Source organism: Mauremys reevesii, linkage group 4 (assembly GCF_016161935.1).
Source record: "Mauremys reevesii isolate NIE-2019 linkage group 4, ASM1616193v1, whole genome shotgun sequence".
Taxonomy (NCBI): Eukaryota; Metazoa; Chordata; order Testudines; family Geoemydidae; genus Mauremys; species Mauremys reevesii.
Window position 1 is genome coordinate 43,641,187 of NC_052626.1, and position 60,948 is coordinate 43,702,134.

Consider the following 60,948-nt stretch of genomic DNA (forward strand, 5'->3'; position numbering starts at 1 on the left):
ATTTCCTGACTTGAAAGAATGTTAACTGTGTGTCCTAAATGTTTCATTAACTTTTTTGCATTAATATATTGTGAGGCTATAAATACAAATCAGGGTAGAGTTAAAGCAACTTACCTGAAACATCTCCATTATTATAAACAGAAAGTCTTTCCCCTTTTGCCAGTTAATTTTTTTCTATGGGACGCAATTGTACTGTCAAGAACAAATCAGTGTTCTATATTCTTAACTTCTATTTCTCTTAGAGCTAGGACTAGGTATCAAAGCCCAGTATTCAATAAACTGAGGGAGAAAATCAAGATCAATCATTCTAATTGTCCCCTATGCTGCTCAAGGATAACTGAATTAATATGTCCAAACAAAGATGATTGACTTTCACATTTTTGAGATGTGAAACCCTCACAACTGACCATCTTTTCCCTTGTCATCTAGCTACTCTGAGGAACCCAGGACCCAGTTGGGCTAATGAGGTGATTGGAGCATACTGGAAGGCAATGACAAGCTATAATTCTATTCTCTTTCTTGTCAAAGGAGAAGAAAGAACTCTAAGACTACTGGAAAATAATTCACAGATCCATGTAATTATGTCACATTCCCAGTGGATGTAAAACATCCATACTGATTTCTTGCTTTGTTTAGATCTGACATAACTTTTTCCCTCAGGTTTTGTTTTATCATTTAAAAGCATGTGTCTTCCACAAACACCCACAGGCAAGCCCTTAAATGATCTGTTATGAAGCAATAATATGATGCTTTGCATGGGCTCACTTGGCTTATTGTAATCCCAGCTTCATGTGTCCTGCCTGCAATACTTATAGTTCATTGCACTGTAATTTCCAAGAGGTTTTAGCTATTTCATCTCAACCCCAAATTCCTGCATTTCCCATTTAAATAAAAACATTATAAGAAGAAAAATGAAATAATTGATACATATGCCTTATGTACCAAAATATCATTGCAGGTGGATTTATAGTGCCTCCCACCCATTAAATAGCTTTAAAAAAAATAAAATTGGGACACTTCAAAGGCAAGAAAGGTTATGATAGCCCTCTTAAGGTGGGAAAAAGCACTTATGATTGAATTACAAATGAATGTTTCCCACCATCATTACCATAAAATAACAATCCAGTCAGTTATTAGAACAAACAAGATGTTTCACTCAGTACTTAGATTATGAAGTGAGATGGGACTATTGTGATCATCTAGTCTGACTTCCTGTATAACACAGGTGATAGGACTTCCCTGAATTAATCTATCTGAATTAGAGCAGATATTTTAGAAAAACATCCAAGTTTGGCTTAAAAATTGCTAGTGAGGAAGAATCTACTATGACCCTTGTTAAAAATGTATGCCTTATTGTGATGGGTTGGATCACAGACAGCCCCTTGGGAACTGCCAACTAATGTGCTGAGACTACTCCTGAGCCTGTTTTCCCTGCCATCTTGGGACTCCAGAACCTGCCTAGTTTGAGACAGACACGCTTGCCTGCTGCAAACAGACCCAGGTCTGAACCACGTCCTCTAAAAGCTACAGACTTAACTGAAAACAGCTTAACAAGTGTTCCTGTCTCCAACACCCAGGTACCCAGCTTCCAATGGGCGCCAAGCCCCAAATAAATCCATTTTACCCTGTATAAGACTGATACAGGATAAACTCATAAATTGTTCACCCTCTACAACACTGATAGAGGGATATGCACAGCTGTTTGCCCCTCCCCCCAGGTATTAATACATACTCTGGGTTAATTAATACGTAAAAAGTGATTTTATTAAATACAAAAATAGGATTTAAGTGGTTCCAAGTAATAACAGACAGAACAAGGTGAATTACCAAGCAAAATAAAATAAAACACGCAAGTCTAAATCTAGTACAGTAAGAAAACTGAATACAGATTAAAATCTCACCCTCAGATGTTTCAATAAGCTTCTATCACAGACTGGATGCCTTTCTAGTCTGGGCACAATCCTTTCTCCTGGTACAGCCCTTGTTTCAGCTTAGATGGTAGCTAGGGGATTTCTCATGATTGAAGTCCTCTTTGTTCTGTTCCACTCCTTTATATAGCTTTGGCACATGGTGGGAATCTTTTGTGTCCCCACCCCTCCTTCTAAATGGAAAAGCACCAGGTTTAAGATGGATTTCAGTATCAGGTCACATGTCCTCTGAGACCCCAAGCCTTCATTCCTCCCAGCCTGACTCACAGGAGGGCCTGCAAGCAAACAGAGCCATCCACAGTCAATTGTCCTGGTTGATGGGAGCCATCAAGATTCCAAACCACCATTAATGGTCCACACTTTGCATAATTACAATAGGTCCTCAGAGTTATATTTTATATTTCTAGTTTCAGATACAAGAATGATACATACATATAAATAGGATGACCACACTCAGTAGATTATAAGATTTGTAATGATACCTTACAAGACACCTTTTGCATGAAGCATATTTTAGTTAAATTATATTCACACTCATATTTTCATAAAATCATAGAGTGCAACGTCACACTTATTTCCAGCCAGAATTTGTCTAGCTTCAACTTCCAGCCAATGGATCTTGTTATACCTTTTTCTGCTAGATTGAAAAGTCCATTATCAAATATTTCCCCCACCATATAGGTACTTATGGACTGCTGTCAAGTCATCCCTTTTCTTTATTAACATAAATAGATTGAGCTCCTTGAGCCTAGCCCTATAAGCATGTTTTCTAGTCCTTCAATCATACGTGTGGCTCTTCTCTGAACTCTCTCTAATTTATCAACATCCTTCTTGAATTGTAGACATCAGAACTGGACACCGTATTCAGAAGTGGTTGCACCAGTGCCAAATACAGGGGTAAAATAACCTCTCTACTCCTACTTGATATTCCCCTGTTTATACATCCAGTGAATGCATTAGCTATTTTGGCCACAATAGTGCCCTGGAAGCTCACGTTTAACTGGTTCTGTCATGACCCCTAATCTTTTTCAGAGTAACTGCTCTCCAGAATAGGCCCCTATTCAGTAAGTATTGCCCATGTTTTTTGTTGCTAGATGCAGATGTTTACCTTTGACTGCATTAGATACAGGCAAATAATGTGCATTTTATGTTACCAATTGATCCAGATTGCTCTGTATTAGTGACCTGTCCCCTTCATTATTAACCACTGCCCCAATTTTAGTGTCATCAGCAAATTTTGTCAGTGGTGATCTTATGTTTTCCTCCAGGTCATTGATTAAAAAAAATGTTCAATAGTGTTGGGTCAAGAACAGATACCTGTGGGACCCTGCTAGAAACACACCTGCTCGATGATGATTCCCTGTTCACAGTTACATTTTGAGATCCATCAGTAAGTCAGCTTTTAATTCATTTAATGTGTGCCATGTTAAATTATCTTTCTAGCATTTTAATCAAAATATCATGTGGTACCAAATCAAATGCCTTATAGAAGACTATTACATCAACACTATTACCTTTATCAACCAAACTTGTAATTTCATAACAGACATCAAATGAATTTGATAGGATTAATTTCCCATAAACCCATGTTGATTGGCATTAATTATGTTCCTCTCCTTAAATTCTTTATTAACTGAGTCCCATTATCAGTCGCTCCATTATCTTGGCTCGGACAGATGTCAGACTGACAGGCCTGTAATTATCTGGGTCATTCTGTTTACCCTTTTAAAATATTGGCACAACATTAGCTTTCTTCCAGTGTTCTGGAACTTTCTCAATGTTCTAAGACTTATTGAAAATAAACATTAACACTCCAGCGAGCTCCCCAGCCAGGTCTTTTAAATTTTTTGGAGGCAAGTTACCCAGACCTGCTGATTTAAAAGTGTCTAACTCTTGTAGTGGTTTTTAAAAACATCCTGTTGAGATATTGGAATGGAAAGAGTGTTGTATGACTACATCATCTGACAATTTACAGATGCCAGCCTCGGGTGGGAAGGGATGAGTAGGTTAACAACATACTGACAGACACACTCAGGGAGAGAGTCAGAGCACATGCTGCAGAAGGTAACTGGGCTGAATGAACCATACCAAAGCTTACAGGGAAAGATTAAGGTTTAGGTAAGGGGAAATAGGCATATAGACCTTTATTGTTTTTACCCTTTGTTGTGCATGCTATGTAACTTTGGGTGAAGGAATAAATAATACTTTGAAGAAGCTGAGTTCTGAGTCACTTTTATCCATTGTTATCCCAGGATTCTGGAGTGAAAGGGCTTGCAGGCAGGGGCAGCTCCAGGCACCAGCACACCAAGCATGTGCCCGGGGCGGCAAGCCACGGGGGGCGCTCTGCTGGTTGCCGTGAGGGCGGCAGGCAGGTTGCCTTCGGCAGCATGCCTGCGGAGGGTCCGCTGGTCCCACAGCTTTGGCAGACCTCCTGCAGGCGTGCCACCGAATCCGCGGGACTGAGGACCTCCTGCAGGCAAGCCGCCGAAGGCAGCCTGCCTGCTGTGCTTGGGGCGGCAAAATACCTAAAGCTGCCCCTGCTTGCAGGTGCCAGACCCAGTTGGTTGTTGTGTTAATGTAGTTGGGGAAATAGGGGCTGCAGCCTAGAGATCCAGTCCTGGAGTGGCTGGACCATGAGGTTGCACCAAGGAGAGAGGCAGGAAGCCAGACCTGTCACCTGAGGATGCACACAAGAGGGACTGAAAGGGTCAAACGTGAAGCTCACCCTGTAATTGCGACACTAGTTAAATAGCAAAGGCCTCATTCTGACTTAATCGCTCATAAAATTAAATTCTGAAAATGTTACTTTTAATGTGTATTACAAGATTTCCTAAAAGACTGTAGGAAAGGTAAACAGGAGTTTATATCCATCCCCGCTGCCATCTATCAAACCTTCACTCAGTGCAGTAAAGAGACCAGCAGACCGTACATTCTAGCAACAAAATACCTATTCCAAAGTGCCTTCTTCTTGTGATCTCTCTCAGTCCAATGGCTGTGGGCTGTGCATGTGCTGCTGTCACCAGAGCTCAGAACTGTGGAAGGATCACTAGCGATATAGCTGAGTATGTTTAAAGTATAACTCTTCATTGAGAGAAGTGAACAACACGTTTACTGTTGCTCACTTGGATCTGAGTTCTTCCTTCGTATGTCTCTGCATCTAGAGCCGTCTTTAGTAGCAGCACACCAAATCTCTTGCAGTTAGACCTGATGCTTCTTCCACTGAAAAACTCCTATTAACTTTGATGGGCTCTGGACCACCCTACACGATTTTAAATACACACCAAGCAATATACTACATGGCTTTTTTTTTTTTTAACAGGTTCAGGACAATCTAGATTAAAATGAATCCTCATGACTAAAATTACTAAATGTGTGAGAATGTAATAAGGGACTATCCTCCACTGCTGCTGATGAGAGCAGAAAGAGAACTGAGCCAAGCAGGCCTGAGCCACAATATTCATATTCTAATCCAGATTTGAAAATCCCCAGTCTGGATGCCTCTCTCATATCTGGTTTTATGGGTAGTCCCATTACAAAGATATGTGTTGCTTTTCAAAGTGTGAATCTGAGTTTGGATTTCAATCCTCCTTCTCCTTCCCCTTTCCCTACTACTCCCACCCCTTCCCTCAACCCTCCCCTCCCTCCTCCTGCCCCTCCCCCCCCAAAAAACTTGGTGGGGTCATTAAGTACCATTTCTAGCAGATGAAGTTATAAGGATGTGAACGCCTTGGGAAGGCATGGAAAGGCACTGGAGAGTAAAGCAAGCAAACTGAGGGCTAGAATCTCACCTATGGTTGAGATACACTTGAAACAGCTTGTGGGGCAAAGGCTGTTCTAAGCCACTTTGAGTTTCCCCAATCCTCAGTCTAGGTCTGGTCCCTGGTATTGCTTACAGCAGCTTCAGGGCTCCTCTCAATTATTTTGGCTGCCTATGGCCACTTACACGGGGAGCTGGGTTAGAGTTGCTTAGGTCTACTGCACTTGCTCTATGCCAGCTGGGGATTCTCTGCCACAAGAAGAGTCATGACAGTGTCAATTTGGCTTCTTTGCAATGTGAGAGCGATACTAAATAACTGGAATGGACCCCAAGGATCACCCTCAGAGTGCCCACCCTTCCCCATCAAATCAGATCACACAAGCCTTAAAAACAAAAATAGAGGCTGAGAGGCTCCTGCAGTGATTTAAAATTGAGTTAACTCCCACAAGGTAGATCAGAAAGTTCACATGTACATTGACTATCCTTATGGAATCCTCAATCAAATAAAAAGAAAACAAGTTGGTAGCTGGCATTTAGGTGTGCTAACTATGTGAGATGCAAGGAATGGTGCCAAACACTTCTAAAATATATTTACAAGCAGTCACACAAGTGAATCATAAAAGTGGATTCATAAAGAACAACCACCAAATAAAGCTAGGAACATCAGATCTTGGGGCAAAGTGCAGCTTCTAGCTTTTATGTTTCATATTTTCTGCAGCCAAGTCCCCAACTATGAGAGGATGTAACAAGTAAGCCTGCAAAAATACACACCTCCTTTCCCTTTCCCTGCATCGTTAAAACCTGCATTTGCACATATTCTACCTCACCGTGCTTCAGTTTTTTCACTTGTAAACATGCTGCTGCAGTTGTATACGTACTTCATGAGGTTGGTTCAAGCTAAACTTATTCAAAGTTTGTCTGTTTTGACAGTCTGAGGTAGAAGGTGATATAGATGTTGTCTTCCTCTGGTGGACAGCACAGAACAATGATAACAGTAACTAGCAATGTATAGAAAGAGGACACTGGATTATGGTTATGTAACTAGATGATCTGGCGAGTTTATGTATGTACTGACATGGCTTGAAAGACTGTTACCCTATCTGTTCTTATTCTTGCCATATTTCTTAAGAACTATTATAAGGTTTGGAGGAAAGGTTTATTTTGGTTTTATCTACCCATTTTAATTGGCTTCTCTCACCTCTTTTCTGTTCACTTAAGTAAGTACGTCAGTCCTGGCTGAGCTCCCCCATTTGGATGCACACCAGGTTCCTGTGTTTGTGCTTCTAAGCTCCTTTGCGTCTGGGCAGGCTCCAACCACAGGTCCTAGCTTCTCAGGCACAGTTCCCAGGCACACACTGTGTCTGGTACCACTTCTAGCTGGTCCAACTCTCCTGTGTGCCTGACACCGCACTTGCTCAGGCACTGTCTCTTAAGTGCCACCCTCATGGGTACTCTGGTTTATAGTTTAACTCTTCAGGGACATATGATAGTTGAAGTAAGTAACTCTCAGATATTGCAGAAGGATTTCTAAACTAGTTACTCCCAGACTATGCAATTTCCTCCCATGGTGTCCTCACCACTCTTGAGTGTTATTTAGATTTGTCAGTCCTCCCGCTCCTGGACCCCACTCCTTCAACTCAGTTTTCTCTTTCTTGTCATGGAGTCTCCCCTGACCCCTATAACAAGCTCCCCTTCACTTCTTCAGGTCTGGCAGTTCTCAGCTAGCATTTCCCTGTTTTTTAAACAGCAACTCCCTACCCCTTTAATTTTTATTCTTTCCTTTCTGCTTGTGATTTTCTATTGCTCCAACCTCACCCTCTTCAAACAAACAGGGGAGACCAGTTTCCCCTACACTATAGCCATCTCATTGTTCTTGAGTACTCCCATCTGAATGGAAGGCTATTGAGGTTAATGACTCTCAGGGGTTCCTGTTGCACCTTCCTAGACATGGTCTGGGAGGGGTGGGTCACAAACCCTGTTAGCTGATCCAATATATACTGAGCATCTGATGATATTGCAATTACATGAAATTAAACAGAATTCATAATTTTTATATAGACAAATTTCCCAAACTGTCACGACATACTTAAATGCTTCTCTGAATCAAGGTTGGGAGATGAATCTTGAAGGTAAAGACAAGAAAAGAATGAAGAGATCTGAGGGGAGAGTTGTTGAAGTGGTCTGAGTAGTGGCAGAGTTAGCGACCCAGAAGAATATTACAGTGCTAGATACAGCTGGGCAAATTTTTTTGACAAAAAAGGTCTGGGAAAAATACTAAGTGTCACAGCGAAATACAAAAATCAAACAACTAGTTTAGCATGTAATCATATGAGTACAAGGATGTCAGTGGCCACTTCACCTTGAATGGTCCTTTAGCATAAGTAGTTAGCACATATGGGGGTAGGGAACCTATGGCACGCGTGCTGAAGGTGGCACGGCAGCTGATTTTCAGTGGCTCTCACACTGACCGTGTCCTGGCCACCAGTCCAGGGGGCTCTGCATTTTAATTTAATTTTAAATGAAGTTTCTTAAACATTTTAAAAACCTTATTTACTTTACATACAACAATAGTTTAGTTATATATTATTGACTTATAGAAAGAGACCACCTAAAAACGTTAATGTATTACTGGCACGCGAAACCTTAAATTAGAGTGAATAAATGAAGACTTGGCAAATCCACTTCTGAAAGGTTGCCGACCCCTGGTCTAAACTATCTGTTTGATCTTGTATTTAGCTGTGGCACTCTTTTCCCCGCCTGAAGAAGAGCTCTGGGTCGCTCAAAAGCTTCCTCTTTCTCACTATCAAATATCCAATAAAAGATATTACCTCACCCATCTTGTCTCTCCAATATCCTGGGACAGACATGATTACAACTAAACTTCAGATAATGTTTGTTTTTGACATTTATGAAATGTTTTGATTTTTCTTTTTGAAATTACTTCATTTAGAAATTTCCTTTAATTTTGATTTTTTTAAAATCATGAAATGCTCAAAATCAAAACTAAATATTTTGTTCAACCCATAATGAATTTTTTTTAATTTGCCAAAAATTATGAATTTGTTATTTGTTTTGATCCTAAACATTTTTTCTGGAATTGACCAGTGAACCAAAAAAATCCATTTGTCTATCTCCAGTAACAGCCAGTTGAGCTGGGTTTTTAAAATGAGCCCGAGGGAGTTGGGAATTTTGGCTCCCATTGGATGTTAGTGGACTCGAGGCATCTAACTCACTTTGACTCATTTTAAAATCACAACCTTCATTATCACAAGGAGACCTAAAGTGTCCCCTGCTGCAGGGACCTTCAAAATAAGGACTCTTACTCCTTTTCCTGTCTTTCTCTTACTAATATTTAAACTGGAGAGAGGATGGCCTGGACTACTGCTGGTAGATGCTGGGCAGAGTACACTTCTCCCATCTCTGTATTACCTTTCTCTGTTCCCTTCCTTTGGCTTGTTTCTGGCTGTTCTCTGCTTGAAGGAGGAATTCAGCCTGGAAGCCAGGATACTTATAACATTATCCTTTCCCAGAAGTCACTGTGAGTGGGCTCAGAGCTATGCCCAGATATATAGGCAACCTGAGTGTCTCTACTTCCTCTTTAACCCAGGCTGCCTGCTCTCAGAGCCAGGGCTGAGTGTAATATATACATACCCGCAACCAGCTGTAAGTAATATGGGGCTACTAACAAGGGGCACCATTTTCACCTGTTAAGTATATGCATGGCATCAGGGAAAGAACCCAGGGTTCTTAGCTCCATAAACTCAAAGCTTTTGATCTCTTGACTTAATGCTACTATACATAGGAGATTTTATAAGTTGTAGGCCTATTTCTAGAGGTCAACCAAATCACTTCAGCAGGTCTGCCACTCAGGGGAGCATGCAAATAGGGCCAATTAGTGGGCACAGAGAACTCCTCTGGGGCAGTGAGAGCTAGCTCCTCCGGCCCTGGGCCGGGGCAGAAGATAGCTCCTTCAGCTCTTGGGCCATGGGGGGAGATCCAGCTCCTCTGGCTGCCAGGGGAGAGCAGCTCCAGCAGCTGCAGGGTGAGGCGGGGAGAACCAGCTCTACTGGCCCTAGTACCACGGAGGAGAGAACCAGCTCCTCCAGCTGCTGTGGTGAGTGAGCTCCTCTGGCCCTGGGCTGGGGTGGGAGATGACAGTTTCTTGGTCCTGGGACAGCTCCTCCGGTCAAGTAGAGTGAGCTCCTCCAAAAGCAGCCAAATTTTTCTTCCTGTGCACACCCTTGCTGCCACTCCATCCACTTCGGGCAGTGGCATGCCTTTACCTTAGTCAGTACATTGCACTAATATGATAGGCCTGGAGCAGCATCAGTATACCAGAACACAGAGCTAGTACCTGTGGGCTGCTGTAATTTGAGTCACTCCCTTCAAATGAGAAGGGATGACCCCACTAGACCAGTTGTGGTTTTAAAAGAAGAAAAGAGTTTCTGGTTTGATCCCAGTTATGAATCATCTCAGTGGTGTTAAAAGTGTTTTTAAAAAAATCAGTCTTAGAAGAAATTGATCTAAACTGCATCTGAACCTAATCCTTTAGAGAAGAGAAATCGGCATATTTCTCAGGGCTTGCCTGCCCCCTCCCTCCCTAGAACTGAAAATAAAACATCTGAGGGCAATCAAGACTCCATCAGAGTGTTTTACAGCATACTGTACTGCAACATCACAAAGGAAACAGAGGAGAAAGGAATACACAATTAGACAAAAAGAGCTTTGATATTTCAAGAGAAGCTCAAATCTCTTCTCTATGCATAAAGATTTCAGCACACTGCTGCCATTAACTTAGAAGCATTATCTTTCCATGGCAGATATTTAGGGGCAGACACTGAATTTAGAAAAAAAAAAGATATTGCAGGATGAACACATTTTATCATAAGAAATAGAACTGCCTGGATCATAAAGGACTCTCAAACACATGAGAGAATAAAAGGAAAACTAGAAAAAATGATTCCAAATGACATCTAACCAACAAAAAGGGGTAACAGTTAAAATATGATGTCACAAGCTAATGTATGTTAACTTTAAGTTGAAAATACTTAAAATTCACTCAGTCTAATCATTTATTCTTATGTGCATAATAGAGGATTGGATCCTGAATATACATAAATTATCACTATCTGCATCAAGATGCATATTAATTAGTTAGGAATATGGAAGCTGTACTAGGACAGTTGAGGATGAGGTCGCTATTTACATTTTTATTCACTTTTGAAAACAGATCAAAGTGGATAAAGAAATAGTGTGACTATGCAAATTTTTCTGACAGTTTCCCGCCTCTTTGTTAATATCCATGACAAACTGGTATTCAGCAGTGAAATATATCAGATGTTTTAAAACCTTTTCGGATATGCAATTGGCCTTAGAGGAAAAAATGAGTCAATACTTGAAGACTTGCTACCTTTTCTTTAAGGACTGTAGCATTATTGCAAGTGTAAATGTTAAACTATGTTTCACATCCATTGTAAAGGCTAAATTCAGGGCCTCCATTGCACAGAGCCAGAGTGCTCTGGCCTGGCTATTGTCTTTGGCTCCAGAACCCTATCCTGGATCTACACTAGAAAAGGTTTGCTGGTATAGCTATACTGGCAAAACCTCCTAGTGTAGATGCAGTTTATAGCAGCAAAAATGTGTGTTTTCCCGATATAGCTTTCTACCACCTCCTTGAGTAAAATAAATTATCCTGGGATTCCTGGCTAAAGTACTCTTTTGCTGGTATCACTGAGTCTATGTACTGGGGGATGGGGATGCTCAGACAATATTCTGAATAACTATACACTCTCCTTCCTTCTGCATCTCAGCTTAACTCTTTGCAGAAGCAGAGACCAGAGTATTGTCTTTTCAGAAAGTATTACACAGTTAAACCTTAGGATAATTGTATGTAAACCCCTGACAAATAAATGTTGATAGTCCCCAGTCAACTTCAAAGAGGCAGCACCAGACATTTTTGTAATAAAATGTTTAATGCACACAAAACACATTGCAAATAGAATCAAATATTGTAAATAGTGTTTGGAATATTATAAAACATTTGAACAAATGTTAAACAGTAAATCTGCTGGTGTTCCTTATACAGACTTCCCTCTTTTTGATTCTGTTACAGTCATCAGGGCCAGCTCCAGGCACCAGCATTCCAAGCAGGTGCTTGGGGCGGCAATCTGCAAGGGGCAGCAGTCTGTGTGTTTTTGCCCCCAAGCAACGTGCCAAATTGCCACCGCGGACGGCGGGGGCAGTCCGTGTGCCGTTAGGGCAGCACGCGCATTTCCACGGTGGCGGCAATTCGGTGGCAGCTTTTATGTTCAGCTGTCTTGACTCTTGTATTTATAATTTTCTCTCCCTTGAGCTGTGATTAGCTCAGCTCTCAGAGGGTGACTAGAGTGTGACCTTAGAAATTTTCTAAGTGTGTGTGGGGAGGGGCAGGAGCAGGGAAGATATAGTTGTGTTTTTACCAGCTTTATTTTCTTTTTAAAATTACAGGACTATGGTTCTGGTTCCCCTGTTTCCCTGTAACTGCTATAAGAACATAAGAATGGCCGTACTGGGTCAGACCTGTCTACTGACAGTGGCCATTGCCAGGTGCCCGAGAGAGCGTGAACCTAACAAGTAATGATCAAGTGATCTCTCTCCTGCCGTCCATCTCCATCCTCTGACAAACAGAGGCCAGGGACAGCATTCCTTACCCATCCTGGCTAATAGCCATTAATGGACTTAACCTCCATGAATTTATCCAGTTTTCTTTTAAACCCTGTTATAGTCCTAGCCTTTACAACCTCCTCAGGCAAGGAGGTTGTGTGAAGAAGAACTTCCTTTTATTTGTTTTAAACCTGCTGCCCATTTATTTCATTTGGTGGTCCCTAGTTTTTATATTATGGGAACAAGTAAATAACTATTCCTTATTCACTTTCTTCACATCACTCATGATTTTATATACCACTATCATATCCCCCCTTAGTCTCCTCTTTTCCAAGCTGAAAAGTCTTAGCCTTTTTAATCTCTCCTCATGTGGGACCCGTTCCAAACCTCTAATCATTTTAGTTGCCCTTCTCTGAACCTTTTCTAATGCCAGTATATCTTTTTTGAGATGAGGAGACCACATCTGTGTGCAGTATTCAAGATGTGGGCGTACCATGGATTTATATAAGGGCAATAAGATATTCTCTGGCTTATTCTCTATCCCCTTTTTAATGATTCCTAACATCCTGTTGGCCTTTTTGACTGTTGCTGCACACTGCGTGGACATCTTCAAGATGATGACACCAAGATCTTTTTCCTGATTAGTTGTAGCTAAATTAGCCCCCATCAGACTGTATGTATAGTTGGGGTTATTTTTCCCAATGTGCATTACTTTACATTTATCCACATTAAATTTCATTTGCCATTTTGTTGCCCAATCACTTAGTTTTGTGAGATCTTTTTGAAGTTCTTCACAGTCTGCTTTGGTCTTAACTGTTTTGAACAGTTTAGTAACATCTGCAAACTTTGCCACCTTACTTTTTACCCCTTTCTCCAGATCATTTATGAATAAGGTGAATAGGATTGGTCCAAGGACTGACCCTTGGGGAACACCACTAGTTACCCTCTCCATTCTGAAAATTTACCATTTATTCCTACCCTTTGTTCCCTGTCTTTTAACCAGTTCTCAGTCCATGAAAGGATTTTCCCTCTTATCCCATGACAACTTAATTTACATAAGAGCCTTTGGTGAGGGACCTTGTCAAAGGCTTTCTAGAAATCTAAGTACACTATGTCCACTGGATCCCCCTTGTCCACATGTTTGTTGACCCCTTCAAAGAACTCTAATAGATTAGTAAGACATGATTTCCCTTTACAGAAACCATGTTGACTTTTGCCCAACAATTTATGTTCTTCTATGTGTCTGACAATTTTATTCTTTACTATTGTTTCAACTAATTTGCCCGGTACTGATGTTAGACTTACCGGTCTGTAATTGCTGGGATCACCTCTAGAGCCCTTTTTAAATATTGGCATTACATTAGCTATCTTCCAGTCATTGGGTACAGAAGCCAATTTAAAGGACAGGTTACAAACCATAGTTAGTAGGTCCACATGGGGTTATTGGTGTTCTGGGCCCACATTCATCTCTGTGATGCCAATAGGTGTAATTTAACTTCTATATTGGGAGGGGCAGCTCCAGTCAAGCCAATGGGGCCATGGGGGGTGGAGGGGATTCTGTGCATGCCTACAGGGACACCATTTCAGATTTATTATTTTTGGGGGGGGGCAACTCTAACAGTGATTCCAGGAGCTACTTAGGCAACTGAAAACTAAATTTTTTTTTGCAGATAATAACTTAGAAAATTTCTGACAGGAGCATTGTACTTAATTCCTATATCAAGAAAGAAAATTAAATATTAGACCCACTCAGCTCTAATGTTCTGACATCTTGTGGCACGTCACTTAAGGGGCACTGGTTAGGTTTAATACTGTAATGTATATTCTCTCTCAGATACCCTTATTAAAGTCAGAAGGGACCATCATGATCATCTAGTCTGGCCTCCTGCATGTTGCAGGCCACAGAGCCTCACCCACTCTCTCCTATAATAGACCCCTAACCTCTGGCTGAGTTACTGAAGTCCTCAGATCATGATTTAAAGACTTCAAGTTACAGAGAATCCACCATTTACGCTAGTTTAAACCTGCAAGTGACCCGTGTCCCATGTTGCAGAGGAAGCAAAAAACCACCAGGGTCTTTGCCAAACTGATCCAGGGGAAAATCCCGATCACTAATGTGGTGATCAATTAGACCCTGAGCATGTGGGCAAGATCCACCAGGAAGATACAGAGAATTCTTTCCCAGGTATCAGGGGGTAGCCGTGTTAGTCTATAGCCACAAAAACAACAAGAAGTTCGGTGGCACCTTAAAGACTAACATTTTTATTTGGGCATAAGTTTTCATAGGTAAAAAACACTCACTTCTTCAGATGCATGGAGTGAAAATTACAGATGCAGGCATTATATACTGCCACATGAAGAGAAGGGAGTTACCTCACAAGTGGAGAACCAGTGTTGACAGAGCCAATTTGATCAGGGTGGATGTAGTCCACTCCCAATAACTGATGAGAAGGTGTCAATTGCAGGAGAGGCAAAGCCACTCCCAGTCTCTATTCAAGCCCAAATTAATGGTGTTAAATTTGCAAATTAATTTTAGTTCTGCAGTTTCTCTGTGAAGTCTCTTTCTGAAGTTTTTTTGTTCAAGTATGGCTACTGTAGTTCTCTGTAATAACTCAGACCCCTCCATGTCTAGTGTCCCATCTCCAGACGCTGGGGACTTTTGCCACAGGCAGTCATTGATGAGCCATACACCATTGTAGGCAGCCCCATCATACCATCGCCTCCATAAACTTATCAAGCTCCATCTTGCAGCCAGTTAGGTTTTTTGCTCCCCTTGGGAGGCTGCCCCAGAACTTCACTCCTCTAATGGCTAAAAACCTTCACCTAATTTCAAGCCTAAACTTGTTGATGGCCAGTTTATATCCATTTGTTCTGGGGTCCACATTGGTACTTAACTTAAATAACTCCTCTCCTTCCTTGTTTTTTATCCCTCTGATGTATTTATAGAGAGCAATCATATCTCCCCTCAGCCTTCTTTTGGTTAGGTTAAAGAAGCCGAGCTCTTTGAGTCTCCTCTCATAAGATAGATTTTCCATTCCTCAGCTCACACTAGTAGCCCTTCTCTGTACCTGTTTCAGTTTGAATTAATCTTTCTTAAACATGGGAGACCAGAACTGCACTCAGTATTCCAGATGAGGTCTCACCAGTGCCTTGTATAATGGTACTAACACTTTCCTGTCTCTATTGGAAATACCTCGCCTGTGTCTGTTACAGCTGTCCCCCTGCTGCACTTTTTTGTTTTCCTCTCCTTTCTGCTTGTTCTGTGTGTCCGCCCCCCCGGCCATGGGCTAACAAAAGTCACAGCCTGGCCCTGCTGTTCGTGGAAATGACTTGTGCAGACTAACTGGAGCCATTGCTCTGCCTACGGAGGGGGGCTTTTGGCTCCTTTGTTCAGACCTGGGCTCGGTGTAGAGGTGCTCTGCCCAGGTGTGCAAGACCTTATATGGCCACATAGCTGAGCATGAGAGTCATGCCTGTGGCTTAAAACTTGCCCAGACATGTTCTATGCCTACCTGCAATTTTTTCCCTGCTTTCTCTCCTCCCTGTAAGAAGGGGAACCAATCAAAGTTACTGGCGGGAAACTGCCTAAGTTTGCCTTTATAACCAGACATTTTCTGATCAGACCTTAGAAAGATTCCTGCATTGCTGCCTGGTCTGATCAGCCAGGGGTTCTGGGGGGTCCTTTCCCCACTGTCGTTTTATTTTTGAGCATACCCCCGTTTTTAAACTCCCCTCCCACGAACAACGAATTTTGTCTGGAGATCTCCTGATTATTGTGAGTGAATTGAGTCCTCTGATGCTGAAACTGCTGTGCCTGCTTCTGCCTTTGCTGCTGTCCTGGGGATTGGTAAGAACTCCCTCTTGCAGACTCCCCCTGTCTTAGCTGCTGGCTTTCTTTCCCCAGCAGGCAGACTCAAGCTAACTCCTTGGTCTGTATCTGTAATCTGCTTTTATCTCTGCAGCACCTTTACTGCTAGAAATAAGCCTGCTTGCAGCCACCCCACTGCTGCAGCCACACCCTTGGAGAACTACCCGTAGTATAAGGTGCACCCATTAGGTTAGGTTTAGCCTTTAGTGTAGATAAATTGTAATTTCATTTTGCATAGCTGTGGTTAAGTTAGGCTTAGAGAATTGTTGCATTGTGTTTTGTTACTTACTAATTTGTGTAGTCTTGGTTAAGTTAAATCATAGATAAGATTTTGCTGTGTTCTGTATGATTGTAATTAAGTCTGTCTCCTCACTGTCAGCCTCCCTCCCCCAAGCTTTCTCTGTGTCTCACTAAGTTTAAATCTCTATCATAATACCCCATTGGTTACTTTTTCCTCTCTGATACACCTCACATTCTACATTTACACCACTGTGACACATTTTTACCTAAAATTGTTTGTTATTTAACATATTTTTTCATAACTGTTAGTTGGTTATATGCTGCTGTGACACACCCTTTACATATCAAGTATCAGAGGGGTAGCCATGTTAGTCTGGTTCTGTAGAAGCAGCAAAGAATCCTGTGGCACCTTATAGACATAGAAATTGTTAACTACCTGTTACATCATATATTTGTGTTAATTGGTTACCCACTGTATTGTATCCTACTGTATTGTACCCCACTATTGAAACCCCCTTACTGTTCACCAAAAGAAACCCCTCCCCAATTGTCTACCTTAACAAACCCCATACCCCCCACTATTGAATTTTCTCTGTTTTTACATTTGCTTAATAAAGTTTATTTTGCACCCCACCAGTGCAGTAATTGTCCCCCAAGATCCCCTACCTGCTGGCAGGGACAGCCTGATGCACTCCAGGACTATGTTAGCCTTTTTCATAGCCGCATTACATTTACAGCTCAGTTATTTTGTGACCAACAAATACACCCAGGGCTTTTTCCTCCTCCTGTCACTTCCAACTGATAAGTTCCCAGCTTAAAATAAAAATTGTTTGTGTTAGTCCATAAATGCATGACTTTGCACTATTAAATTTCATCCCATTTCTATTATTCCAGTTTACAAGGTCATCCAGATCTTCATGTGGTCCTTCTCCATATTGGCAATACTTCCCAACTTTGTGTCATCTGCACATTGTATTAGCACACTCCCATTTTTTGTGCCAACATCCATAATAAAAATGTTAAATAAGATTGGTCCGAAGACTGATCCCTGAGGAACTCCACTACTAATCTCCCTCTAGCCTAATAGTTCACCTTTCAGTATGACCCACTGTAGTCTCCCCTTCAACCAGTTCCTTATCTACCTTTCAGTTCTCATATTAATCCCCATCTTCTCCAATTTAACTAATAATTTCTCATTTGGAACTGTATCAAATGCTTTACTGACATCCAGGATTAGATCTACTGCATTTCCTTTGTCTGAAAAAATCAGTTATCTTAAAAAAAGATATTAGTAACTTTGTTACCACCTCTTGAATCCAACAACTGAAACAATTGTAGAAAAATCTACAATTTGCTTTCTATTAGGGCTGTCAGGTGTTTAAAAAATTAATCACAATTAATTGCAAGATTAAAAAAATTAATCATGATTAATCATGTGATTAATCACACTGTTAAACAATAGAATACTATTTATTTAAATATTTTTGGATATTTTCTACATTTTTAAATACAACACAGACTACAAAGTGTACAGTGCTCATTTTATATTTATTTTTGATTAAAAATATTTGCACTGTAAAAACAAAAGAAATAGTATTTTTCAATTCCCTCATTACAAATACTGTAGTGCAGTCTCTTTATTATGAAAGTTGAACTTACAAATGTAGAATTATGTACAAAAATACTGCATTCATAAATAAAACAAACAGTATAAAATTTTAGATCCTGCAAGTCAGCCCAGTCCTACTTCTTGTTCAGCCAATCACTCAGACAAACAAGTCTGTTTACATTTGCAGGAGATAATGCTGCCTGCTTATTGTTTACAATGTCACCTGAAAGTGAGAACAGGTGTTTGCATGGCACTGTTGTAGTAGCTGGCGTTGCAAGATATTTACAGGCCAGATGTGCTAAAGATTCATATGTCCCTTCATGCTTCAACCACCATTCTTCCAGAGGACATGTGTCCATGCTGATGATGGGTTCTGCTCAATAACAATCCAAAGCAGTGGAGACCAAAGCATGTTCATTTTCATTATCTGAGTCAGATGCCACCAGCAGAAGGTTGATTTTCTTTTTTGATGGTTCGAGTTCTGTAGTTTCCACATCGGAGTATTGCTCTTTTAAGACTTCTGAAAGCATGCTCCACACCTCGTCCCTCTCAGATTTTGGAAGGCACTTCAGTTTCTTAAGCCTTGGGTCGAGTGCTGTAGCTATCTTTAGAAATCTTACATTGGTACCTTCTTTGCGTTTTGTCAAATCTGCAGTGACAGTGTTCTTAAAATGAACGTGTGCTGGGTCATCATCAGAGACTGCTATAACATGAAATATATAGCAGAATGCGGGTAAAACAGAGCAGGGGACATACAGTTCTCTCCCAAGGAGTTCAGTCATATATTTAATTTAATGCATTATTTTTTCAACGAGCGTCATCAGTAAGGAAGCACGTCCTCTGGAATGGTGGCCAAAGCATGAAGGGGCATATGAATGTTTAGCATATCTGACACGTAAATACCTTGTAATGCCAGCTACAAAAGTGCCATGCGAATGCCTGTTCTCACTTCTGGTGACATTGTAAATAAGAAGATGGCAGCATTATCTCCTGTAAATGTAAACAAACTTTGCCCAGAATGGATGAATAGTCCTCCTTAAGAGTCTACCTTTAAAAATGCTGAGGTAGCAGCAATAATCTTAAATCTGTCTCTGGGTAGGAAAACACAAGAGAAGATTTTGTTCTGAGTTGTAATTGTTGTGTTTTCATGTATCTAAGTTCCACTCTTAAATAAAACCTATTTCCGGGGTGGGGGTGATGAGACTCTTCAGTTTGCTTCCGCACCAATCTAGCTCTACAATGGGCTATGTGAAAATAAAGGGCTAATGTTTCTTTGACTCTCAGATAAATATGGGTCAGGATTTGGCCCTAAAGAATGAAAATTTCTATAGTTCAAAGCAAATTACTTTAGACTTGTGATAATTGATGGAAGATTTCTACACCATTCAAGGGCACTAAAGACTAGTTCCTAATTGCCTCATCTTACCTGACTGCAACACAGCCTCAATATATATTATCTGAAACAAAGACTTTTCATTATGATTTCAGACTGCACAGATCTTATTCTCCCACTGTAGGAAAGAAATAGCCATCTGATTCACATGAGTTACTAGCAAACTTTGTGATCTGAGACAAACTGACATTTAGGTAACCAATAACTCTAGATGTTTCAGGAAAAGGTCACATTTTGTTGTCAGTACAAGGGTAGTGCATTTATTTAATGCCATAGGGTGAACCAAAACTTTTGTCATGTGTACAAAGACAGATACATTTAATCCAATTTCAAGCCAAATGAAAGTGTTAATTTCAGATTTTTTCACCAGTTTAGAAATTCAAAGTGCATTTCTCAATGACTGACCACTAACACTTTTCACATTCTGCTCTAAATTTACATCCCTACCTTGTTATATTTACTTGCAGTCATTGAGTCTTTTTCAAGAATGAAAACAATTCTTTGTTGGTCTATTAAAAAAAAAGTTAGTTTGACTGAAAAAGGATAAATGCAATATTTAGTGATCACAACTAAATAAAATAGCTTGCAATGGTGAGGTGCATTCTAGATGGTCAATGACAATTTTCTCATTGTAAATTAAACTTTCAAGGTAGAACTGTTTCTTCTTAGAGGGAAGACTAACTGAATAAAAGATAAGGAAGTTAGGAGAAATTGTTATACAGATTGTAAATCATCACTTATCTCCATGTACTCATCTTGGTCTGGTGAAGACAGGAATTTAGAATTCAAGAAACCTGTTAGATTTATATTTATGGGCTATGATGAAGCTATTTCTCACTTTTCCCCTCAGTTACACCAGTTTTAGGACATGATTCTGCTAACACAGATGAGTAGTTTTACCCATGTTACTAGTATTAACATAAGTAAAGTTACTCACGTGCCTGACTGTTTTCAGGATTGGGCCCTAAATTGGGAGAACTTCAGTGAACTCACGTCAAAGTACAACTGATGTGACAGGAGAATCAAGCCCAGGGTTACACCAGTGCTTACAGTAGTTTAGCAAAATCATCTTCTAAAACAGGGATAGGCAACCTATGGCACGCGTGCTGAAGGCGGCACATGAGCTGATTTTCAGTGGCTCTCACACCTCCCGGGTCCTGGTCACCGCTCCGGGGAGCTCTGCATTTTAATTTAATTTTAAATGAAGCTTCTTAAACATTTTAAAAACCTTATTTACTTTACATACAACAAGAGTTTAGTTATATATTATAGACTTATAGAAAGAGACCTTCTAAAAACATTACAATGTATGACTGGCACATGAAACCTTAAATTAGAGTGAATAAATGAAGAATCAGCACACCACTTCTGAAAGGTTGCTGACCCTTGTTCTAAAAGCTGAAACCTCATCCTCCTACAGATTTTAGAAACAAAATAAATGTCCTCTGAGACATTCTTCCTTGAATTAAGGCCAAAACTCTGACTCTCAGACAAAGGAATTAATATTTCTATGCTTTATTTACAGATAACTTCATTTATAGGAGTTAAAGCATGTGAGATGGAAAAGTTGATGCTATTACATCTGGTAGATTAAATTTAGAACTCGTGTGAGACTGTGTAGCTCTGAGTAAGAGGCACCACCTCAGGAGGAGCCCCAAGAGGAACAGTGACTATGAAATGATCCTATGCTGCTCCAGGGAAAAGGTTTGGCATGAGGCAGCTTAGTCTCCCTTTACACCAGCTTTGCTGTATTCCAGAACATTTCACAGCATTAAATATAATTGCAAAGTTAAATAACTCAAGACAGGAATGAGAGGAGGCATAGGCCTAGGAGAAGATACATTTTCTGATGTGATTTGAAAATATCTGGAGTTACATGAAGTAGCAAAATACAGATAGGCTGTTCCAGAGGGATGGCGGTACAGAGGAGATGGGTCTCTTAATAAGACAGTCAAGAATGGGCAAGATTTTCTGTTGCCCTGAATTCCTGTGCAGACATTCGTTCCAGTGCAATGCGAGAGTAAAATGCTATTTTCTGACTTGATAGTGTTTTACATTAACTTTGCACTGGTGTAAATGATTACACAAAGTGCAAGGAAATGGAGCCTCTGGCATTGTTTTTCGGTGTGAGTGCTTGAAATTTCTGCATCATCATTATATTGGCATTGGCATTATATTGTGATACTTAACAGCTTCTGCCAGTGGGCAGGTGGGTAGGGCTAGAGGGGGCTAAGCCCCCCAATCTATCTCTGCCATCTTATTTTCTGAGCCACCCCTCCACCTCTGTATGCCCAGTTTGGCAGGTGAAGTCCCTTGTCCTATGGTACCAAGGGTAGGAAGAGGGTGGGGCCTTCCTGTGTGGGTGAGGGGTCTACCTGTGTGCTGGATTCTCAGCAGATAGAGCTACGTACCTCAGTCATAGAAAACAGTGCTGGCTCCTGGGCACCACTTCCTGGAAACATTAGTTTGAAAAGTGCCAGTTGCAGGCAGCTCCACCAGGTGAGTAGTCCTGGGAGCTGCATCTGTAGCAGGCCATGAGGCAAGAGGAGGTATGGTGTCTGGGGAGCCCCAGCAGGTGGATAGGAAAGACCTCTCTGAATACAAATCCTGGGGGGTTTGTGAGAGGAGGAGGAGGAGCTGGAGTTGGTGTGGAGTAGAGCGTATAGTCCGCACATTGAGGATTGGGATGAGGTTTGTTGGGATGGGATGAAAGTCCTGGGGCAGGGAGGAGAGATCCTGAGGTAGGGTTTCCACCTCCAAGGTGCAGAAGAAGCAGCCACTGGCCACCCCCCAAAATAAAAAAACTGGCCACTGGCCTCTCGTTTCCCCCCACCCCTCACTATAGCTGGTTATTACTGAAATGTTTTTGAGAACCATTTACACACACACACACACATACACGTTATTTCATTGTTTTTTCTTTCCTTATCCTAATACAGTGCTGCAGTCTGGACTCCAGGATTGTGAATTGTAGAGGGCTCTAACTTGTCCCAACTGGAAAAAACAAACAAACCCCAAGCATGTTAAATCTTTTAGCCAGGAAGGCAGTAAAAAATCTGGCCTGATTGGTTAAAAACCAGTCAGGTGGCAACCCTAACCATCCTGAGATAATGGGTGGAAGGGAAAGGAGAGTCCTGGGGGAGAGAGGAGATCCTAAGGCCCGACATCCAGTAGTGGTGTTGCAAGGGGAGGGCCCTCTCTGCGCATGGACATGTGTGTCAAGTGATGCCATGGCAGACTCCTCCAAATCTGTGAGCAGTGAGAGCCCATAGGGCAGAGTGGTGAGCTCCCAGCCCTGTGGGTTGAGCACAGGATGGACTCAACCCCTTTAAAGGGTATTTTCACCAGCTGCATATGCTAGGAAGCCAGACTTCTGAAACTTCCATTTTCTTTTTGTACTTTAATATATAATGAACCAACCTCTGCTAGCTACCCATTGTCACCGTACCTCGGTGAGTCGCAGCTCAGGATGCCAAATTCAGGACAAACTGCTGAGAAGCAGGGCAGACTCACCCCAAACTGGTGGTTATTTTGTTATTAGAGATACCAAGCCAGAAACAAAAGTAAACTTCTGTTGCCCCACACTGGCTAACAGGAAGTCCAAACTGCAGTCTCCTTAGGAATCCTAGCTCTTGTTTCACCACCCAGGCACTAGACTTTTATGATGAATGGTTATTGAAAAGCAATTTCCTCAAACAAAGGGTCCTTCTAATCCTAAGAGATCAGTCACATAGCTAGGTCAATATATAACTCAGATCATACTCAATAATCATGCTGTTGCCACTCCTTTAGTATCTAATATCTAAAGGTTTATTTATAAGAGAAAAGAAAGAGGAGAGGGTTAAAATGATTAAGGAAGTCATATACATACAGTCATGGCAAAGTTCTTGGATCAGGTTTGTAGCAGTGATGTTACAGACTGCTGGCTTGCAAAGTCTATGGTAACTTTGAAAAGATTGGAATACTCCTTTTAGTGCAAATCCATAGTCCAGAGATCAGAACAGGAAAGAGGCAAAATGGAGTTGCTTCCAAGGTCCTTTATACCTTTTCCCATGTGGAGGGACTGCTTTCAATCTTAGTTTGTGGAAAATTAGAGGCACAAGATGGAGTCCAGGGTCACATGAGCTAGTCACATGCCCTTGCATGCTTTGATGACTCATAGGAGCAGCCATTACCCATTTTCTGGCTAACGCATATGTAGGAAAGTGCACTGTGTTCCTTAAAGGGCAACCAACTTGAATGGTCCATTCGCAATGTGCTAGCCAGACTGGATGTAAAGTACCTTCTGGGTGTTACCCCAAGAGCAAACACATTTGAAATACTGGTACATAGTCAATATTCATAACTTTAGATACAAAGATGATACATGCATACAAATAGGATAATCATATTTGATTGTAACTTTTCCACTGATACCTTACATGATATACTTTGTACAAGATTTGTTGCAATTGTCAAACAGTGGCAATATTAGTAATATAAATGGTCATGTTTCAATCATACAGCATCACATCCCACCCGAACAAAGAATCCATTGGCCTTCAGATGCATTGCTCTCCACAGCAGTTTTAGGAAACACCATCACTATGTTGTAAATAAATATAAGCAATTACACTTTTCATATTTTATTTGCAGTTTTCCATTTTTTTACAATATTCAGTGCTGAGCTTTGTAGACAATCTTAACATGCTGCTTTATATCTTCAGATAATGATATCTTAAGGTAGGAGTTCTCAGCCAAGAGTCTGGGGCCCCCGGGGGGCCGCAAGCAGATTTCAGTTGGGGGCTACCAAGCAGGGCCAGTGTTGGACTTGCAGATCCTGTCCAGGGCAGGAAGCTGAAGCCCTGCTGTGTGGGGCTGAAGCATGGGGCTCCCAGCCCTGCCACCTGGGGCTGAAGCTGAAGCCCTGCGCAAGAACTTAGTTTTGCGGGGATCCCTGTGGCATGGGGTCCCTGGCAATTGTCCTGCTTGCTACCCCCTAATGCTGGCCCTGTTTTTTATATGCAGAAAAACAATTGTGGTGGGTCATGGAGATTTTATAGTATGTTGGGAGGGCCTCAGAAAGAAAAAGGTTGAGAACCCCTGTCTTAAGGAACACTATCAAGGTGTATAGATTTTTGTATAATTTAAAAGCAAAGTTGAGGGAGGAGGGTTTACTGAGAGGCTTGCTGGTAGAGATAAGTGGAAGGGAGACTACCAAAAATTACCATAACAGCTGTTTTAGTTCAAGACTTTGAGGTTTTGGCCTGGCTTTTGTTTGTCCCAAACCTGGTATGTGTGTTTTAAGAGGTTCTGAAACTCCCAACTCTTATTTGTCACAAAACCCCAAAACCAAACAACAAACAAAAAACCCTGTCCCACACAGAAAGCCCTGTCTGGGTACATGCCATCTGCCATTCTTCTCCTTGGCAGCTATGATATAACATCTAGTGGTAATGGAACACAGAGTGAGCTTGTCATTGGACGTCAGAGCTCACTTGTTCCTTGTATTATTAGACTGTATAACATCTTGTGATGTAGAGATATTATATGAATACAAGTATACTCAACATGCTTGTAAATAAATGTGTTCTGATGACTTATCTAGTTTAGATAGGAAGGTGTTGTCTTGTAGCAATTATTTAAAAGTTACTCCCAGGGAATGTTACATATTTTTAATATTAAAACCATACTGCTCTCATTATTTTTTTGGTATTTTCTCCCCTCTACTTCTATAATCTCTCTCTTTCTGGATTAAATTTTGCAATGTGTGTTTCAATGGGATTCTTGCTTGCTTAAGGACAACAGGATTCAGCCCATATAAGGAAACTGCATTCATTCCTAGCATATAAAGCTGTTGTGTTTTTTTTTAAGTGTAGTACATAGTGTCTTGGCTTATTAGTATGTATGTGAACTACAAAATAGAATCCTGTTGCAATTGTATAGGGAAGCAAAAAAAGGAAGGATAAAAAGAATTGATTCAAAGATGAAACAGAGAAATTGGCCAGATGGAGAACAAACTGAAAGAACAGCAAGAAACTAGGCATAATTGTCTATTTTAATTGCTTTTTATAGAGCTCTGACTCTCCCCATCTACTCCAGAACCACTGGATCCTTTTTGTTCATTTTCCCTCTTTCTTTTTTCCTTAAATCCACCCCATCTATATGGTTTACTGAGATACTCACTCATGGTCAATGCTTACATTGAGTACAGTACACTTTTCAGATAGTGGAGGTATTTTTTTCCTTTGTATTTCTCTCATCTTTCTAGTTTTCTAAAATGGCCTGTTTTTCTTTTGCAACATTTTTCATTTCTTAAGAAGCTAGGTTTGGATGTATTTATATTTTGCATTCGTAATTTCCTTTATTTCAGACCTGACTCTAGGTTTGTGAAAGACATTTTTCTGACATCTTACTTGCACTGGGTTTTGAAGAAAATGCAATTAGCCTTTGTCAGATTTTTGCTAGATAGTCTAAAAGAAGTTCAAATATGTTAGTAATTATTTCTTCTTTGACTTTGATGTTAAAAGCTCTTTTAACTCCTCCTGCGGATGCACATATTTGAATAAGGTTATACATTTCAACCCTGGATGACTCAGGCCTGAAAAGTTCAAATGCAAACTCTTTTCTGCTGCTGTTGCTGAAAGACCCAATCCTGTGATGTGCCAAGTGCTTCCTGTGAAGTTCTAAGTGCCCTGGACTTCCACAAAAGTCAATGGGAGTTGTGGGTGCCCTTCAACCTGTCAGGCACGAACCCCTACTGAATATGCTAACTTAACAAAAAATATGTCCACACTCTATACTGAAGAAGCTTGATGCATATTTTATTGAATTGAAACTTATGTAGCATACTATAGTCAATGACTTCATCATGGAAAGGCAAATCCAAATGGTTGCACTTATTCTGTAACTCCCACATTATCTATTTCAAGCAAATTAAATTACCCACCAACTACCAACATAAGGAGATGCTTGAGTACAGAGGGTTGGGGAGGGGGAGCATATATGGAATATGAATATATATGAATAGCTGCATGGATTTTCTTTCTATTGTATATGTGTATCTCTAGTGCATGGGATGAATGTTGTCTGCTCCCTTCCCTTGCTCCCCCTCCATGTGGGCATGTTAGTGAGAACTGGTGCCAGTTCTACTCGGAAGATACAGATTTGAGTAACTGTGATGGGAAGGGAAAAAAGCTGCAAATTATGCGCCTTATTCTATAGCCCTTACTCACATGAATGGTCCCACAGAAATAATCATTTCTCCTTAGTGCTTAACCCTTCAAACATTTCTAGTCTGTAACTGTACATACTGTTACAATATTACAATGTATACATTTTAAACTTTCCTCAGAAACCAATTCCTCAGTTCCCCCGCAACCATTGCTGTTGCTGTTTCCTTGGAATCAAATTGATTTGTTTGTCAATATTTTTCTGGTAGGGGGCACTCCAACTTGAATGCAGTGTTACTCTTGTGGGTAGTGGTGAAAGCAGATCAAAATAGGAGGGGGAGCTCATCAATTCTGGTGGCTGTACAGTATTGTGGTTGATGGGGGGAGATTGCACCATCCTTTGTGATAGGACATGGCACAAGGAAGAGAATGGGAACAGATGATTTAATGGACCTGACAAGTGTTCATGTCCCAAGGAAAGCCCATAGCTAGCCAAACGCAAGAATGTACATGCACAGACTGTGTAACCGTGTAGGACCACATCCCTTTTTGCTCCCATACATCCCTCTGTGGAAAGCCACATGGGGAAAAAACTCACAAGGACATTTTGTTGCCCTTGGTGGCTGGGGGTGGGGAGAACCGGAAAGGTGGCAAGTAGCTGCTCCCAGCTTGAACAATTCTTCTTTTCCTATCAGGTGCTGGAGTGGCTCCATTACCTGGCAGAAAGGTTTGGAGCCTCATAAACTGATTGGCCAGGCACCAGCTCCGTTTGCTGCTCCCACTTCAGATTCTTCTGCCTGATGAGCCCTCATTTCACCAGACAGTGAAGGGGCAGAGCAGAGATCCCTAAGCCCAGGAGAGGGAGAATTCTCCATGTGCTTCTGTATGCTTCCTGTTATTTTAATGCCAGGTCAGCATCTCTAGACAGCTGACCTGATGTCAAGTCATAGGCTTCTGAGGCTACTTAGCAACTCTAGCTTGCTGGGATGTCTACACATAGATCTTTGTGCTCACTGGCTCAGCACTTCGAGCTTGCTGGGTTTATTTGAGGCCCAAAGCAGTGTGACATCATTGGCTCAGTAGCTGCAGAATGCTGGACTGATGTCAAAGCAGAGGATTCCTCAAGGTCACTGGTTCAGCATCTTTAGCTTGCTGGGCAGAAAGGCCAAGGAACAGACCTTTTGTGAAGTTATTTGCTTAGATTCTCATACTTATTGGTCTTAGGTAAATTAAGGTGCAAGCCTATCCATTCATTGGATCAACATCTCGAGTTTGCTAGTCTTATGTGAAGGCACTTCACTTTGTGAGTTTACTGGGTCAGTACTCCTAATTTTCTGGGATGATGTGAAGGCTACAGGTCTGTAAGGTTACTAGCTCAGCTGTTATGCAAGAGCCATGTGATGCTGCATATACAACATCAAACTGCACTGGTCTTTTGTGCTGCCATCTTGCATTAAAGGCTCATGTCTAATATGCTATCCATAATCACTATTGTCTCTTTTCTTTCCAGGCTACACTCAGACACTGGATATCTTTGCTTCACGTAATTTCCCTTCAGTTATAGTAGCCTGCATTTTTCCAAAGTGAATCTTATTTTATCTTCAGTCCATATATCTCATCTTTCCAGGTCCCTTCAATTTTTTTTGTCTTTTGAGGTGTTTTCAGCACCACCTATTTAGTCTAACTCTGAATCTAATTAGTATGCTTCTGAAATTATTCATGATGATAAAATAAAATTGAACTTAACATTGATCCCTGTGATAATACCATTAGACAGCTCCCCAGTTCAATACATAACTTTCTGTTAGTGTTCGTCACTTTTCAATCCAAGTGACAAAACCTGTCTTAGTTTTGAGAGCAAGTTTTCATGAATTACTATATCAAATGCTTCACTAAAATGTAAATGTTATGTCTGCCATGTACATGTCATTCATTAATTTTGTAATTGTATCAGAAAATCATTTCAGGGAAAAGATATCTCCATAGAGTTCTTCTCCAGCAAGAGAAACAAGGCACTCTAAACTTAAAATTAGCATTTTTCAAGGTATAATTTAATTCAAGCCTCATAAAGAAAAAATATCTAACAAAAACAAAGGGAGAGTAACCCAGCATGTCTGTGTCCTTTAAGGCAAGAACACTGAGCAGGAAGATCAAAGAACTGCTATCTTTATCTGGAAAGCCACATGAACAGAATAGAAAAACCTAATTTAAAAAAAAAGGAGCACATGCTGTTAGCTCTGCAATGAGAGTGTCAGGACCCAGTGAGTCTTTCAAAGATATTCTTTCAGAAATTAATGACAATTTTGGCAGTGGTCATGCTGCTGTTGCTATATAAGACTTCTTTTAAAAAAGGATAACCTGATTTCCAGGTTAACAAACCTGGAAAGCTGGTTTGTTGCTGCAGAAATTAAACTAGTAAGAGCAGAAACTTCTAAAATAGGTGAGAATTTGAGTCAGCTTTTTCTATATTGACATTAAAAAAAGACAATAAATTGATCAAAGTAGAGTTGGAAATCAAATTAGAGATAAAAATTTAAGCTATGAGCTCCAGGAAATACCTAGAGCAAACTGACTTGTAGAGTTATCTAATACTTCAGAATTAGATAGTACAGAGATTCAATATTGCAGTCAGAGCTGTTCAAACAGCTATATTAAGGTTGTCCGATACTCTATTTTCAGTTGCCTGTAACTTCAGCAAACTTTAACTGTTCAGACTACACTTTTCCTACCTGAAGTTGATTTTTTTTTCAAAAGTTTCCATGAAAACTGTTTTATTTTTGAAGACAAAAATAGAAAAGTAACTAGTTCTGCCAACGTCAAAAACTTTTCTGACCCATTTAACAGCTTTAGTGCCTCCATGGTTTAGAGCAGGTATTTGAAATTTGGTAGGTGAAAAGATTGGGGATCAGAGGGGTTTTGTTACTGTCCTCATAGATATCTTCCTAGTTGTGTCAGAGTTATAATAATCTGAAAATTGACACTTTTTCACATGCTTAGGAGTGTAGAGGCGTGTTCTTTAATTTTTGGAACATTCCAGCTGCATTGTGTGGGTTTCCTTAACTCCCAACGAGCCTGCTCCATTGCTGAGAAGCACCCACACAAAACTGAACCTCTGGAGAGTACACAGTGCCTAGTCACATCATTTCTGGTGGTAGTGGCAGCTACTGATCAACAAAATCAGTTAGTGTTTGTATTGGTATAGTACCTAGAAGCATCAGTCAGACCAGGGTCCTACTGAGCTAGGCAATGTAGCTACATGTACATATAATGGCCCAGGGGAGTGAAAATAGATAGTATAATGATTTAATTATACTATGGGCCAGATATTTTTTATGGATCCTGCCCTTTGCACCACCCAAGCATTGTAAAGAGATGAGATGCTGGCCACATATTGCTAGCAGGGTATTAGCTACTGATATATCTAAACCAGATTCATACCCAGGGTGCCTGCCCTGTCTCTGGTTTTGGTACTGTGGCAGAGCAACATACCCATCATCTCAAGCGTAGAGCCTATTAGGGGACCCTAGCAAATCTTAGCGCTGTGAATGGGTGCACTCCTGCACCCACACAGAGCTAAACTGAAGTCAGTGGGCCTCTGTGTAAACACAGGTGTAAGCCCACTGTAAATGCGAGGCCTCCTCCCAGGCACCCCCTCGCAGCCTGGGGGCAGCCCTGTAAGTGGTCCCCACCTCAGTTTACCTCTTGGATCCCCACTAACTTCATGGAATCTTGTCCTGTAGTCCAATAACAATTTATTAACAAACCTTATGCAAGTTGTCCATCACAAAAGCCCCAAACATAGTCCGTATCATACCAGTGCAAATAGTCCTTAAAAATCGCATCTCCTCTTAGGCATTAACATAACTCATACCCCATTCTGGCATCTTTCATCACACCCAGACTCTCAGTCCTCCTCTGTCCTTCTGCCAGATCTTTCTTCTGGGGTGCGACCTGCCACATCCTAGTGGGCATTCCCACATCACTCTTAGGAGTTTCCCCTTGCTGCCTCCCTTCTTCCAACCCTCTCTAGCCATTGGCTCTGGCTGTCATTCTTAGAACCAGCAGACAGCTCCTGCTGTGCCTTCTGCCTCCATGCCTCTGCCCTGGCTCTCTGACTTGGGGATGACAACCAGCAAACACCTCTTGCTGTTCTCCTGCCTTTAGCTTTCTCCTAGGACCCTTCTGTTTGTGGAAGTTCTTATCTCCCACCCCACTTCTGACTGACTGACTCTGCCCTGACCCTCTCACTGGATCTCACCACGCCTGTGTTAGTTCCCCAGGTGCTGCCCCATCCTCTTAATTGGCCCAGCTGAGAGCACGAGGTGGTCCCTTGACCAGGTCCGGCTCCAGGCACCAGCGGAGGAAGCATGTGCCTGGGGCGGCACATGCTAAGGGGCGACATTCTGTCCATTCTTGGGGCGGCACAGTCTGAGCGGCTTTTTGTTTTTTGCTTGGGGTGGCAAAAATGGTAGAGTCGGTCCTGCCCTTGTCTAGAACAGGAAAGCAGAGCCCAGTTCACTTAATGGGCCAGCTACCCTGTTACACCCATCCAAAGCTAATTGCAGGGTTAGGGCATTAGTGAAATTCTTTTTACTCTGGTTTCTTTGCATAGTTATGTAAATATCAAAAGAACATCTGGAAAGGCTGCAGCTAAGGTTTCTGTAGAGGATGCAGGTATAACAATTACACTTACAATTGAAGCATTTATGATACACAGAATTCTAGAAGCTGCTTTGGAAGGAAAGGCTATATTCTCTTACAAACTAAAACAAACAACCCCTCCACCCCCATCCCGTATGTCCTCCTTAGGTTTAAGCTCTGGAACATAGGGGAGGAAGAGGGAACTTGTCTCTACTAGGAAAGGCTTTGAAGAAGGAAATGATAAAGCAGCAGTAATTTTCCTAGCTGAATTCTGAGTCAGGCACTCAGAAAAGGAACCTCTATTTCAAAATGCTGAAGCAGCATGTCTTCTGGATAACCCGAATAAAGAAGATCTCAGAGTCGCTACTAAATTGGCTGAGTTAATTCCTCCAGGGCTAAATTGTGCCTGATTGACGCTGATGTTAATAGGGGGTGCTCCAGCTTCAATGGGGCTGTGTGATTACCATTTCAGAAGGGATCGTTGATCTTTAACCACCTAATAAACTTGTCTTTAAAGAACTCCCAATTTTCATTCACACTTCGCTATCTGGATTTTTCATCCCAGTCAGTTTTGTTCAAAGGACCATGTATTATATATTACTGGTTGGGACTGTCCTCTCTTTGCCCATACTGAATGCAATTGGGTCATAACCACTGGTCCCTAGGTAACCACCAACTTCCAGCCCCAGTGATTAATTTATCTTTATCTGACATAATGAGGTCCAACGTATTACCTTGTGCTAGAAAATTATCATCTATAATTTTTAGAAACTCCAGTGATGTTTAAAATTGGTACCACTCCCTTCTGTAGGTGAGCCTTTAGACCAAAACAGCATAGCCTGGAGTACTGAACCATGCTGGGTGTCTGAAAATTGAGCTCTTTTCCTGACTCGGTCACTGAGTCTCACTGTGTGGCATTGAGTAAGTCAGTGCTCTCACTTGTAAAGTGAGGCTGAGACTTCCCACCTCCCAGAGATGTTTGAGGTTAACTGGTCACTGATTGTACAGTGTTTTGAACCTATAAAGTGTTGGCATTTGATATTTGGAAAGGAAAACAGAACTAAAAGCAAGTCTGTATGACTGCTGTTTAAGATGCAAGGGGCTCAGTGGTGCAGAGAAAATATAAAACACAAGAATATGAAACAGGTAAAACAAAATTGTGTTTTTATATATTCTCTTAGAACAACTGAGTCAGCACTCTTGTTTGCCAAACAACCAGATGCATGTTTGAAATAAGCAATTACAATTTATTGGTCTTTGATTTGGGTGGGGGAGAGGGAAGGAGAAGCAAGCTTATAATGGCTTATTCCTCCCTCCCCCTCAACCACTGATTAACACTACTAAATATTTTCTGTTAATTTTTTTTGGTTTGAACAAACGTTTCCCACAAAACACTACTTTGTAGCGCTGAACTTAGTGAATGTAGACCTGAACTTACTGAGTTTCAGCAAATCTTGTAAAGAACTTTGTAATCTATCAGGATGAAAGGTTTGATCAATATAGATTGCCTTGTAATTTATTGATGCTTGGTTATTGAGTTGGTGTTTTCAGTATGAAATACCTTGGTTTAAGTATTTCTCATTAAGGCCTTGTCTTCACCACAAAAATAAAATAAAGAAGGTGTTAACTCAAATTAGCTAACTGGAGATAAGAATACACCCCTTTTACAGTGAAGACAAGGCCTAGGGTGTGCCTGGATCTGGAATACAGCTAGGAAGGAGAACATAAGAATGGTCAGCTCCAAGACTGCTGCACTGGGCAACATAGTATGGGGAGGAGGTGAGCAGCCCTCAGTAGTGAAAGAACAGGTTAAGGACCATTTAGAAAAGCTGGATCTGCACAAGTCCATGGGCCCAGATCTAATGCATCCAAGGGTGCTGAGGGAGTTGACTGATGTGATTGCAGAGCCATTGGCCATTATTTTTGAAAATTTGTGGCAATCGGGGGATGATTGGAAAAAGGCAAATATAGTTCCCATATTTATAAAAAGGGAAGAAAGAAAACCCGGGGAACTACAGACTGGTCAGCCTCTCTTCAGTTCCCTGCAAAATCATGGAGCAGGTCCTCAAGGAATCCATTTTGAAGTATTTGGAGGAGAGGAAGGTGATCAGGATCAGTCAACATGGATTCACCAAGGGCAAGTCATGCCTGACCAACCTGATTGCCTTCTATGATGAGATAACTGGCTCCGTGGATATGGGGAAAGTGGTGGATGTAATGTATCTTGACTTTAGCAAAGCTTTTGATATGGTCTTCCACAGTGTTCTTGCCAGCAAGTTAAAAAAGTATGGATTGGATGAATGGACTATAAGGTGGATAGAAAGCTGGCTAGATTGTCAGGTTCAATGGGTAGTGATCAATGGCTCGATGTCTAGTTGACAGCTGGTATCAAGTGAAGTGCCACAGGGGTCGGTCCTGGGGCTGGTTTTGTTCAACATCTTTATTAATGATCTGGATAATGGGATTAATTGCACCCTCAGCAAGTTTGCAGATGACACTAAACTGGGGGGAGAGGTAGATAGACTGGAGGGTAGGGATAGGGTCCAGAGTGACCTAGACAAATTGGAGGATTGGGCCAAAAGAAATCTGATGAGGTTCAACAAGGATAAGTGCAGAGTCCTGCACTTAGGACAGAAGAATCCCATGCACCGCTACAGGCTAGGGACCAACTGGCTAAGCAGCAGTTCTGCAGAAAAGGACCTGGGGATTACAGTGGATGAGAAACTGGATATGAGTCAGCAGTATGCCCTCATTGCCAAGAAGGCCAATGTCATATTGGGCTGTATTAGTAGGAGCATTGCCAGCGATTGAGGGAAGTGATTATTCCCCTGTATTTGACACTGGTGAGGCCACACCTGGAGTATTGCATCCAGTTTTGGTCCCCCCACTTCAGAAGGGATGTGGAAAAATTGGAAGGAGTCCAGCAGAGGGCAACAAAATGATTAGGGGGCTGGGGCACATGACTTATGAGGAGAGGCTGAGGGAACTGGGGTTATTTAGTCTGCAGAAGAGAAGAGTGAGGGGGGATTTGATAGCAGCCTTTAACTACCTGAAGGGGAGTTCTAAAGAGGATGGAGCTAGGCTGTTCTCAGTGGTGGCAGATGACAGAACGAGAAGCAATGGTCTCAAGATGCAGTGGAGGAGGTCTAGGTTGAATATTAGGAAACACTATTTCACTAGGAGGGTGGTGAAGCACTGGAATGGGTTACCTAGGGAGGTGGTGGAATCTCCATCCTTAGAGGTTTTTAAGGCCTGGCTTGACAAAGCCCTTGCTGGGATGATTTAGTTGGTGTTGGTCCTGCTTTGAGCAGGGGATTGGATTAGATGACCTCCTGAGGTCTCTTCCATCCCTAATATTCTATGATTCTAATGCCCATACTGGAACAGATCAAATGTCCATCTAGCCCAGTATCCTGTCTTCCAACAATGGCCAATGCTAGGTGTCCCAGAGGGAACGCCATCCCTGCCCATCCTGGCTAATAGCCATTGATGGACCTATCCTCCATGAATTTATCTAGTTCTTTTTTGAACCCTGTTATAGTTTTGGTCTTCACAACATCCTCTGGCAAAGAGTTGCACAGGTTGACTGTGGATTGTGTGAAGAAATACTTCCTTTTGTTTGTTTTAAACCTGCTGCCTATTAATTTCATTTGGTGACCCCTAGTCCTTGTATTTTGAGAGGGAGTAAATAGCACTCCCTTATTTTCTTTCTTCACACCAGTCACGATTTTATAGACCTCTATCATATTCTCCCTTAATCGTCTCTTTTCCAAACTGAAAAGTCCCAGTCTTATTAATCTCTCCTCATACGGAAGCCATTCCATACCCCTAATCATTTTTGTTGCCCTTTTCTGAACCTTTTTCAATTCCAATATATCTTTTTTTAGATGGCGCAACCAGATCTGCATGCAGTATTCAGGCATACCATGGATTTGTATAGAGGAAATATGATATTTTCTGTCTTATTCTTTATCCCTTTCTTAATGATGCCCAACATTCTGTTCGCTTTTTTGACTGCCACTGAACATTGAGTAGATGTTTTCAGAGAACTATTCACAATGACTCCAAGATCTCTTTCTTGAGTGATAACAGCTAGGGAAGATGGATACACTTAAGTTATTAAGGGACAATGGCAGAAGCCTTGGCTTTTATGAATCTGGCTCTATCTCCTGCTGAACCTACAGAACTGGTTTGACCCGAAGGATCAAAGCCCACCAATAGGCCAAAGAGGTCTAGCAGGGTTTAAAAAAGGCACACTCTCAATGGTGCAAGGGGAACCAGACTGAAGCAAGACTCAGACACAGGAACTCCAGTGGGTGTCTGAAGAGCTAGGCAGACCTAGGGTGCCATTATGGGATGGTAGGAGTATAGGTATGATAAAGATATGTGCAAACACTTTGTTTTACAATCCTTTTTCTCTAATGATTTATTCCTACTGCTAAATAAATGTACTCTTGTTTTAAGAGGGTTGTTGGTGCCTCTCATTGGTCATGGGCTCCTGCAGGGCAGAATGGTGGGTGACTGAATCCAGCTGAACCTACAGGGTAATGACTGTTCACACAGAGGGTACTATAGCCCAGGTCCTGGTCTAAGGCTATGTCTACAGTGCACTGCAGTACAGACTACAAGGGTGTGAACTGCAGAGTGCACCAAAGCGTTACGCTCTAATTACCTCATGTGGACACTGCTGGTGCAAACTAAAGGTACTTAGTTTCTACTAATGTTGTCCTGTCCTGTCTGAAAGAGGACTAAGTTAACACAAACTAGATACCTTTAATTTGCACCAGCAGCATCCACATGGACCAGTTAGAGTGCACTGCTTTGGAGCACTCTGCAATTCACACTCCTGTAGTCTGCATTGCAATGCAAGGCAGACAAGCCCCTGTGAGAGAAATTCCACTCTAAGGCAGCCTAAGGCAAGCCTGAGGGAGTGTGCTCAGAAAGACCAGATAGGGGACAGAAGTGCAGCTAGCCCCGGAACTATGACAAAAGGTTTTATAAATATAAGATCATGTCTTCACCAAATCATGCATATTTAATAGATTTAAAACAGTTAAAACATGCTTATAATACCTTACACTAAAGCACCTTAAAACAGAATGGAATAATGCAGAGCTCCACTGGACTCCAATGTCTACAAACATTGCAGCAATCCAAAAGAGTAACAGAATGTAAATTGTAATCTTTTTAATTTAATTAATTTGTAGAACCAAATATAAAGAGAATGTAATATTGTTGCCCCTCAATATACACCTCTACCTTGATATAATGCTGTCCTCGGGATATCTTACCGCGTTACAGGTGAAACCGTGTTATATCAAACTTGCTTTGATCCACCCAACTGCGTAGCCCCACCCCCCGGAGTGCTGCTTTACCGTGTTATGTCCGAATTTGTGTTATATTGGGTTGTGTTATATTGGGGTAGCGGTGTACTTATAAAGGATCAAAAGGATCTGTGATAAAGCCTAGTGGACAGGGGCGGCTCTACAAAGTAGGCTGCCCCAAGCAGCGCGGAGCGCTGCGCCGCCCTTCCCCAGTCCCGCGGCGGGTCCCCTCTTCCCGCGGCTCCGGCTTCCTGGGGAGGGCGGCATTTGGCTCCGGTGGAGCTCCCGCCGGAATGCCTGCGGCAGGTCCACCGGAGCCCGGGACGAGCGGACCTGCCGCAGTCATGCCTGCGGGAGCTCAACCGGAGCCGCGGGAAGACGGGACCCGCCGCAGGCATGACTGCGGCAGGTCCGCTCGTCCCGGGCTCCGGTGGACCTGCCGCAGGCATGCCGGCGGGAGCTCCACCGGAGCCAAATGCCGCCCTGCCCAGGATGCCGCCCCAAGCGGGCGCTTGGCCCGCTGGTGCCTAGAGCCGCCCCTGCTAGTGGATATAATATCCTATATTCCTTTACTATGCCTTGCTAGCTGTTAGAAGAACAGAAGTTCTAACTAGTTTATTTATAATTTTAGATCAATGCACTACATGTAGTGGAGTCCACTGGAGTACTGTATAGTAATGGTCTGCAAAGGTAGATGTGCTTATGCAGGATTTGTTTTAGCCTAGAAGGAAATATTATAAAGTGGCTACAGCTCCCCAAGATGCTAGGTCAAATAATGAAAATAAAATAACAAATGTGATATGTACTGGGGGGAAAAAGGTTAAAGAATAGAGTTAGTCCAAAAATTCAAAATGATTCTCCCAAAACAGACAATTTTTTTGCAGAGTTGTGTGTATGTGAAAACTTGTCCCATTTTTCCCATCAGCTAGAAAGCTGGTAGAGAAATTCTGAATTTCAAAATTTTTCAATTGGAAGGAGACAAACTTGTCATGAAATATCTTTTCCATTTTTTGACCATGCCAAAAATCTTAAACACATGTAGGACTAGATCCTGTCCTCCAAGGAGAAAAAGTCCAGAGGGAGTCAAGACTCCTCACAAGATACATTAGAGCAGTGGTTCTCAACCAGGGGCCTGGGGCCCCCTGAGGGGCTGTTAACAGGTTTCAGGGGGTCTGCCAAGCAGAGCCAGTGTTAGACTCACTGGGGAAGAAAGCTGAAGCCCCGTCATGCGGGGCTGAAGCCCGGGACCCTGAACCCTGACATCTGGGGCTGAAGTCGAAGCCTGAGCAATTGCGCTTTGCAGGGCCCCCTGTGGTGTGGGGCCCTGGGCAACAGCCCTGCTTGCTACTCCCTAATGCCGGATCTGGCTTTTATATGCAGAAAAAAGTTGTAGCACAGGTGGGCTGTGGAGTTTTTATAACATGTTAGGGGGATCTCAGAAAGAAAAAGGTTGAGAATACCTGCATTAGAGAAAAATATTTGGCATTATTTTACTCTATTTTTTGAGAGCATGTTGTGAAGAAGGCTCACATCATTTCCTCAAAAAGAAGAGTTAGAGAGAGCATTATAAGAAATTTAAGCTTGTAAAGTTCCATTAAATCTGGTCTGGTTCAGGTAGCTTGTAGGCTAAGGTTGTCTGGGTTCAGGAAGTTTCCACATCAAGAAACTTACAAGTTTTGCAAGCTGAATAGCTTATTTTTTTTCTTTATGACTTTCTTTATGTAGTGTGTGTGTGTGTATATATATATATATATATATATATATATATACACACACACACTACATAAAGAAAGTCATAAAGAAAAAAAATAAGCTATTCAGCTTGCAAAACTTGTAAGTTTTATATATATATATATATAAAATATGTGTGTGTGTAATATTTATAATACACATATGTGGAAATTCCATGGGGAAAAAGTCACTTCACTTTAGAGATGTGCCAACAAGTCCTCCATGATAACTTGCAAAAAATTCACCATAGGAGGAGAGCCAAGAACATTTAAGACCCTTTCACAGAGTCCTAGCTACTTGCAAATGAACTCTTTGCTACAAGGTAAGAGTGCTCTTCCTTCTCTGGGAGCCCATTACCACCGTCCCAAAATCCAAGTTCATGTATATTTATAGTGACTTCTCAAGTGTCGCTGGAGGATTGTGGGTAGTTAGCCTATGCAAATAAAGCTCTTTATGGCAGCGCCTTTCCCTTGTCACCAGTAGAGTTATTTCCCCTTTGGAGTTTCTTTCCATTGGACTTATACAATGACTACGTAATCTGCACGTAAAAATGCCATTTTGTGGCATAAACACATTTTTGAGGTTGTAAAACTGGGGCAAAAGTAGATGTCTTCAACACGTGCACCTTACTCCCCTCTTCCAGCTACCAACATCCCAGCGAGGAGGGGGAAAAGTCTTTCGATTGCTGCTAATCCTCCTCCTGCACAGGTGGCAGGAGTGGGTGGAGCTTTAGCTCAGAAGGACATAAGCTGTGCCAGGTATAGACCTGGTGTAGGGTACACCCACCATGGACCAGGGAAAGAATAAAATTTCTAGGGTGCTCCTGGGGCAGTGTGTTGTGGGGCTTGTGGCAAATCCTGAGTTTGGTCTCCAATTTTTCAAATCCTTTTGCGATCCTTTCAGTCTGGAGGGAAAGTGCTTTATAAAACTAGTAAGTTATCACTCTTGAGAGTTTGATTTCCGTCCCGATCCCCCTCCTGTTTTAGCAAAACAGTTATTTAGAATGGCAGCCATTACTATCTACCAACAGTTACTACAATTGTATCTAACACTAGTTATTTTTTACTAAATTTAGGGAAATACTGAAATATCTTGCATACTCTTGTGTGGTAATTAAGTGACTTTTTAATGTGAACCACACAGTTTCAAGGTATCTTATTTCTAATGATGCAACAGATGCTAGTATTACTGTAGATAGACTGCATTTTTTGGGGACATTTTTTCTTCAAGTAAAACACCTCTTTCTTAAAAAAATAATTTTGGGTCTGCTGTGTTGGGATTTGAGTTTTACTGGAATCGATTTAACTAAAGATAATTTAATCTTAAATCAGCTAATAAAGATACATAACTGTCTAGCTTTCTTTTGAATCTCTTGGTGCTATTTTATTACTCACATGTCAAGAACGTGGCTGAACTTGTCTTAGGGAAGTGGTAACAGTGGGTGAAAGCATTTACAGTACATAACACAGATCTGGAGTTGGAATAATTTTTCCTTACCTACTAAATGCAGTCTGTTCAGTGCAATCTTGACGGATGAGGCAACACGCTTGTAAATAAACTGATATATTTATATAGCTTACTAAAGAAGAAGGAAATGTATCATTGCCAGAGCAGTGCATCCAGAGCAGATTTATAACTCTGCCAATACTCTACAATCAGCTTATCATTCTGGGAGCAGTAGGCTTTCAATTTTAATTTCTCTACAGTCTGATGAAATGGCCATAAAATGATGTAACTATTGATCTTTAATATTGACTTTCTTGGCTTCTTCAGATCTGTTTGATTGAATCTAAATGGTTTTGTTATTTTAATGTTTTACATGGAGAAGGGGGAATTTTGGAGGTGTTCAAAATCCAAATCAAGATCCAAATTTTGTAGTTCACGCCCCTGACTCTGGGTCACCAACACTTGTCAGGCCTGACATACTCACTACACCTAACACACTGTTGTCATAATCTGTATTTAAAAATAATTTAAGTTATCATATATACAAACTGGTAACAGCTGGTCTCAAAAATCATTGTGTGATGAATATATGGTAAACCCACAAAGAACTTCACAGATGTATGTTGCAAATGTGTTCTTAAAATGCCTATTCCAGGCAAAGGAATGTGGTTCCACCTGCTTGAATTTGTCTTTGATGTAAATTAGGCAAGGTGTGACCAAAGACAAAGAAAAGCACATTTACATGCAAGGTAAACAAAGCCATCCTCTTAATGTACGTGCAACATGCCTCCAGTGCATGGGACCAGGATTCATCACCGAATTTGGTCTGCTGGTTGGATCATTAGCTTCCTCGGCTCGGGCCAGGTACTAATGGGGAGTGAGAGCATATGGGGAAAAACAAATATTTAATCTGGATGAGGATGGAGACTGTACCCTCCAGGAAACTTCCTGCCTTTTGAAGCAGAGTTAATGAACTTTGGGAAGACAGCATGGTGTCTACTCCCCAGCAAGAGAGAGAAGCATGGTCTGGGGTTACTTTTCAAAAAATACATTTAAAAGATTTACTGGGCTATAAAGACAGGGGGTCTGAACCTCAAATGATAAGTAACTGAATCAACTGATTGCACACAATAGTACTGCATTATAAGAGTGTATCAAGTGAAGTATTCCATGAAAGCCTGTGTCACACTGTTGATTAAGTGTGAAATGTCTGAGGAATTTAAATACTCTCTTATATTATGTTTTAAAGTCTGTGACCAAACACAGGAAGAAACAGCTACCTTCCTTCCTGTATGGGAGAAAACCTGCCTACCTGTTTTCAATGTAAATTAAGCATTATGGAATCAAAACGATGGAAGCTCCATTTATATATGAATCATCAGGGGGATGGGAAGTCAACAAGAAGGGAAGAACAGCAGGAAGCCTTCCTGCCCTCTTGTAACAGGGTCAATGAAATTTGGGTGATATAAGCAGAAACAGAAAGCCATTTTGGTATCCTTCACCTGAAGACACAAAGGAACGAAGCACTTTAAAATCTATGTGGGGTCCTGGTCAGAGAGTCTGGTCAGCCGTTCTGGAAAAGAAACGTATTGAGAAACACTTCTAGTTTTAGTAGGTTTACTTGTAACCCTTCCTATCTTTATTCCTTATACTTGGTATCACTTAATCCTATGTCCTTTTGTTAAATAAACTTGTTTTACTTAAACCAATTCAGTGCACTGTTTGAAGGGAAACCATGTTAAGCTATTAGGCTGCTGTGTATTGTATTTTTAAAGTTGCAATGGACTTAACTTCTGTGAATGTTGAGCAAGGGGGTTGGACACTGCAGGGAGATGTCTCTGGGGAACTTGGGAGTTGGGGTTCACAGAATGTTACCTGTAAGGCAAGGTTTGGACTGGCAGAGTCCTGAAGAGTTTTCTGGCAAGGCAGACACACTGGTGTGTCACACAGCTTAGCACTAACAAAACTCTCACTTGCTGAGGCAGAGAGGGGTAAATAACTCACAATTCTGAGAACCTCAGCAGTTTGTCACAAGCCCATCTGCACAAAATTGTGGCGTAAGACTGTTGATAAAAACAATCACATATGAATCTAGAGATGGCTCTAGCTACAAAACTTGGATTCACTTGCCAAGGCCTAGATCTTCTTTGAGTGCCTAAAATATGTAGCTTGACTTACAAAAGTGCTGAGCAGTCAGTCTTCTGTTGATTCCATCTGCTATATTATAAGCAAGGGCTGATTTAATTTTACCCAGAATGTCAAGAAATTATATTATATTGCTAAATATTATAAGAAAAACTACAAGGCAAACTTTTGCCTTGAAGTGTGCACAGAATAAAATTCATAAGTTTAATACAACTCTAACAGAAGAAAGTATTTGGATGTACTGTATCCACTGATCCCTCACTGAGAGAGGAGTGAGTTATGTTCTCTGGCTCATTCTTCTAACACACTGATCTTGACTGAGGAATAAAAATACAAAAAGATATAGATATAACGCGGTAAAGCAGTGCTCTGGGGGGGGGCAGGGCTGTGCACTCTGGTGGATCAAAGCAAGTTCAATATAACACGGTTTCACCTATAACGCGGTAAGATTTTTTGGATCCCAAGGACAGCGTTATATCGAGGTAGAGGTGTAGTTAATTTCCTCAGAGAGGTTACAGAGAGCAAGGATTTCTAAAATGAGTGGATTGGTCACAGTTGTAAAATTGCCCAGTACATTGATACAATTTGCAATAAAAGTCTCTGGACAAAACACTATAGCACTGACCCTCTGTGACACTTTGTGCAGTTGTTAGGCTTACACAGTGCTGCTACCAGCAGCGTTCAGGTAAGCCCATTAAGAGCAATATTTTATCACAAGAAGATTCTGATGCAGTGTGTATGCTGTACATTCTACTTGCATATTTGTACTACAACATAGTAGTATTTGTTCTATAATATAAAAGCAATGCGAGGATACTTAACCAGCTATTAATAAGAGTATGTTAGTATCAACTTGGATATTTTGGTTGCATTATGTACTTGTCATTCAGTTAGTGATTCACAGCAATGAGTTAAAGTAATGCTTCCCATTAACGATGGGCCATCTGAAACTTTGAGATTCATAAGTGGTTTTTAATTCAGCCATAAAAATTCATTTGGCGATTTATGAGTAGTGGTCTGGAGGGCTGTCACTTCAAAGCCCTCTGCAGAGGGTGAATATTAGGTTGGTTCTGGCTCATGAGATTTAAGGGAATCTTCTTGCATGCCTTATAAAAGTTATTAATGTCTAGATACTGCATCATAAATGGTATTTTGTTCTTTCTTGGCTGCACTTTTAAGGTTATTATTACCAGGGATAAAGACCCTTGCTACATCTGTCTACCCTTGCCACGTCTGTCTTTTGGCACAGCCTACTAGATAACCAATGACCAGTTTTTGCTTGACACTGAGAGCTGCCAATATTTGAACAAAGAACTTCCACAAGAATGTCTCCCTTAGTCCAAGAGGAAGTGTGAAAGACGGGAGAATATATTAATTTGCTTTTCCATGTAAAGAGAAATGCTTTCTCGTAACTTTAACAAGGAAAGAGGAAACACCAACTGGCAAAGTAATTCATTAAACAGATAGTACAGCACAGTGTTCCACCTGTAGTATTGAAAATGAAGAATTGGAATGAGGCTCTTAGAAGGTATTTTATAAAAAAAATTCTTATGAAAAGATACCCCTTATGTTTGGTGCATTCTGGTCCATTATAGTGGGGGGCTGGAGGTGGAGGAAAGCTCTCAAGAAGCACATTTGAGCTTTGGGATAAATCCTCTAACAGAATCTAGAGTCAAATACTCCAATTAGAGATATCTCAGTGGCAGGGAAATCCTCCAATCCTTCCTTACACATTTAAAACCTTAATCCAGTGATTCTCAACCAGGGATATGCATACCCCGGGGATACACAGAGGTGTTCCAGAGGGTACATCAACTCATCTAGATATTTGCCTAGTTGTACAACAGGCTACATAAAAAACAATAGAGAAGTCAGTACAAACTAAAATTTCATACAGACACAAAATGAGAGGCTATTCACAATAAAGTATACAGATCTTCATAATATAATTGTTCAGTTCTTTCTTGAGTGCTTTGATCAAGAGTGAAATAGTTAATGATAGTAAAATGATCACGGATAGGCTTGAGCTGAAATGAACAATGGCAATTCACGTCTTTCTGAACTGGTGTTCCTGACTGGTTGCAGACTCAGGTAGATCTCACTGTACTGATTTACTTTCTGAAAGTTATCTTTACAACTATAATGGCTGGAAATTTAAAACCAAACCAAAAAAGCACAGGACATAGCCACAAACAGAAAATTCCAGCTTAAGTCAAGTCACCATGAGCTGGCTTAATGCAACCCTGTTTTGGTTACAAGACAGAAGACCACAACCAAGTTGTTTCAGGAATCTAAGGGTATGTCTGCATTACAAGTGCAGTAGTTGTTATAGTAAATCCACCTGCTTGAGAGGTGGTGACTAGGTCAATGGAAGATGGGGGTTAGGTTGATCTAATTACATTGCACAGGGCATTAATTTTTTCACAGCCCTGAGTAATATAGCTAGGTAGATCAATTTTTTAAGTGCAGACAGGTAAAAGTGTGACCATATAATGTATTTGGATTTTCAGTGTTATCGCTGTGTAAAACGTGTGATTATATGAACTGTTATATACATTGTCATGATTTTGCCTAAATAGCAGTTACCTGTGACATCTGTGGTTCCTTCAAAATTATTATGTAATCAGATTCTCATTTTATTTGATTGTTTAGCCTCATTCACACTAGGTGTGAAATCAAAGAACAAGGCTGATACTCATGTTTTAAAACAATCTGGTACAGAAAAGATGTCAATGAAGTGGAACCATATGAGAACTCCTCACAAGACAGGAAAAACATGATATTTAAAGCAAGCTGGAATATTTGTGAAAGGGAATTTTCTCAAGAATTTTTCTTTCTTGATAGAAAGCATCAGATAATGGTGGGCAGGAATTAAGAAGGGCAGATATTAACCTCTGCATTCACATACTGGCACTACTCTGGGGGTTGGATGTTTGCCTGCTGAAGCAGGAGTTTCAAACACTGGCAAAGAGAAAACTCCTTATTCTAACCAAACACACGTTTTATATCTCACTCATCACTGTAAATGTATAATGGTGAGAAATAAATTGAACAGAATACTCCTGATATTTAAGATGAAAAAACAAAAAAGAAAACTAAATCTTACTTTCAGGTCTTTTAAAATAGATTATAAAGGCACAAAGCTAGTTTGTTCTTTGCTCATTTTAGAAGGCTTAGATTTACTACCAGCATAAATCCACCCAACATAGTTATCCAAAATTCAGGGTAAATATGTCCTAACACAAAATCACTTATTAGCAAACATCTTAAATTAACATAAACTGTCGATCAATAACTTGCTTATTTTCTCCCATTTCACCTAGCTTTGTTATGTAAATTAGCAAGAATTGCCTTTATATGTACATTTTTAACCAAGTGGTATGATACATTTCCGTGTTCCTTATCTAGTAATACATATTTAGGTGGAAGTCTGCAAGCCATTATAACATCAAGGCTTCTGTCAATAACTTATGTACAAGTTCAGTTCTGTTACTTCTCTGGAGCTTTGGAGTAGATATAAATGGAGGTCTTGTCTGTCTAGGTGAGAGGTATATATATCCTATCACTTTTTCAGAAATAGGAGGGGACTTGTCAGCATTCCCTTTCTAAAAAAATAACCTTCATGGCTTTCCTGACAAAGGTATTGCTGTGTTCGTGTTGGCTGCTCTGGTTGCTTGCATCATGAGTGAAATCCTGGCCCAACTGAAGCCAATGGAAAAATCTTCTTTGACTTCATTGGGACCAAGAGTTCACCCCATGTATTTAATCTACTTTTTAAAAATAATGCCTTTTGCTGTCTTAAATCAAGACTGGACAAATCACTAGGAATACACCAGAGTGAACAATTCTGTACTGGCAGGGGACTTTACTAACTGTGCCCTGGTATGTGCCAGAACTCTGACTCCAAGAGGATTTCAGCAGGTGAAATGGGTACCATGGGGATGTGCTTCTAGGTTAGCTAAGGAGACATCTGACTAGAAAACGGGAAGGGAATGAAATGATTGCAGCTGGGGAAAAGAAAGGTAGTTTCCATTTGCTCTTCTGTCCCCTTTACCTATCTTTTGCATCCTTCTTTATTACCTACTTCCCTTTTCCCATCTCTTCTCTCACTTCAGCTGGTTCTCCAGATTTCCCTGACCTCTTCTTAGTTTCATAATATTGTTACCTGTTGATCTGAGCAATTAACCAATATTCAAGGTCTTGGGAGTCATTTCTGTTAGGAGGAGCAATTGGTAATGGAGTTAGATGCAATCCTATTGATGTAATCTTGTTTATATACAAAGAATGCATGTAAAGTCCTGTTTCCTTGAATGCAGTAAGATCAAACAATAGCAGGCAGTTTCTTTACTCACAGTTCCAAGCCTTTTTCCAGTCAGCACTTTGCCCCAAACACTCTCTCTTTATTGGTTTTTTCTCTGGGCAAGATTACCAGTGCTTCTCTTGCTAGTTGCTTCTCCCATACACACAGAGCTTCACTAATCAATACCAACTCACCTGAATTTACATTCAGTGCCAGCAACGCTCCTCCACCTTCTCTGCTTCAATCCAGTCTTGCATGTGACCTGTGTTTTGGGTGGTGGCTATTGTTTCAACTATCATATTTAAAAAACAAACAAACAAACAAACAAACGAAGCAGTTAAAGGGTTTTTTTGTTTATCTAGTTAACCTGAATTTAGGATGGCTATTATATCCCCAAGCTTCCATGAGGTTTCGCACAGCCTCCAGCATGACAAAATTTTATTGCAGTGGAAAATGCATAATAGCAAAAATACATGAACTTCAAAGTATTAAGTATTACACTGAAATTAAGAATGGCCTGCTGAGATTTCACTGTTCATGTCCCACAGCAAGTCAAAATGTCTTGTGGCATCACTGCATCTTAAATAGAGCCTTGGATTATCAGTCTTTCTGAGGTCCCATAGGCTGAGTACAGCTCCATAAAAGTGCTCTCTAGATATTTTCTGCAGGAAGGGAAGATACAAATCCTGTTTTGATCAGGCAAAAATGTTTCAGATTGAGAGTTTGGCAACACATTTAAATTCTCTGAATTTTTTCCAGTTACATAAAGTTAATTTTATTTGTGATTATAATAAGCTAATATACATCTTAAAATAACTATTACCGTCAATCCCTAGGCAAAACTTATTCATAAAGTTGTTAGCGTGTGGGCTATTAGTTGTATGGTTCTGACTGGAAAAGGAAGGTACAGCACACTGCTTAGACTTTTCTTTGTACATAGGTTACTATAAGAATAAAAAGAAATTGTATTCACTGTGATCTCAGATCATAATTATGTATATTTCAAGAATTTTTAAACCTGGAAATGTTTTATATCTAAATATAGGCACCATAAAAGATTTATAATAATTAAGGCTAAGATTTTGTCACTGATATTTTTATTAAAGGTCATGGACAGGTCATGGGCAAAAAAGAAAAATTCATGGAATCTGTGACATGTCTGTGACTTTTACTAAAAATATCCATGACAAAATGAGGATCTGAAGAGGGCAGCTGTGCAGAGGCTAGGAGCCACCAGCAGCAGCTGGGGGCTGCAGGGTACCCGTGCAGCTCTGGGGATCACCCTGCCGCCCACAGCTCGTGGGGTCTCCCGTGGCTGCCCACGGTGGCTGAGAGCTTGGGGGTTCGCCCGCTTCCCATGGCGGCCAGCAGCTCGGGGGTTCCCTCACCACCGGCAGCTCTGGGGATCCCTGCTGCCCCCTCCGCTCATGGTGGCTGGGAGCTCAGGGGTTCCCCCGCCCCTCGTGGCAGCTGGGAGCTCAGGGGGTTCCCCCATCACCCTGGCCACTGGGAGCTCAGGGGATTTCCATGCCTCCGCTGGCAGCTGGGAACTCAGCAGGTTCCCCTGTCACCAGGAGCTCGGGGGGTTCCCTCGCCACCACTGGTGGCTGGGAGCTTGGGGGTACCCTGCTGCCCATGGCAGTGTGGAGCTCTGGGGACCCCCAGAGGTGGCAGGGGTACTCTGCAGCTCCCTGACCATCGCAGGCTGAAGTCATGGAGGTTGCTGGAAGTCATGGATTCCATGACTTCTGTGACCTCCGTGACTAAATCATAGCCTTAATAATAATAATATAACAAACATAAGGAAATGTATGAATTAACTTCCTATATACCTTATATATAAAAATAAATTGTGATGATAGGGTAGTAAATTGTTTTAAAATACTTACGTATATAAACTTGTCTGCTGCTATCTCCAGTTGCTGTGCTGAGCCGGAGGTAGAGAGGTTGACTAGTATTTAGGGTTGATGGGGGAAAACGGGGGTGGGGGGGAAAACAACCTGGAGGTAGGAAACTAGAGATCAGATGGAAGGGTGACATGGTGCTGGGCTTCTTGATCTCATCATGAAGAGACTATGGATGGAGGCTGGAGGAAGGGGTTTCAAGGGGGTGGAATAGGGGGGTACTAAGGAATGGAGACATTGAAGTCAGCAAGCACAGGAGACATGGAGTGGGTCAGAGGTCCACAGGAGGCATGGGACAGGCTGCCACATACTAGGGGAAGGAGACTCCATGGGGAAGGAGACCAGGGGAGTTATAGCAGCAAAGAATCCTGTGGCACCTTATAGACTAACTGACATTTTGAAGCATGAGCTTTCGTGGGTGAATACCCACTTCTTCGGACTTGCATCCGACGAAGTGGGTATTCACCCACGAAAGCTCATGCTGCAAAACGTCAGTTAGTCTATAAGGTGCCACAGGATTCTTTGCTGCTTTTACAGATCCAGACTAACACAGCTACCCCTCTGATACTTGACACCATACAGGGGAGTTATGTATATGAACAGTTAAGGGACAAAATGGTTTCTTTTACCCTACCGTCCATTCATCACTCACCATCACACCACCTCACTCTCACCAGCCATGCAATCTTATTTTAGCTCTCTAAAATTTCCAGAAATATATGTAAAGGTCAGAAAAAATTATCAGATTATAGTGTCCCTTTTCCTATTCAAGGGATCAGTTTCCTGTATACTATAACGAGACATAAAACATTACTCACTACTACACTTAAACTTCAAAGCGCTGCCGCGGCAGCGCTGGCCGCGGCCGCGCTTTGAAGCGCTAAGTGTAGTCAAAGCGCCAGCGCTGGGAGAAAACTCTCCCAGCGCTGTCCGTACTCCAGCTCCCTGTGGGGAATAACGGACAGCGCTGGGAGCGCGGCTCCCAGCGCTGGGGCTTTGATTACACTGGCGCTTTGTAGCGCCGCAATTTGCAGCGCTGCAGAGGGTGTGTTTTCACACCCTGCTGCAGCGCTGCAAATTTGTAAGTGTAGCCAAGCCCTCATATCAGTTACTACTCAAGTTAAACATACAAAGACAGATGTTTCTTCCACCCAGTCTGGTTGCTTTGTTCTCCCCTCAGTATGTCTGGTATCTCAGAGGATGGGGTGGGGCAGCCATGGCTCTGTCACTCGCATACATTAATCAACAGAGCTGACCATCCAGGGAAGCCTTCTTGTGCTACCCCTGACTGCTCCCATTGCAGAGCTGGGTATAAAATGGAACAATAAAGCCCTTACAAAGGATTTTCCCCCCTTCTGATTTATTAAGTTCCAGATTCACAGTATTGTTTCACATTTCTATCTTCTAACAAAGAAAACAATAGCTGGAGGCATGTAATGAGGATATGTACCATAATCCATCTGTAAATACAGCATGTGTACAATATAATCCATCTGGATTTAGAAGCAAAAGATGGATTATTTATGTGTTCATTTATGGATTAATGTGTATACAAAACATGTTCTCTTTCTATGCCACTGACAATACAAGTCCAGAGCTCATTCCTGCAAACATTTACTCAATTAGGCCCTTTCTCATTCAAAGCAGCAGAGTCCTGTGGCACCTTATAGACTAACAGACGTACTGGAGCATGAGTTTCGTGGGTGAATACCCACTTCGTCGGATCATCCAACGAAGTGGGTATTCACCCACGAAAGCTCATGCTCCAATACGTCTGTTAGTCTATAAGGTGCCACAGGACTCTTTGCTGCTTTTACAGATCCAGACTAACACGGCTCCCCCTCTGATACTTGCTCATTCAAGTAGTTCTGTTGATTTGAGTTGGACGATTCGTATAAGAAAGGACTACTCGTGGGCCATAGCGTGAAGCACTTGCTCACGTTGGGTAGTATCTTATTATGTGAAGAGCCCTGTTGAATGGGGCTATTTGTAAAGTAAGGTACTGCTCAGTGAGAGGAAGGAGCTCGTTATCTGGCACTGTAAGGTTTGCAGGACTGGGATTTTACATTATATAACATCTTATAAACTTCATCCCTGAATGCTTTACAATGTTAAACAATACAGAGCAAAATAAAAAGTAATCCTCTCAAATACACTTGGTGTTTTCTTACTTTGAGTTACTGATGTTAAATATCAATGCATACAAACCTGGTTTTGTATTTTTTTTTAACTATACAAGATTTGATTCCGTTTGTGACAATGCCAACAAGATTTCAGCATCTAAACCTTTGTGTGGAAGGACTATGCATCTCATCTATTCTTAGAGGGTTATTTATGCAGTGTTGTAGCTGTGTTGGTCCCAGACATTAGTGAGACAAGGCAAGTGATAGTATAACTTTTTGGACCAACTTCTGTTGGTGAGAGAGACAAGTTTTTGAGCTTACTCAGAACTCTTATTTGGGTCTGAGAAAGAGTTCTATGTAAGGTCAAAAGCTTGTCTCTGTCACCAATAGAGGTTGGTCCATTAAAAGATATTACCTTACCCACCTTGTCTCTCTTAGAGTTAAGTATTATTCTTAGAGTGGCTGCTATTTAAAAAATCTTCACTTACCTTTGTAGCTAGATGAGTTACCGCAGCATTCCCTATAATGTTGTTGGATGCAACCATTGTATCAACACTGTGTATATCAAATAGTACAAAACCAATAACCGAAAATCTGGGTGTGCATTGCAAAAGTGAATTAACCTGTCATAGATTGGAGGAAAAAAGGCACATCCTTAGAGCTTATAAACACAAGGTCTCCCTGTCTGGCTATTTATTCAAGCCTACCCAAAAAGAAAGCCAGACATGCTCACATGTGAATTTGGACACTCTCCAGAGGTGTATGCTCCAAAATTTATTATTAACAAAGGCTTGCAACGTTTAAAAAATATAGAGAAAATGGGCTTACTTGCTCTGCCCCTTCAAGGAGAGACCATCAGCACAACCTCTCTCCAGCTATGGAAAACACAGGGGTTACATGTTTCCCAGCATGCCTGCCCCAGGCTAGGACTATAATAAGCCTGCTGTAGGTGACTGTATTTCTTAGCCTGTCCTGCTTTCTTGGGTCTAAAACAGACTGGTTGGAACCGTCAGGAAGTAACGTGAGCCTTCACTGCTGATGGAGGAAGGGAATTCTAGCCCACTTTGCTATTGGAACTTCAGCCTAAAGCCTGGGTCCTCAGCACAGGCTTTGTTGTAAGGCTCCAGACAACTTCCTTGAACCACTTCCTCCTTTCTCTCACAGTGACTGTATTCCTGGATCCAAATGTCTTTTAACTCTCAAACTGGGGTAGTACTGGTTGGGAAGGGATCCCATCAAAAGGGTCTGTACACCCAGTTCAAGAGCACATCTGAGGAAAGAAAGTATTATTTGAGAGATGGGTAAAGTGAATCATAGATGTTACAACAAGAAGTCATTTTTTATAGCCAGGAGTAGGATCCATGGGCACCACTTTCAGTGTCCTCTTTAGGACACACATCCAGCACAGCAATAGTTTTAAAGTATTCTCTCCATCATTAGAAAAGAGCAGGGCCACCCGGGGGATGGGGGGGGGGGAGGGGGACAAGTGGGGCAATTTGCCCCAGGCCCCCATGAGAATACAGTATTCTATAATATTGCAACTTTTTTTTTATGGACGGGGCCCCCAAAATTGCTTTGCCCCAGGCCCCTTGAATCCTCTGGGCAGCCCTGGAAAAGAGCCATTTTTAGCAAGGAATCCCAAAACAACAGCACCCACAAAAATAATATATTGTCACATTTGCTAAAAACATCTTACAAATGTATTTCTTGAAGGCAGGTATATTTTAAGGATATGACCAGAATCCAGGTGCATTGGAGTCCATTTATTTTTCTGTTATCTTTTTTGTGATAAAATACCAACTGAATAAAAATAGCTATATTCACTGCTGGATTGTGCTTGTTTTACATATACTTCTCTATGCTCTCCGAGCAAGTATGTTCTACACCAAAGACCAAATGAGAACATTTTAATTACGTGAATTTTCCTGTTGAACTCTCCTCCATCTGTGAAAATAAAATTGCGTTCATTAGCTACATAATTATATTTCCTTTTACCTTAAAAGTGAGGAAAATATGCCATAATATTGAATTTGCTGATGCAATTAAAAAGATTTTCTTATTTGACTCAGATGTTGTTCTTCTTCCATTCAAAAATGCTTCTTACCATTTTATTAACATCTGTTAACAGAAAAATCAGAATGCAAAAAAACCAACATTGATTAAGAATAATACTGAGTGATATTAAGCATTATTTCCACCTTATTGTGAGGTTTTGTTTCCATTCTCATCCTTTCCCTTCTTGATCTTGCTAATTTTTTTGGAAGCCTGCAAATGAGGGGGTGGGGAGAAGGGGCTTAGTACGAAGATGATGTTCAGAAACTGGACCTGGAAGAGAATATGAATGATTTTGTGGCAAAAGCATGTTTCAGCAGCCAATTATCCTGTTAATTCTTTTCCTGCGACATTTGTCACTAGCCTGAGCGAGCAAATATATTATTTGCCCTTATCTATCATGTAGCTCTTTCATTTCTATATTTTTTTTCTGTATGTGTGGTATGTTCCTATTACCAGTTGACACTGCATGTCTTCCTGAGGAGTATCTGCAGCCCAGGGTAGGAAAGTGTGATGGGTCATTCAGCAATGATTGAATGTGCACAGAAGTGGCTGGGTACCATAGGCTCATGTGACAGCTGGTTTCTGATAATCCTAGTGGCTGAACATGGCATTTAGAGCCAAAACAATCAGGTATTTGCCTGCCCAGGGCAGAGGTTCAGTTCTCAAAACTCCACCGCCACCAAACTTCATCTCTAGAGATCGTAGGAATTTTCCAAGCGTCTGAAATACAGCAATCAGATTTTGTGGCATGAGCCCATATTACTCCCTTTAATTCTTCTGCCTGGGCACCTGTCTCTTTATCCTTATAAAGGAGGTACATATTTTCACTCCATGTCCACCATTTTTCAAGCATAGCTTCACCTATTATCCTGAGTTGCACCTTCTGCTATTTGTATCTTTTTTTGGTCACAGTTAGTTTCTATGAGTCGTTCATTTGTTTCTAGTAGACTAAACTCTGATAGGAGGCAAAGTTTAACTCAACTGCTGCTAGTGAGTCACCAATTTTGCAGTCCTGTTACATTCCAAGACTAACAGTAGTCAGATTAAGGTGTCTAAAAGATTTGCTCAAAATGCAAACACCTGTTGACTCAATCATTCCTGTCTTTATGGTGGTAGATTACACATTCTTTTGAGGTAAGATGCTCTCAGAGGATCCAGCACTGCAATCATTACTCTTGCAAAACTCTCCAACTTTCGATTAAATGTTTGCAGGATGAGGTCCAGAATATTTGGGAGTTTGAAGTCACCTGTAATCTCAATCTTGTTTTATGTACGCTTTGTTTTAGTATATACTGCTTCTTACTGGTGTCTCTTTCACTTAGTCTATGATGGATCCCTATAATTCATTTTACCTTTGATCTACTAGCTCCTCTTGCACTGATTTTCTGTATTGTATTCACAGTTCATAGCTAGTCCTTCTACCTTTCTTTCAGCACACCCTGTATTTTAAATTTGTCTCCACCTTCAGAAGTTAGCAATTTCCATGCATCCTAAATGAGCCAGAGCCACAAAGTTGAAGGTGAGCAGCCACTACCAGATCATCTAGTCGGACCCATACTTTGCAGGCTACTAACACTGCCCAGCCACCCACATGCTAAACCCAACAACCAGAATTAGACCAAGGTATTACACCCCTCAGCAGGTTAAAGTGTTTGATCACACTACACATATCCTCTGTGATGATTCTCACATTCTCTCAGGCAGAGAACCTTGTGGAGAGCAAAGGTGAGCTCAGAAGTAGAATGTTATGCTAGTCACACCAGACAATCTTTGGACTCTCAAGAGGGACACTCATGCAGATACAAGGCTCTGCATTAAGGATCTTGAACTCAAGACCTTGATCCATATTGAAAAGTGACAAAAGGAAGAGATGCAAATGCTAGAAAACATTGCTGAGGGATGATAAGAAATCTGCTAGTGTCACCTGTTCTCAGTAAATTGCACAATATAAGAGCTGAGGCTTTGAATGTATATATATTTCATTGGCAGTTATTCTCAGTTGACGTTGGCAGTTATTCTCAAATAGAAGAGCAGCAATGATCTCTTTTTCTTGTGGATGCAATTCTAGTTTAATTAAATAGACTGAGTCAAATGCTTCAGTCCCTGACACTCACTGACATGTGTAATGATCTTGGGGTTCATTAAATAACAAACCTGTAAATGAGAAAGGAATAAAACTTTAATAAAACAAACTGGAGAGTTTCTGCTGCACACAGCCACGTGGTGTTTTAACCCCTGCCTCCAGGGTACATCTCCAAATTCCTATGTTCATAACACTGTCCCTTATGAGGGAGTGTCTTAAATTATAATCTTCTACAAATATAACTCTACATCTTCCCTCTTAAAGAAAAACAAATGAACTCTTAGATAAATATATAAACAGCTAACAACTCTCTAATAACACATGCATTAAATTCTCAACCCATGTAGTACATTTCCATAAACCCAATGTGTCAACTACCTAGAGAGGAGAGGTTATGAGCACATCGCTCTTGAGTGAGTCTTTACTACTCACTGTCCTCAAATACCCTTTCTCCACTCTGATCTTCTCAGTATCAGCTTTTCATTAGCATCTGAGTTGTTCTCTTGTTCCTTGACAGTTTCTCCTTTATGTGTTGATAAAGGATCAGTCAGATGGGAAATGCCAGAGTTCACATCTACTGTCAATGCATTGGAACTTTCTGGGGTTACTCATAAATTCCTTTGATTACATCAAAATGTGTCCTCCTGGTCAGTCTGCTCTACATAAGGCCTTGGATGCAGCTGTTCTTTAATAGTACCCCTTTGACCCCCAGTATTAGAATGTGCCTGAGGAATCACACCTCTATCACCTGACTTAAGAGATGGGACATCACCAGCCCTTTTGTCAAAATAATATTTCTGCTTCCTCTTCTGATTTTCTTTCTTCTTCTGTATGGTTTCATTGTTATGAGATTTTGGTAAGTTATCAGTAATTGGTAAATTAGATCTGATCCTTATTCCCACTAACAGCTGAGCTGGAAAAAAGCAATTCTCCAGAGGTGTACTTTGGTAAACCGATAGAGCTCTATACAAATTGTTCCCACTGTTGAAAAGTCATTTTTACGAAAATCTCAATCTATGGCAAATGGCCTAAAATCTGTAGTGGAAAATTGCAGCCCATTTTTGCTAAAGACTTCATCTGGAATTCCATGTCTGGGGAAGATTCCCTTCATGCCAGCTATCACTGATTTACTATTAGTACTTTGTAGTGTGCAAATTTCTGGATACAGAGAATAATAATCTGTGACTATTAAATAATCCTTTGATTGCCAGGTTTATAAAGCAGTGCCTACCTTCTCATAAGCCTTTGTGGAACTAGATGAAGTCTCATTGGCTCTGCCTGTTGGCATAGCTTGTATTTCAAGCATGAAAAGCAGTTTCCTACCATATTAGTGATGTCATGATTGATCCGTGGCCAATACAGCACCTCTTGTGCTTGTAGTAGGCAGTTCTCAATTCCTAAATGACTCCTGTGGATCTTTTATAGAATTTCTTTTCGGAGGCTCATTGGAATTACAGCCTTTCTGCCCTTGAAAATCACCCCATCTATCACAGTAAATTCATGTCTGCAGTTCCAATTGTCTCTTGTACTTGGCCAGCAACTGCTTATTTATTCAGGCCACCCTTTAATTATCACTTCTTTAAGGATTTCCAATGATTCATCTTTCTCTGTTTCATCTCTTATTTGTTGCAGTTTCCTATTAGCTATGGGAACTTACTTTACAATCAGATCTACATAGGCTTATACAGCTCTCTAAAGTCTTCCCTGGTTTTACGGGAGCCACTGCTCTGGAAAGTGTATCTGCAGTGAACATGAATTTTCTGAGCATGTAGGTCACAACCAAATTATACTTTTGCAGCTTTATCATAATTCTTTGAATCCTTAAAATAGCCATTTAGCGGTTAGCTAAATAATGCTATCAGGGGCTTGTGGTCCATTTCAAGTTCCACTGTCTGTCCATAAATATACCAATTGAATCTCTCACAAACAACATTCCTAAAAGCTCCTTTTAGATCTGGGCATATCTGGCTTCTTCCTCACTCAGGGATTTTGGATGCATATGCCACTGGTTGCAAACAATCCTCATGCTTCTGTAGAATCACTGCACCTAACTTAGACTGCCCCTCCCAGCGAGCCAACTAGACTGATTGCATTCTGTCTAGTGGGCATTTCCCAGGTGTAAACACATTTGTAATAGATGCATAGACAATATTCCTAACTTCAGATAAAAAAATGATACATACATACAAATAGGATAATTATATGTAGTAAATCATAACCTTTTCAATGATACTTCACATGACCTGTCTTGTATAAAATCATAGTTAGGCCATAATCATATCATAAGAATATCTGTATGAAGAATATGGGGAGTAATGCCAAACGGAGATCTACATATAGTTGTTATTTAATTACTAGCATGCCATTAAGTCTAACCTATGTCATGGAAAAAATTAATGGCTCAGAGGAGTGTTCTTACAGTAACAGTAACCGGGGTGGGGGGGTGGGGATCGGAGTGGGGGCAGAGGAGGGGGAAGAGATTTATTATCCTAAACTACAGGAGTGAATAACTAGTTCTGGAAATTCCTAGAACTAATACTAGGATGCGCTGTTACTGAATTAGACCTTTCACCTAAAGTGTGGAAATATATTGATTATGCTGTCGGATTTCAAGATACTTGGGAGTTGATATGTGTTTTAAACAGAGGAATTTGAGGTTAAATGCAGGGCCGCCCAGAGGATTCAGGGGGCCTGGGGTCTTCGGCAGCGGGGGCCCCCGTTTCAGTGGTAATTTGGCGGCGGAGGGTCCTTCCGCTCCGGGACCTGCCGCCGAAGTGCTCCGAAAACCCGGCACTTCGTCAGCGGGTCCCGGAGTGAAAGGACCCCTGGCCACCAAATTGCTGCTGAAGACTCGGAGTGGAAGAAGCTCCGGGGGCCCAGGCCCCGCCAGAGTTTTATGGGGCCCCCAGAGCGAGTGAAGGACCCCACTCTAGGGGCCTTGAAAAACTCTCATGGGGGCCCCTGCGGGGCCTGGGGCAAATTGCCCCACTTGTCCCCCCCCGGGTGGTCCTGGTTAAATGTTGTTAATTATTCTTAAATCTCAGTGCATATGGAAGGTGCTCAGCACCTTTAATAGATTTTAAGGACAGAAGAAACATTGATTGTCTAAACTGACTTCCTACAAAACACAGGTCAGAGAACTTCACCTAGTAATTCCTGCATTAAACCCAATATCTTGTGGTTGACCTATAGCCCATATATTAGGACAGACAGTCTTGATTTCCAGTTTGAATTTCTCTTGCTTCATCTTACCACTATTGGATCTTGTTATGCCACAATCTGGAACAGATCAATGTGAAATCTGGCCACATTGAAGTAAATGCTAATTTTTTCTCTAAAAGGGTCTTATTAAAGAGAAGAATGAACTATTTAAAAACTTGCTATTATGCTTAGGTACAGGACACAGTAACTGGAGCAGCACGTGTAAATTTTAGGATCAGTTACAATAAATATATTCCTTTCTCTTGTAAGATGGTACTTCAAACAGGTTGTTCATATTTGATCATCACATCATTTTTTATTGCTTGAAAAGATGTGGAAAAGACAAGCAAGTTTCATTAGAATTATAATGTATAAAGTAAGGTATATAAATTCTAAATGTGCTTGAAGAATGGATGTAGGGGACAAAAAGGCTTAAGTCACCTTGGGAAAATAAAAGAATGAGAAACTTTCCTGCTACATCCTTCCCTTGGGTAGATTGTTAAATTCTGAAATTGTCCTTTCCTTTCCTGTATCCATAAATGTCACTTACTAGAGAAGCACTGCCACTGAAGCATATGAAATCACCTACCGGTCCTAACACAAGACTTCAGACTTCATCACAGTACAATTCTTCTTGTTCAAATGTGAAAGTCATAAGAGTTTAGGAGACATCTTGCCCCTTCCCTCTCTATCCAAAAGTGTGAGCCCCTCTTCAAGGGGCCACATGGTAGGAGTCACACACACACACACCACACACACACCACACACACTTACTTTGCACAGAATTATAAAACCATTGTTCATTCTTTATAGAAAAAGCACAAGAGAGTGCAGATCAGTTAGAAAACAACAAACATCCTAAACACAATGCCAATCATTAGATCTCCCTTCCCTTGACAGCCCAACTGTGTTCAGCAAGGCAGGATTTCCTTTGCTTCATCTGATTCCTGCAGTGGCTTCCCTAATCTTGAGCTGGTGAAGATGGTTGAAGACACCAAAGAGATCTACGCTTGTCCTTCTAAACCTTCTTTTTATAACCTCTGTCAGATGACCTCATTGTTCGTCCCAACAGGTGGCCTTATTACTAGGTGACATTTCCCCTGAAAAACCAGTTCTTCAGAATAGGAGACTGTTCATTGCCTAGGATTATATTTCAATAAAGGATCATCCTGACTTAATGGCCCTCCATTGTCAGCCCTGCATCAATGCACTTTCGCATTTCAGCCCAACATGGAGGTAAAGAGACCATAGATAAGAAAACTAGTCCCTACACTAAAAATGGAGGCTGCAGCTTGGTAAAGATGCATACAGACAATTCATAATTCCATACGGAATTAATTGTACAGACAGATTCTCAAATCCTCACACATGCCAATCAAGTGTTTTTTAATTGAAGTGACAATTGAGTGGAGGAGAGGAAGAGGAGTGAGTGCATGAATATGTATGCAAGATGGGTGAGGGAAGATGTCTGCAGGAGTTCCAGGGAGTGAATCTGTTCTGTGGGTCTGACGGGATCCCCAGGGTGCTACCTGGACTGTGGGACTGCTGAGCCCTCTATCCCACCAACCTGGGCTGCCTCTCACTCTGTGATGCTGTGTCAAGCCACAAACCTCTGGCAGGTAGTGTATTTACACAGACATCCACAGGCAAGGACACACCCACCTGAGTTACATGAATGCTTTCCCATGAACCAACAGTAGAGAGGCTCCAGCCAATTCCTCCCAGCTCCTCAGTCTTGCACCCCAGAACTGTACCATCTTGCACTCATCAGAAGCATGACCAGTGTCAGTTCATTACCCAGTCCACCCCTCTCTGGATGTGGAGAGGACATTTACCAGTCTTTGTAAACGGAGCTGAGATTTGCCAAGCAGTTCAACCTAACATACCATTTTAGGTACAATACAAAACAGATTTATTAACTACAGAAAGATAGATTTTAAGTGATTATAAATAGCAAGCATAGAGATCAAAGTTGGTTACCCAAGAAATAAAAATAAATGTTTAGTCTTAGTTCTGCAAACTAAACAGGATAGAATCAAACAGTGTCTCACCCTGACAGATGATACAAGCAGGTTGCAGATCTTCACTACACAGGCTGGGACTTTTTCCTGGCCTGGGACCACCCTCCCCCAGTTCAAAATCTTTGTCCTCCAGATGTGTTTCCATGTGTTGAGTTGTGGGAGGAAGTGAGGCCCACTGATAATGTCATTTCCCCCTTTTTACAGTTTCTTCCAGCTTGCTGGAAAGATCTTTTGCTATGACATGGCGGTCTGCCCCCATTGGTCAAGCAGTCTCCATTGTCTATGTGTTCTCTCTGAGAAGTCTTCTGGAATGGTCAGTGAGAGAGCAGATTTCCTTTAATGGACCATCAGAGCATCTGGCTTTTCCACTGGTTGTGGGTGTTCCCAATCTCACAGCATATTTCAGTAACACACACATAGCAGAACTTCATAACTTCACATATAATGATAAAATATACAATCCAACAGGATATTAATGTTCAGCTGATCAAGACTTTTAAAATGATACCTCACAAGGCATACTCTATACAAAATTATATGACAGTGGTGAATATGGCAGTTCAAGGGTGCCACTCTGTGGCACAGAATGTCCCAGTGGGTTCCCATGAAGGCTCCTCTTGATTGTAACCCTCCCAGCCAATCAGATATTGGAGTCTTCTCTGGGGTTGGTGAGAGTTCAGAATCTGCTGGAACACACATTCCTCTTGGCCCTATACAGTTGTTGGAGGAAGGGGAGGAGTAGTGTGGTGTGTGAAAGGATTCTTGGTGAAAGGTTTCAGGAGAGAGACATGGAACGCAGGGTGGATCTTGAGGGATTCTGGCATCTGCAATCAAAAGGCTACCAGGTTAAGTTGCTCCGTGATCACAAATGACCCCAAGTAGTTGTGGTCCAGCCTCACAGATGGATGGCTAGATTGCAGGTTTTGGGTGGACAGCCAAACCCTATCCTCTTACCTTGAGGCTAGGGGATGGCTTATGGTGTCAGTCGCTGTGGTGCTTGTACACTGTCTTAGCCTCTTCTAACTGGTGCATGAGTTCTTGCTGTACTTGGTATTGGGGTTCCCCCAACACTTCTTCCACTCAGTTCCCCAAGAACTCCATTTGACTCCAATCTTATCCTTTAAGTTTCTGTATTTGGCATACAGCAAAGCTATGCTGAGCTGATCAGACTTAAGCATGGGGGGTGGCTACTAGGAGTAGACACATCCAAAGTTACACAGCAAACCTCTTCCTTTATATACATTTACACATGACACTGCATTTGCTGTACAAGGCATCATACATTTTTGGCTTGGCTTGGTGAAATTGTAGGAACTAATTCCTGTACAGCACACACTGTTCATGCATGCCTCATTCTTTACCTAATCTTATAGTCCAGACTTATTT

At 41.3% G+C, this 60,948-nt stretch overlaps 1 long non-coding RNA gene across 2 annotated transcripts; it reads right to left on the reverse strand.

Moving 5' to 3' along the window:
* Positions 1-46,738: 46,738 nt before the first annotated feature.
* LOC120404638 lies at positions 46,739-59,748 on the reverse strand. 2 transcript variants are annotated; one of them, XR_005598086.1, is made up of 5 exons: positions 59,593-59,748; positions 52,401-52,527; positions 52,118-52,146; positions 51,031-51,472; positions 46,739-46,837 (listed from the first exon to the last, which is right to left on the reverse strand). It is a non-coding gene; the product is annotated as an uncharacterized LOC120404638 (long non-coding RNA). The 2 variants fall into 2 exon arrangements; XR_005598085.1 differs by lacking the exons at positions 46,739-46,837; positions 51,031-51,472 and having other exon boundaries at positions 51,966-52,146.
* Positions 59,749-60,948: the final 1,200 nt, after the last annotated feature.